Source organism: Eschrichtius robustus, chromosome 11 (assembly GCF_028021215.1).
Source record: "Eschrichtius robustus isolate mEscRob2 chromosome 11, mEscRob2.pri, whole genome shotgun sequence".
Lineage (NCBI taxonomy): Eukaryota > Metazoa > Chordata > Mammalia > Artiodactyla > Eschrichtiidae > Eschrichtius > Eschrichtius robustus.
In genome coordinates this window covers 64,846,445-64,918,533 of record NC_090834.1, presented here as the reverse complement: position 1 = coordinate 64,918,533, position 72,089 = coordinate 64,846,445, and the positions used below count along the sequence as shown (strand labels likewise).

The following is a 72,089-nucleotide window of genomic DNA, read 5'->3' as shown; positions in this document are numbered from 1 at the left end:
TTTGCTATTTTGTCTATAGAGAACTGGAGGTTGGAGCACATTCCCAAAAGTATACACGAGGACTAGATCATTTCTGTTTGAAGTGGTTGCATATTTAACCTGCTGTGCAGAGCCTGGTAAATTTTTCACTTAACTATATATTTTTTAAATCTAAGGTGAAGAAGTCTGAGTCTATCTTTTGGTACTTTGGGGATCTCAACTCCTATATTCCCCATGTTTTATTTTGATTTTTTAGTATTGTTCTTCTGTTGCCAATTGTAACAAGTAATTTTTTCAAATGCTTTTTTCCCCCTAACTTCTAAGAAATAAAACCAATTGACTGTTTCTAGGGGTTGCTTCCTAAGTTATAAAGCACTGAAGCTATGTTCCTGAATTAAGAAACTCTATCAGTTGTTCAGATCCGAGTTTGTCCATCCTATAGCTTTCATATTTACAAACTCATTCCATTTGGGCATCACTTATGTTGTGAAAGGCAGTTCCATCGACTCTGGTGATATGGGAGACTCTCTCCCGTAACCTCTTATTGTCCTCATTCCGAATCTCATTGGAAATCATTCCTTTTGTTGTTAGTGTGTGTATTTTGTTGGTCTGCCTTTATACTCTTAATGTATTTGAATAGTGTAAATCATTTTTGTTAAAAAAAATGCACCCAAACTAAGAGATTTTTATACACAGGACAACCTTGTGCACTTTTTATACGAAAATTTTGTGTTTTCCTTAATGGGGTTTCTAGGAACACTGCCTACATTTTATGAAAACTATGTAGTATTCACCTTTGACAGGTAGAGTGTATCTCGATTAATTTTATGAGGCTATTTATTACTTTCCGATGCATCCACTAAGAACAAGGTAACGGTAAGGCTGCTAACTTTCATTCCTTGCCTGGTATCATTGTATGAGGTGCACAGGCACTACAGTAGCTTGTATATGGAGACTAAGAATAGTATGAACCACATGAGTTCCCTGTGGCTTATGGATGTTTCTCTCAGAGTTACTTATTGATTAATTTTATGGTAGGCCTAGAATGGATACCTTATAACAATTGTGTGCTATTAAAACAATGAAGAATCAAATGACTGCGTTTTGAAGAATATTTTCTCTATATGGTAAAAGTATATGAAGTAAAGTTCATTAAGTGAAACTAAAAACTAGAAAAACCATAAATATGTGGTGTAAACAACAAGCTACTAAACAACCAACGGTTCACTGAAGAAATCAAAAATGAAATTTTAAAAAAACAACTTCAAGACAATTGAAAACGGAAACACAACATTCCAAACCCTATGAGACAGAACAAAAGCAGTTCTAACAGGGAGGTTTTAATAATATAGGCCTACCTGAAGAAAACAAACAAAAAATCAAGAATAGTTTCAAATACACAATCTAACCTTACAGCTAAAGGAACAAAAAGAAGAACTACAAACAAAACCCAAAGTTCATAGAAGAAAAATAATAATAAGCTTAGAGAAGAAATAACTGAAATAGAAACTGGAAAACAATTGAAAAGATCAATGAAACTAAGAGCTGGTTCTTTGAGGAGATAAAATTGATAAACCTCTAGCCAAACTCATCAAGAAGAAAATAAAAAGACAAATAAAATCAGTAATGAAAGAGAAGCTACAACCAACACCACAGACATACAAAGGATCACAAGAAATTACTACAAGTAATTGTACGCCAACAAATTGGACAACCCAGAAAAGTGAATAAATGCCTAGAAATGTACAATCTTCCAAGACTGAATTCGGAAGAAAAATAGAAAATCTGAACAGAACAATTACTAGTAATGAAATTAATCAGTAACCAAAAAAATCCCAACAAACAAAATTCCAGGACCAGAGAGGTGAATTCTACCAAACATTTAAGATTTAACACCTATCCTTCTCAAACTATTCCAAACAACTGAAAAGCAAGAAATGCTCCCAAATCATTGAAAAAGGTCAGCATCACCCTGACATCAAAACCAGAAAATCGCACCACACAAAAAAGAAAACTACAGGCCACTATCACTAATGAACATAAATGAAAAGTTCCTTAACAGAATGTCAGCAAATTGAACTTGAAAATACATTAAAAGTGACAATCCTGCAGCCTGTGGAACAAAAACCACATTCACAGAAAGACAGACAAGATGAAAAAGCAGAGGGCTATGTACCAGATGAAGGAACAAGATAAAACCCCAGAAAAACAACTAAATGAATAGGCAACCTTCCAGAAAAAGAATTCAGAATAACGATACTGAAGATGATACAGGACCTCGGAAAAAGAATGGAGGCAAAGAACGAGAAAATGCAAGAAATGTTTAACAAAGACTTAGAAGAATTAAAGAACAAACAAACAGAGATGAACAATACAATAACTGCAATGAAAAATACACTAGAAGGAATCAATAGCAGAATAACTGAGGCAGAAGAATGGATAAGTGAACTGGAAGACAGAATGGTGGAATTCACTGCTGTGGAACAGAATAAAGAAAAAAGAATGAAAAGAAATGAAGACAGCCTAAGTGACCTCTGGGACAACATTAAACACAACAACATTCGCATTACAGGGGTCCCAGAAGGAGAAGAGAGAGAAAAAGGACCCGAGAAAATATCTGAAGAGATTACATTTGAAAACTTCCCTAACATGGGAAAGGAAACAGACACCCAAGACCAGGAAGCACAGAGAGTCCCAGGCGGGATAAACCCAAGGAGAAACATGTTGAGACACATAGTAATCAAATTGACAAACATTAAAGACAGAGAAAAAGTATTGAAAGCAACAAGGGAAAAATGACAAATAACATACAAGGGAACTCCCATAAGGTTAACAGCTGATTTCTCAGCAGAAACTCTACAAGCCAGAAGGGAGTGGCATCACATAAGTGATGAAAGGGAAGAACCTAAAACCAAGATTAATCTACCTGGCAAGGATCTCATTCAGTTCGATGGAGAAATCAAAAGCTTTACAGACAAGCAAAAGATAAGAGAATTCAGCACCACCAAACCAGCTCTACAACAAATGTTAAAGGAACTTCTCTAAGTGGGAAACACAAGAGAAGAAAAGGACCTACAAAAACAAACCCAAAACAATTAAGGAAGTGGTACTAGGAACATACATATCAATAATTACCTTAAACGTGAATGGATTAAATGCGCCAACCAAAAGACACAGGCTCGCTGAATGGATACAAAAACAAGACCCATATATATGCTGTCTACAAGAGACCCACTTCAGACGTAGGGACACATACAGACTGAAAGTGAGGGGATGGAAAAAGATATTCCATGCAAATGGAAATCAAAAGAAAACTGCAGTAGCAATACTCATGTCAGATAAAACAGACTTTAAAATAAAGAATGTTACAGGAGACAAGGAAGGACACTACATAATGATCAAGGGATCAATCCAAGAAGAAAATATAACAATTATAAATATATATGCATCCAACACAGGAGCACCTCAATACATAAGGCAACTGCTAGCAGCTATAAAAGAGGAAATCAACAGTAACATAATAATAGTGGGGGACTTGAACACCTCACATACACCAATGGACAGATCATCCAAACAAAAAATTAATAAGGAAACACAAGCTTTAAACAACACAATAGACCAGATAGATTTAACTGACATTTATAGGACATTCCATCCACAAAGAGCAAATTACACTTTCTTCTCAAGTGCACATGGAACATTCTACAGGACAGATCACATCTTGGGTCACAAATCAAGCCTCAGTACATTTAAGAAAACTGAAATCATATCAAGCATCTTTTCTGACCGCAATGCTCTGAGATTAGAAATCAATTACAGGGAAAAAAACGTAAGAAACACAAACACATGGAAGCTAAACAATACGTTACTCAATAACCAAGAGATCACTGAAGAAATCAAGGAGGAAATCAAAAAATACCTAGAGGCAAATTACAATGAAAACACGACAATCCAAAACCTATGGGATGCAGCAAAAGCAGTTCTAAGAGGGAAGTATATAGCAATACAAGCCTACCTCAAGAAACAAGAAAAATCTCAAGTAAACAATCTAACCTTACACCTAAAGAAACTAGAGAAAGAAGAACAAACAAAACCCAAAGTTAGCAGAAGGAAAGAAATCATAAAGATCAGAGCAGAAATAAATGAAATAGAAACAAAGAAAACAATAGCAAAGATCAATAAAACTAAAAGCTGGTTCTTTAAGAAGATATAAAATTGATAAACCATTAGCCAGACTCATCAAGAAAAAGAGGGAGAGGACTCAAATCAATAAAATTAGAAATGAAAAAGGAGAAGTCACAACAGACACCACAGAAATACAAAGCATCCTAAGAGACTACTACAAGCAACCCTATGCCAATAAAATGGACAACCTGGAAGAAATGGACAAATTCTTAGAAAGGTATAACCTTCCAAGACTGAACCAGGAAGAAACAGAAAATATGAACGGACCAATCACAAGTAAGGAAATTGAAACTGTGATTAAAAATCTTCCAACAAACAAAAGCCCAGGACCAGGTGGCTTCACAGGCGAATTCTATCAAACATTTAGAGAAGAGCTAACACCTATACTTCTCAAACTCTTCCAAAATATAGCAGATGGAGGAACACTCCCAAACTCATTCTGTGAGGCCACCATCACTCTGATACCAAAACCAGACAAAGATACGATAGAAAAAGAAAATTACAGACCAATATCACTGATGAATATAGATGCAAAAATCCTCAACAAAATACTAGCAAACAGAATCCAACAACACATTAAAAGGATCATACACCATGATCAAGTGGGATTTATCCCAGGGATGCAAGGATTCTTCAATATAGGCAAATCAATCAATGTGATAAACCATATTAACAAATTGGAGAATAAAAACCACTTAATCATCTCAATAGATGCAGAAAAAGCTTTTGACAAAATTCAACACCCATTTAGGATAAAAACTCTCCAGAAAGTGGGCACAGAGGGAACCTCCCTCAACATAATAAAGGCCATATACGACAAACCCACAGCAAACATCATTCTCAGTGGTGAAAAACTGAAAGCATTTCCTCTAAGATCAGGAACAAGACAAGGATGTCCACTCTTGCCACTATTATTCAACATAGTTTTGGAAGTCCTAGCCACGGCAATCAGAGAGGAAAAAGAAATAAAAAGAATACAAATTGGAAAAGAAGAAGTAAAACTGTCACTGTTTGCAGATAACATGATACTATACATAGAGAATCCTAAAAATGCCACCAGAAAACTACTAGAGCTAATCAATTAATTTGGTAAAGCTGCAGGATACACAATTAATGCACAGAAACCTCTTGCATTCCTATACACTAATGATGAAAAATCTGAAAGAGAAATTATGGAAACACTCCCATTTACCACTGCAACAAAAAGAATAAAATACAGAGGAATAAACGTACCTAGGGAAACAAAAGACCTCTATGCAGAAAACTATAAGACACTAATGAAAGAAATTAAAGATGATAAAAACAGATGGAGAGATACACCATGTTCTTGGATTGCAAGAATCAATATTGTGAAAATGACTACACTACCCAAAGCAATCTACAGATTCAATGTAATCCCTATCAAACTACCAATGACATTTTTCACAGAACTAGAACAAAAAATTTCACAATTTGCATGGAAACACAAAAGACCCCGAATAGCCAAAGCAATCTTGAGAAACAAAAACGGAGCTGGAGGAATCAGGCTCCTGGACTTCAGACTATACTACAAAGCTACAGTAATCTAGACAATATGGTACTGGCACAAAAACAGAAATATAGATCAATGGAACAGGATAGAAAGCCCAGAGATAAACCCACGCACTTATGGTCAACTAATCTATGACAAAGGAGGCAAGGATATACAATAGAGAAAAGACAGTCTCTTCAATAAGTGGTGCTGGGAAAACTGGACAGCTACATGTAAAAGAATGAAATTAGAATACTCCTTAACACCATATACAAAAATAAACTCAAAATGGTTTAGAGACCTAAATGTAAGACTGGACACTATAAAACTCTTAGAGGAAAACATAGGAAGAACACTCTTTAACATAAATCACAGCAAGATCTTTTTTGACCCACCTCCTAGAGTAATGGAAATAAAAACAAAAATAAACAAATGGGACCTAATGAAACTTCAAAGCTTTTGCACAGCAAAGGAAACTACAAACAAGACAAAAAGACAACCCTCCGCATGGGAAAAAATATTTGCAAATTAATCAACGGACAAAAGATTAATCTCCAAAATATATAAACAACTCATGCAGCTCAATATTAAAAAAACAAGCCAATCCAAAAATGGGCAGAAGACCTAAATAGACATTTCTCCAAAGAAGACATACAGATGGCCAAGAAGCACATGAAAACCTGCTCAATATCATTAATTATTAGAGAAATGCAAATCAAAACTACAATGAGGTATCACCCCACACTGGTCAGAATGGCCATCATCAGAAAATCTACAAACAACAAATGCTGGAGAGGGTGTGGAGAAAAGGGAACCCTCTTGCACTGTTGGTGGGAATGTAAATTGATACAGCCACTATGGAGAGCAGTATGGAGGTTCCTTAAAAAACTAAAAATAGAATTACCATATGACCCAGCAATCCCACTACTGGGCATATACCCAGAGAAAACCATAATTCAAAAAGACACATGCACCCCAGTGTTCATTGCAGCACTATTTACAATAGCCAGGTCATGGAAGCAACCTAAATGCCCATCGACAGACGAATGGATAAAGCAGTTGTGGTACATATATACAATGGAATATTACTCAGCCATAAAAAGGAATGAAATTGGGTCATTTGTAGAGACGTGGATGGATCTAGAGACTGTCATACAGAGTGAAGTAAGTCAGAAAGAGAAAAACAAATATCATATATTAACGCATATATATGGAACCTAGAGAAATGGTGCAGATGAACCAGTCTACAGGGCAGAAATAGAGACAAAGATGTAGAGAACAAACGTATGGACACCAAGGGAGGAAAGTGGCGGGGATGGGGGGGTGTGATGAATTGGGAGATTGGGATTGACGTATATACAGTAATATGTATAAAATGGATAACTAATAAGAACCTGCTGTATAAAAAAATAAATTATATAAAATTTAAAAAATTAAAAAAAGAAAATACATTAAAAGTATCACATACCATGATTAAATGAGATTTATACCAGGGATGCAAGGATAGTTGGATATCCACAAATCAGTCAATGTTATACCCCAGTTAACAAAATGAAGGATCAGTAGCATCTGATCATCTCAATAGATGCAGAAAATGCTTTTGACAAAATTCAACATCCATTTAAAATAAAAACTCTCAACAAAATGGGTACAGGGGATTCCTCAACATAATACCATAGGCACATCATACTCATTAGTGAAAAGGAGAAAGCATTTGCTCTAAGATCTGGAACAAGACAAGGATGCCCACTCTTATCATTTTTATTCAACGCAGTATTGGAAGTCCAGCTCACAGCAATCAGACAAGAAAAAGAAATAAAAGGCATCCAAATAAGAAAGGAAGAAGCACAACTGTCACTGTATGCAGATGACATACTATATATAGACAACTCTAAAGACTCCACCAAAAAACCATTTGAACTAATAAATCAGTAAGTTGCAGGATACAAAATTAATATACAGAAAGCTGTTGCATTTTTTTTTAAAGATTGATGGATTGATTGATTGTTATGTTGGGTCTTCGTTTCTGCACTAGGGCTTTCTCTAGTTGTGGCAAGCGGGGGCCACTCTTCATCGCAGTGCGCGGGCCTCTCACTATCGTGGCCTCTCTTGTTGCGGAGCACAGGCTCCAGACGTGCAGGCTCAGTAGTTGTGGCTCACGGGCCTAGTTGCTCCACGGCATGTGGGATCCTCCCAGACCAGGGCTCAAACCCGTGTCCCCTGCATTAGCAGGCAGACTCTCAACCACTGCGCCACCAGGGAAGCCCGCTGTTGCATTTCTATACACTAATAATGAACTATCAGAAAGAGAAATTAAGAAAAGAATCCCCTTTCCAATTGCATCAAAAAGAATAATGCACATAGGAATAATTCTAACCAAGGAGGTGAAAGACCTGTACTCTAAAAACTATAAGATATTGATGAAAGAAATTGAAGACAACACAAACAGATACACCCATCACATGGATTAAAAGAATGAATATTGTTAAAATATCCATACTACACAAGGTAATCTACAGATTCAATGCAATCCCTATCAAAATGTCAATGGCATATTTCACAGAACCAGAAAAAATAAACCCCAAACTTGTATGGGACCACAAAAATCCCAAATAGCCAAAGCAATCTTAAGAAAGAAGAACAAAAGCTGGAGGTATCATGCTCCCTGATTTCAAACTGTACTACAAAGCGACAGTGATCAAAACATGGATTTGAATTGAGTGGGTGTATTATACACAGGTTTCTTTTTCAACAGTAAGTACTACAGTACTATGCAATCAGATGTTGGTTGAATCCGTGGATGTGGAACTGCAAATACAAACGAACTGGATTTGGAAGTCTGACTTTTACAAACAAATTTTCAAACGTGCAGAAGTTTAGTGTCCCTGACCCACACATTGTCCAAGGGTCAACTGGGGAGAGCCGAGAAATAAACTCATGCTGATATGGTCAATTAACATACAACAAAGGAGGCAAGACTATACAACGGGGAAAAGACAGCCATTGAATCAAAGAGAAACACCATATGATCTCATATGTGGAACCTAAAAAAGAAAGACAGAAACAAAACAAAACAAAAACACTCATAGATACAGAGAACAAAAGGATGGTTTCCAGAAGAGGGGGGTGGGGGATGGGAAAAATAGGTGAAGAGAATAAAGAACTATAAACTTCCAGTTGGATAGTAAATAAGTCATGGAGATGTATTGTACAGCATAAGCAATGTTGTCCATAACACTGTAACACGTTTGGATGGGGACAGACGGTTACTAGACTTATTGTGCTGATCACTTGGTAATGTATTTAAATGTCAAAACACTATGTTGTACACCTGAAACTAACAGAGTATTGTACATCAACTATATTTTAATAAAAATAAATAAAATTCTAACTCAAAGATAAATTAAAAAATAGGTAGATAAACAAATTTTTTAACTGAGAGAAAACATAATGTGAAACGTGAAGTAGGGAAGGAGAAGCAAAACGCTATTGCTACTACAGATATGTTCTTGGCACATCAATTTTACAAGAGAGACATATGAAAGTTGAGGATCTGGTAAAATTACCTTAAATACATACATACATTTGTATCTCCTGCAAAGTCACTGTGTATCCTCAGGGGTGTGCCTACCTGGTATAAAATAGCTTTCCTAGAATATAAAGCTTCAAATCCAGGAACTAGGTATGGTTTTGTTCATTGCTCATGTTAGGTATTTTCTGATTGCCTCCCTAGATACACAATACATCCTTCTTTATCCCGGTCTGTACACTGACACTGGGCTCCACTGCCCTCTGGCTTTTAGATGAGTTTAGCCAATGGGAAGCACCAGCAAAAGATCAAAGGAAGAAAGAAGAGTGAGTTCAGATTACTGATTCCCCCAGGTCCCTTCCTGTACATCGCCCCCTCCCCATGTCCTCCCTCCACATATATCAATCCCACCATACAGCAACCCTCTCCAGCTTCCAGGAACTGCTCTCCACCCTTGCCTCTTCAGGCCTAAATGTGGTAATGGTGCCAGTATTGCTACCCCTGATGTCCTTTGTTGGTTTTTGTAAATCCAACCACCATCACACATAATTTGCATGTGTCATCTCGTTCCTGTTATACTCAATAAACACTTCTTTAATGAATACATGAATCCTCACCTCTTCCAAGTCACAATCTTCTTATATACCATACCACAAGATCTTGCTAACTGATTTCCCTGACTCTACTCTTGCTCCTTCCACCCATTTTCTACAACCTAAGCTAAAGAGATTTATTTAAAATGCAAATGTGATCTTGTTATTCCTCTTCCTAAAACACTACAGTGGCTTCCTACTGCATTTTTTTTTAGTTGTTTTTTTTTGTTTCTTTGTTTGTTTGTACTGCCGGTTCTTATCAGTCATCAATTTTATACACATCAGTGTATACATGTCAATCCCAATCGCCCAATTCAGCACACCACCATCCCCACCACACCACGGTTTTCCCCCCTTGGTGTCCATACGTTTGTTCTCTACATCTGTGTCTCAACTTCTGCCCTGCAAACCAGTTCATCTGTACCATTTTTCTAGGTTCCACATACATGCGTTAACATACGATATTTGTTTTTCTCTTTCTGACTTACTTCACTCTGTATGACAGTCTCTAGGTCCATCCACGTCTCAACAAATGACTCAATTTCGTTCCTTTTTATGGCTGAGTAATATTCCATTGTATATATGTACCACAACTTCTTTATCCATTCGTCTGTCGATGGGCTTTTAGGTTGTTTCCATGACCTGGCTATTGTAAATAGTGCTACAATGAACATTCGGGTGCATGTGTCTTTTTGAATTATGGTTTTCTCTGGGTATATGCCCAGTAGTGGGATTGCTGGGTCATATGGTAATTCTATGTTTAGTTTTTTAAGGAACCTCCATATTGTTCTCCATAGTGGCTGTATCAATTTACATTCCCACCAACAGTGCAAGAGGGTTCCCTTTTCTCCACACCCTCTCCAGCATTTGTTGTTTGTAGATTTTCTGAAGATGCCCATTCTAACTGGTGTGAGGTGATACCTCACTGTAGTTTTGATTTGCATTACTCTAATAATTAGTGATGTTGAGCAGATTTTCATGTGCTTCTTGGCCATCTGTATGTCTTCTTTGGAGAAATGTCTATTTAGGTCTTCTGCCCATTTTTAGATTGGGTTGTTTGTTTCTTTAATATTGAGCTGAATGAGCTGTTTATATATTTTGGAGATTAATCCTTTGTCCGTTGATTCATTTGCAAATATTTTCTCCCATTCTGAGGGTTGTCTTTTCGCCTTGTTTATGGTTTCCTTTGCTGTGCAAAAGCTTTGAAGTTTCATTAGGTCCCATTTGTTTATTTTTGTTTTTATTTCCATTACTCTAGGAGGTGGATCGAAAAAGATCTTGCTGTGATTTATGTCAAAGAGTGTTCTTCCTATGTTTTCCTCTGAGAGTTTTATAGTACCCGGTCTTACATTTAGGTCTCTAATCCATTTTGAGTTTATTTTTGTGTATGGTGTTAGGAAGTATTCTAATTTCATTCTTTTACATGTAGCTGTCCAGTTTTCCCAGCACCACTTATTGAAGAGACTGTCTTTTCTCCATTGTATTTCTTTGCCTCCTTTGTCATAGATTAGTTGACCATAGGTGCGTGGGTTTATCTCTGGGCTTTCTATCTTGCTCCATTGATCTATGTTTCTGTTTTTGTGCCAGTACCATACTGTCTTGATTACTGTAGCTTTGTAGTATAGTCTGAAGTCAGGGAGTCTGATTCCTCCAGCTCCGTTTTTTTCCCTCAAGACTGCTTTGGCTATTCGGGGTCTTTTGTGTCTCCATACAAATTTTAAGATGATCTGTTCTAGTTCTGTAAAAAATGCCATTGGCAATTTGATAGGGATTGCATTGAATCTGTAGATTGCTTTGGGTAGTATACTCATTTTCACAATATTGATTCTTCCAATCCAAGAACATGGTATATCTCTCCATCTGTTGGTATGATCTTTAATTTCTTTCATCAGTGTCTTATAGTTTTCTGCATACAGGTCTTTTGTCTCCCTTGGTAGGTTTATTCCTAGGTGTTTTATTCTTTTTGTTGCAATGGTAAATGGGAGTGTTTCCATAATTTCTCTTTCAGATTTTTCATCATTAGTGTATAGGAATGCAAGAGATTTCTGTGCATTAATTTTGAATCCTGCAACTTTACCAAATTCATTGATTAGCTCTAGTAGTTTTCTGGTGGCATTTTTAGGATTCTCTATGTATAGTAAGTATCATGTCATCTGCAAACAGTGACAGTTTTACTTCTTCTTTTCCAATTTGTATTCCTTTTATTTTTTTTTCTTTCTGATTGCAGTGGCTAGGACTTCCAAAATTATGTTAAATAATAGTGGTGAGAGTGGACATCCTTGTCTCATTCCTGATCTTAGAGGAAATGCTTTCAGTTTTTCACTGTTGAGAATGATGTTTGCTGTGGGTTTGTCATATATGGCCTTTATTATGTTGAGGTAGGTCCCCTCTATGCCCACTTTCTGGAGAGTTTTTATCCTAAATGGGTGTTGAATTTTGTCAAAACCTTTTTCTGCATCTATTGAGATGATCATATGGTTTTTATCCTTCAATTTGTTAATATGGTGTATCACATTGGTTGATTTGCGTATATTGAAGAATCCTTGCATCCCTGGGATAAATTCCACTTGACCGTGGTGTATGATCCTTTTAATGTGTTGTTGGATTCTGTTTGCTAGTATTTTGTTGAGGACTTTTGCATCTATATTCATCAGTGATATTGGTCTGTAATTTTCTTTCTTTGTAGTATCTTTGTCTGGTTTTGGTATCAGGGTGATGGTGGCCTCATTGAATGAGTTTGGGAGTGTTCCTTCCTCTGCAATTTTTTGGAAGAGTTTGAAATGGATGGGTGTTAGCTCTTCTCTAAATGTTTGATAGAATTCACCTGTGAAGCCATCTGGTCCTGGACTTTTCTTTGTTGGAAGATTTTTAATCACAGTTTCAATTTCATTACTTGTGATTGGTCTGTTCATATTTTCTGTTTCTTCCTGGTTCAGTCTTGGAAGGTTATACCTTTCTAAGAATTTGTCTATTTCTTCCAGGTTGTCCATTTTATTGGCATAGAGTTGCTTGTAGTAGTCTCTTAGGATGCTCTGTATTTCTGCGGTGTCTGTTGTAACTTCTCCTTTTTCATTTCTAATTTTATTGATTTGAATCCTCTCCCTCTTTTTCTTGATGAGTCTGGCTAATGGCTTATCAATTTTGTTTATCTTCTCAAAGAACCAGCTTTTAGTTTTATTGATCTTTGCTATTGTTTTCTTTGTTTCTATTTCATTTATTTCCGCTCTGATCTTTATGATTTCTTTCCTTCTGCTAACTTTGGGTTTTGTTTGTTCTTCTTTCTCTAGTTGCATTAGGTGTAAAGTTAGATTGTTTACTTGAGATTTTTCTTGTTTCTTTAGGTAGGCTTGTATAGCTATAAACTTCCCTCTTAGAACTGCTTTTGCTGCATCCCATAGGTTTTGGATTGTCGTGTTTTCATTGTCATTTGTCTCTAGGTATTTTTTGATTTCCTTTTTGATTTCTTCAGTGATCTCTTGGTTATTTAGTAACGTATTGTTTAGCCTCCATGTGTTTGTGTTTTTTACGTTTTTTTCCCTGTAATTCATTTCTAATCTCATAGCGTTGTAGTCAGAAAAGATGCCTGATATGATTTCAATTTTCTTAAATTTACTGAGGCTTGATTTGTGACCGAAGATGTGATCTATCCTGGAGAATGTTCCGTGCGCACTTGAGACCAAAGTGTAATCTGCTGTTTCTGGATGGAATGTCCTATAAATATCAATTAAATCTATCTGGTCTATTGTGCCATTTAAAGCTTCTGTTTCCTTATTTATTTTCATTTTGGATGATCTGTCCATTGGTGTAAGTGAGGTGTTAAAGTCCCCCACTATTATTGTGTTACTGTCGATTTCCTCTTTTATAGCTGTTAGTAGTTGCCTTATGTATTGAGGTGCTCCTATGTTGGGTGCATATATATTTATAATTGTTATATCTTCTTCTTGGATTGATCCCTTGATCATTATGTAGTGTCTTTCCTTGTCTCTTGTAACATTCTTTATTTTAAAGTCTATTTTATCTGATATGAGTATAGCTACTCCAGCTGTCTTTTGATTTCCATTTGCATGGAATATCTTTTTCCATCCCCTCACTTTCAGTATGTGTCCCTAGGTCTGAAGTGGGTCTCTTGTAGACAGAATATATATGGGTCTTGTTTTTGTATCCATTCAGCAAGCCTGTGTCTTTTGGTTGGAGCGTTTAATCCATTCATGTTTAAGGTAATTATCGATATGTATGTTCCTATGACCATTTTCTTAATTGTTTTGGGTTTGTTTTTGTAGGTCCTTTTCTTCTCTTGTGTTTTCCACTTAGAGAAGTTCCTTTAGCATTTGTTGTAGACCTGGTTTAGTGGTGATGAATTCTCTTAGCTTTTGCTTGTCTGTAAAGCTTTTGATTTCTCCATCGAATCTGAATGAGATCCTTGCCAGGTACATTAATCTTGGTTGTACGTTCTTCCCTTTCATCACTTTAAATATGTGATGCCACTCCCTTCTGGCTTGTAGAGTTTCTGCTGAGAAATCAGCTGTTAACCTTTTGGGAGTGCCCTTGTATGTTATTTGTCGTTTTTCCCTTGCTGCTTTCAATAATTTTTCTTTGTCTTTAATTTTTGCCAATTTGATTACTATGTGTCTCGGCGTGCTTCTCCTTGGGTTTACCCTGTATGGGACTCTTTGCGCTTCCTGGACTTCGGTGCTATTTCCTTTCCCATGTTAGGGAAGTTTTCAACTATAATCTCTTCAAATATATTCTCGGGTCCTTTTTCTCTCTCATCTCCTTCTGGGACCCCTATAATGCGAACGTTGTTGCATTTAATGTTGTCCCAGAGGTCTCTCAGGCTGTCTTCGTTTCTTTTCATTCTTTTTTCTTTATTCTGTTCCGCAGCAGTGAATTCCACCATTCTATCTTCCAGGTCACTTATCCATTCTTCTGCCTCAGTTACTCTGCTATTGATTCCTTCTAGTGTAGTTTTCATTTCAGTTATTGTATTGTTCATCTCTGTTTGTTTGTTCTTTAATTCTTCTAGGTCTTTGTTAAACATTTCTTGCATCTTCTCGATCTTTGCCTCCATTCTTATTCCGAGGTCCTGGATCATCTTCACTATCATTATTCTGAATTCTTTTTCTGGAAGGTTGCCTATCTCCACTTCATTTAGTTGTTTATCTGGGGTTTTATCTTGTTCCTTCATCTGGCATATAGCCCTCTGTCTTTTCATCTTGTCTATCTTTCTGTGAATGTGGTTTTTCCCTACTGCATTTTAACACAGAACCTAAAATTATTTAAATGATGCATATGCCCATGCACAATCCAGCCCAAGACTCACTCTAGCCACAAAGCTCACACTTTCCATGCATTCTTTCTTCTCTAGACACTAGTACATTTCTTCATATCAGAAATTCCCTATGCTTTTTTTCTGGGCTTTCAAATATGCCATTTCTTTCACTCAGAACAGACTTCCCCTACTATTTCATCTAGTTAACTGCTGTTATTTTTCAGATCCCAGCTTATACAGAAGTCCTCACTGGCCTACCAAGCTAGCTTGAATTTTTTCCATTATATCTTATAATGAAAATTCATATTGTCCCTTTCCAAGCATGTAAGCACACTTGCACATATTTGTTTAATGTTTAACTCCTCCCTAGATTATATGTCACCTTATAGTGACATCCAGTGTACTTCTAAGGTTAAACATTTCCTTGTGCCTAAACCAAAGCTGGTTACATAGCAAATTTTAAGACATACTAATTGAATAATGAAAGAAAATGGGGGTGGGAGTGGAAGTACTGATTACTCATTACTGAGCTACACTGGAATTCAAATGTTGCTCTACTCTTTCCAAGAATAGAACTCTTTTAACTTTTTTCACAGGGGTATTGAATGAAAAAAAAAATGCACCACCTAAAATTTGAGAATTATTTCTTATTTGGCAGACAAACTGAGGACTATAGCCTGGGTACCACCTCACAGATAGCTCTAAGGAACCGTTCCAAAGAGGTAAGGGAGTAGCCAGGATACATAGGAGTTTTGCTTAAAAAAAAAAAAAATGTAGTCAAACATCATAAGATTACTGCTAATCACAAAAAAACAGATATCTCAATTTAATTATTTTAGTGCTTTCCTATGTATGGGAAGATGCAAGAGTCTGGGCTCATTGTAATTATTCCTCTGATTTGCATCTTAAATACCCAGGGATAGTATCCTGCTTTTTCCCATCCTGAATTCCCCTCAGCATGCATCATTGGAATGGCTACAATGGCTGATGGCTTTGTGGCAGGAAACCTGTTTTTCCCCATCCTGAATGCCCCATCAAGGTGCAGTACTAGGGGAAGCTGCAGTGGCTTATGACTTTATGGCTACAACATCCTCTGTTTACTGAAAGGGTAGACAACATTCTTTGTCCACAGGGGACTTCCTCAGTTTCCTCACCTGCACAATAAATCAGGTGTCAAGCTGGAGATCACAGACACACAAGGGGTAAATAAGTAGTATTAAGGGGGTCCGAGAAATTGGATGGGAAAAAATATCTTTATTTTCACTGACCTGTAATTGAAATGTAGCATTTTTTTTTCAATTTGTATGTAGGCAACAAAACCCAATAGTATTAGTAGAAAACACAGATATGGGGTTTCATGGTCAGTCACCTTGTAGCACAAGGCAGGAACTGGCAACCAAATGGACCAGGGGCCAACCAAGCCTAGCAGATTACCCACATAGTCCATCCACCAAAACAGAAAGAATCACACAGCCCTCATAGGGCGAACCCCTAGAGCATATAGCTATGGTGATGAGAAGAGAGTATGCTGCTGAGACGCATAGGATGTATCCAACAAATGGCCTCTTCTACAAGGTCAGGAAACATAACCAACCTACCAAATATATAAAAGTAAAACAGCAAGATAAGCAAATATAGGCAACAGAGGAACAAGTTCCAAATGAAGGAACAATATAAAACCCCAAAAGAAGAACTAAGTGAACTGAAGAGAGGCAATCTACCTGAGAAAGAGTTCAGGGTAATGATCATAAAGATATTCAAAGAACTCCGGAGATGAGTAGATGCACAGTGCAAGAAGCTAGAAATTTTTAACAAAGAGTTAGAAAATAAAAAGAACAACCAAACAGAAATGAAGAATACAATAACTGAAATAAAAAATAAACTAGGAGGGCTCATCAACTAAATGATACAGAGGAACAAGGGTCAGTGAGCTGGAAGGCAGAGTGGCAGAAATCAATGATGCTGAACAGAAAAAGAAAAAATATTGAAAAGAAATGAGGACAGGGAGTTCCCTGGTGGTCTAGTGGTTAGGATTCAGCACTTTCACTGCTGTGGCCCTGCAAGCTGTGTGGCACAGCCGAAGTAAAAAAAAAAAAAAAGAGAAATGAGGACAGTTTAAGACACCCCCCTGACACAACATCAAGCACACTAATATACACATAAGGGTTCCAGAAGGAGAAGAGAGAGACAGAAAGGGGCTGAGAATATAACTGAAAACATTATACCTAAATACTACCCTAACCTGGGAAAGGAAACAGACATCCAATTCCAGGAAGTGCAGAGAGTCCTATACATGACGAACCCAAAGAGGAACACACCAAAACACATTTTAAACTGGCAAAAGTTAAAAATAAAAAGAGAATATTAAAAACAGCAAGGGGAATGAGGAGACAAGATGGTGGAGCAGAAGACCTTGAGCTCACCTCCTCTCAGGAGAACACAAAGTTCACAACAAACTGATAAACAACCATCAATTAAAAAAAAAAAAAAGACTGGAAGCTACCAAAGAAGATATTCTACATCTAAAGACATAAAGAAGGAACTCAATGAGATGACAGGAAGGGTGCACTCATGATACAATCAAATCCCACACCCCCAGGTGGCTGACCCACAAACTGGAGAATAATTAGATCACAGAAGTTCTCCCATAGGAAGGAGAGTTCTGAGCCCCACATCAGGCTTTCCAGCCTGGAGATCTGCCATCAGGAGGAGGAGCCTCCAGAGCATTTGGCTTAGAGGACCAGTGGGGCTTGATGGCAGGAGCTCCAGAGGACTGGGGGAAATAGTGACTCCACTCTTGGAGGGTGCACACAAGGTCTCATGCGCACCGGGACCAAGGGCAAAAGCAGTGACTTCATAGGAGCCTGGGTTAGACCTAGCTGTTGGTCTTGGAGGGTCTACTGCAGAGGCAGAAAGGCAGTTGTGGCTGACGTTGGGGAGAAGGACAATGGTGGGAGGGAGAGGTATCAGGGAGTATTCATTGGCGTGAGTCTCCTGGAGGCTGACATTTTGGCACCAAGACCTGGCCCCACCCAAAAGCCTGTAGGCTCCAGTGCCAGGACGCCTCAAGCCAAACAACCAATAGGGCAGGAACACAGCCCCATCCATCATCAGATTGACTGCCTAAAGACCTCCTGAGCACATAGCCACCTCCAGACACACCACTTTACATGGCCCTGCCCACTAGAGGCTCAAGACCCAGCTCTACCACCAGTGAGTAGGCACCAGACCCTCCCACCAGGAAGCCTGCACAAGCCTCTAAACCAGCATCATCCACCAAGGGGTAGACACCAAGAAAACTAATATCCAGCAGCCTTCAGAACCAAGTCCTCTAACACAGGTCAGAACCTACCCTGGGACCAGCTGGTCTCTGGCCCTTGGGTGATGACAGGGGAGTGTACTGCAGAAACACATAAGATATCCCCTACAGAGGGCCATTTCACCAAGGTTGAGAAACATAACTAACCTTCCAAATACAAAATACAAATAAAAATAGAAATTTACAAATACAAATACAAATAGAAATTTAGACAAAGTGAAACAGCAGAGGAATATGTTCCAGATGAAGAAACAAGATAAAACCCCAGAAGAACAACTAAGTGATGCAGAGATAGGCAATCTGCATGAGAAAGAGTTTACAGTGTTGATTGTACAGATGATCCAAGAACTCAGAAAAAGAATGGATGCACAGAGTGAGAAGTTACAAGAAGTTTTTAACAAAGAGTTAGAAAATATAAACAACAACAAACCAGAGTTGAAGAATGCAATGAAAGAAACGGAAAATACACTAGAAGGAGTCAACAGCAGCATAAAAGAGGCAGAAGAACAGATAAGTGAGCTGGAAGACAGAGTGCTGGAAATCACCACTGTGTAACAGAATAAAGAAAAAAGAATGAAAATAAATGAGGACAGTTTAAGAGACCTCTGGGACAACATCAAGTGCAGCAACATTCATGTTATAGTGGTCCCAGAAGAAGAAGGGAGAGAAAAGGCCTGAGAAAATATTTGAAGAGATAATAGCTGAAAAATTCCCTAACATGGGAAAGGAAACAGTCACCCAAGTCCAGGAAATGCAGAGAGTCCCATACAGGATTAACCCAATGACGAACAAGCTGAGACACACTAATTGAATTGACGAAAGTTAAAGATAAAGAGAAAATATTAAAGGCAACAAGGGAGGACTTCCCTGGTGGTGCAGTGGTTAAGAATCTGCCTGCCAATGCAGGAGACACAGGTTCAATCCCTGGTCCAGGAAGATCCCATATGCTGCGGAGCAACTAAGCCTATGTGCAACAACTACTGAGCCTGTGTTCTAGAGCCCGTGAGCCACAACTACTGAGCCCACATGCCACAGCTACTGAAGCGAACGCGCCTAGAGCCCGTGCTCCGCAAGAGAAGCCACCGCAGTGAGAAGCCCGCGCACCGCCATGAAGAGTAGCCCCCCTCACCACAACTAGAGGAAGCCCATGCGCAGCAAAGAAGACCCAATGCAGCCAAAAATTTAAAAAATTAAAAATAAATAGAATAAATTTTTTTTAAAAACAGAAAATTAAAAAACAACAACAACAACAAAAAAGGCAACAAGGGAAAAGTAACAAATAATATACAAGGGAAATCCCATAAGGTTATCAGTTGATTTTTCAGCAGAAACTCTGAGGGCCAGAAGGGAGTGTCATGATATACTTAAAATGATGAAAGGGAAAAATCTACAACCAAGAATACTCTACCAAGCAAGGCTCTCATTCAGATTCGACAGACAAATCAAAAGCTTCACACACAAGCAAATGCTAAAATAATTCAGCACCACCAAACCAGCTTTACAACAAATACTAAAGGAACTTTTCTACATGGAAAAGAAAAGGCCATAACTAGAAACCAGAAAATTACAAAATGAGAAAGCTCACTGGTAAAGGCAACCACTGGTAGAGGTAGGAAATCATCCACACAAAAATACGATATCAAAGCCAATAATCTTGAGAGGAGGAGATTACAAATGCAGGATATTTGAAATGCAATTGAATATAAGAGATCAGCAACTTAAAACAATCACGTACATACGTAGACGGCTATATAAAAGCCACATGGTAACCAAAAATTAAAAATCTGTAATAGATATACACAGAAAAAGGAATCCAAACACAACACTAAAGATAGTCATCAAATTGCAAGAAGAGAACAAAAGAGGAAAGGAAGAAAAAAGACCCACAAAAACAAATCCAAAACAGTTAACAAAATGGCAATAAGAACATACATATTGATAATTAACTTAAATGTAAATGGGTTAAATGTTCCAACCAAAAGACATAGACTAGCTGAATGGATGTCATCTATAGAACCCTTTACCCTATATTGAGGTACCTAAAAAAACAAATCAGTAAAGTACTTTTATCATTCAAGACCCACGAGAAACAGCATCTATTCCACACAGTGCTGTATAAATGCTTGCAAATTCTTATTCTTTGGATATACTTTAAACTCAATGCAGATTACTCCTTCTGCTATAACAATATGTACAATTACCTAATAAGTATTTCATATAATACCTTTTTGTTTTGAACTATAGTCATATCACACCATCTCTTAGAACTGATTACAACTAGAAATGAATAGTCTTAGTTTCTATGTATTAACATTTTACTGGTTTGTATTTCAGAAGATAACCTTTTCCTGACTTTGGCCCCAGTCTCTGACTATAAAAGAACTGTCATAACAGACAAGGTAGAATGGAGTTGTATATTACTGTTGTGGTCCTATAGCAAGTCAACCAAACCTAAACCCAAAGTACAACTGTAAAAAACAAAAGTACAACTATAAGCATGTGTTTGCCAAGTCTTATAAAATGGTTGTAAATAAATAAACAGCTTTCAGAAGATATTCCAGTAGAGTACAAAGTACAAACAAAACACATAAAATTAGAATTCTCCTGTATGTAAAGTGAATATACCAATTATATAAATGTTAAACATTCAATCCATAATAATTTGGTTTATCTTTTTCAGATTTAGGAGGGCTTTTGTGGCATTCATTTAGTAGACAATGTATCTTTAAAAGGATGTCCAACAAACTCTGAACCGATGGCTTATTTTCTGTATTTTTTTATATTCTTATAACAAGCAAAGATATTAAAGATTATTCAACCAAAAATGAATAAATAAATAAAAGCACCAAGGGAAAAGCAACACATTATGTACATGGAACTCCCATAAGGCTATCAACTGATTTTTCAGAAGAAACTCGGCAGGCCAGAAGGGAGAAGCACATTATATTTAAGGTGAAGAAAGTAAAAAAGCTTCAACCAAGAACAGTCTACCCAGCAAGGCTCTTATTCAGATTTGATGGAGAGATAAACAGCTTCACAAACAAGCAAAAGCTAACGGAGTTCAGTACCACCAAACCAGCTTTACAAGAAATGTTAAAGGAACTTCTCTAAGCAAAAAACAAAAAAGGACACAAAAAGAAACATGAAAATAATGAAAGCAAAAAGGCCACCAGTAAAGGCAAGCATAAAGAATAGGAAGGAAATCATCCATGCACAAATCTAGTAGGAAGTTTAGAAGACAAAAGTAGTAAAACCATCTATATCCACAATAAGCAGTTAAGAAATTCAGAAAACAATTAGATGGAAAATATAACGTCAAAAACAGTAATAATGGGGGGAGGAAAGTACAAATACAGGATTGTTAAAAGGTATTTGAAATTGAGAGATAAGCAACTTAAGGGTTTCCCTGGTGGCACAGTGGTTAAGAATCCGCCTGCCAATGTAGGGGACACGGATTCGAGCCCTGGTCCAGGAAGATCCCACATGCTGCGGAGCAACTAAGCCCATGCGCCACAACTACTGAGCCTGTGCTCTAGAGCCCGTGAGCCACAACTACTAAGCCCAAGTGCTACAATTACTGAACTTGCGCGCCTAGAGCCCGTGCTCTGCAACAAGGGAAGCCACCGCAATGAGAAGCCCGCGCACTGCAACAAAGAGTAGCTCCCGCTTGCCGCAGCTAGAGAAAGCCGGCGTGCAGCAATGAAGACCCAACGCAGCTGAAAATAAATGAATAAATAAATAAAAAGAGATAAGCAACTTAAAACAATTTATATATATGTATACACTCACACACATATATACATATATTTTTTTTTACCTCATGTTATCCACAAACCAAAAATCTATAGTAGATTCACACACAAAGAAGAAAAAAAAATCCAAGTGTAATACTAAAGATAGTCATCAAATCACTGGGGAGAACAAAACAAGAAGAAAAGAGAAAAAAGACCTATAAAAACAACCCTAAAATGATTAACAAAATGGCAATACAAACATACTTATGAATAACTACTTTAAATGTAAAGGGACAAAAGGCTCCAATCAACATACAGAGTGGCCGAATGGATACAAAAACAAGACTCGTATACATGCTGCCTACAAGACACTCATTTCAAATCTAAAGACACACACAGACTGAAAGTTTGGGGGTGGAAAAAGGTATTCCTTGCAAATGGAAATCAAAAGCAAGCCAGGGTAGCAATACTGGCATCAGACAAAATAGACTTTATGACAAAGACTGTTAGAAGACAAAGGACATTACATAATGATCAAGGGATAAATCCAAGAAGATGTAACAATTGTAAATATATATGCACCCAACACAGGAGCACCTAAATACATAAAACACATATTAACAGACATACAACAGAAATTGACAGTAACACAATAACAGTAGAGTCCTTAATACCCCACTTACATTAATGGACAGATCATCCAGACAGAAAATCAATACGGAAGCACTGATTTAAATGACACATTACATCAGTCGGACTTAACAGATATGTATAGAACATTCCATCCAAAAGCCCCAGAATACACATTCTACAAGGCCAGCATCACCTGAATAGCATAACCAGACAAAGCTATCACACACAAAATATTACAGGCCAATAACTCTTATGAACCTAGATGCAAAAGTTCTCAACAAAATATTAGCAAACTGAATCCAACAGTACAACAAAATGATCATAAACTATGATCAAGTGGGATTTATCCCACAGATGCAAGGATTTCTCAATATCTGCAAATAGATCAATGTGATACACATTTACAAACTGAAGAATAAAAACCATATGATCATCTCAATAGATGCAGAAAAACTTTTTGATAAATTCACCATCCATTTATGATAAAACCTCTCCAAAAAGTGGGCATGGAGGGAACATATCTCAACAAAATAAAGGCCATATATGCCAAACTCAGAGCTAACTAACATCATACTTGAAGGTGAAAACCTGAAAGCATTTTCTCTAAGATCAGGAGCAAGACAACAATTCCCACTATCACCAATTTTATTCAACATAGTACTGGGAAGTCCTAGCCAAGGCAATCAGGCAAGAAAAAGAAATAAAAGGGATCCAAATTGGAAGAGAAGTAGTAAAACTGTCACTTTTTGCAGATGACATACTATACATACCTTGAACACATTACGTAATTATCTTTTTTTAGTGGTTAGAATAATTAAGTTCTAGTCTATTAGCAAGATTGTTGATTATAATACAATAATGTTGTCAATACAGTCCATTAGATCACCAGGGCTTATTTACTACTCATAAATTCTGACCTTTAAACTTCATTTCTTCTATTCAGTTTCCACATCAACCAACATGCTTTAGCAACACTGAATTTTATTCAGCTCCTCAAATAAGTTCAATTTTACAAATGCAGTTACCTTTGTTGAGCTTTTCCCCTCCGTTTCCTCCCCTTCATTGGAAGAGTTTCCTTTATTTTTCAGATCTGAGTCCATCTTGCAGGAAACCTTCCTTAAAATCTCATGTCAGAGTTAAGCCCTTCTCTGAGGTTTTCTCAAAAAGGACCTAATACTGCTCCTTTCATAACACTTACGGTTTTGTATGTCAGTTGCTAGCTTAGTGTCTTTCTCCTTCACTTGTGAACTCCATGAGGACTGAGACTGTGCCCACCGTCCTCATGGGTGTAGCAATAGCCTGTCATGCCTGATACATGAGTGAGGTCCTGTGATGTTCCATAAATATTTGCTGAGGTAATAAGTAAAAGAAGGAGAACAGGAGGGCTGGAGATACAGATATGAAATGAATTATCACCCAGGAGGTTCAATGTAGAGAGGCAGAAACTTTAGAAATATGAGAAGCAACAAAGGGGGAAAACAATGGAGAAGAGCAGTAACAGAAGATAAAGAAAAGTCAGAACAATTTTGTGTGACAAAAGCACAGAGTTTATAACAGGAGAAGCAACAGATGCAACTACTGCTGGTTATCCCTTCACATTCCTCATACACATACACACACATACACACACACACACACACACACACACAGCGCAAACACAGATGCTTCCTTGGACATAGTTACTAAAAAGTTTGAATTACTGTGGGATCTATGCTCATCATTGAACAATGGAATTACAGACATTTAAGGACGTTATTCAGAATTTTCAGTTCTTTTAATTAAAATGTTTATGTACTTACATTATTAAACTAATATTCTTTAGAAGACTCAGAAAAAATTAAAAAGGAGAAGCAATGAATAAGTATGAAAAAACATAGAGAAAATTTGCCTGTAATGTAGAAGGACTGACTTAGGAACTCACAGGTTTCTTGGTTGGATGGTGGGTTTAACATAATACACACCCATTAACTCACCACCCAACCTGAGAGCTAGATCGTTGAAAATGATTTATATTTACTTCTGTCCTTCTTCCCTATCATTTCCCATGCTTCCCAACACCTGATGCTACCACTACCCTGAATCTTGTGTTTTCTCCATTAATTTTTTAAAATATAATTTTAGCACACACATTTATTTATAAAACACGTATTTTTTACTTATATTATTTGTCCCTTAAATCTTAACACTCCCACCTACCTTCAACACACTGAGGGCCAGGGCCAAAGTGAAGGAAATGAGGAGGGATCTAGATCAGAAAATGAGTGAGGAGGCACTCACTCTCAGGGTTGTACAAGTGCAGGGCTGCTTACCCATTAAAAAAAGTAGGCACAATGCTTAGACCTTGCAAAACTTTTAGAGACCCATAGCAATAGTTTAAGGCTAATCTCTATTAAAATCAGAGGAAAATGAACAGCATAATAATAATGAGTAAATAATAATGAATCATCTTGGATTATATATGCCTATATATTAACCCAGTGGTAAACATAATTTTAAATATTTTTTGTGAAAGAAGGAGCCCAAGAAGGCAAAAGAGCCTGGGCCCCACAAAAGTCATAATGTGGCCCTGGAAACCTGCACAAACATACTGATCTAATTGTTTATATTAATCTAAAGTCTACCTGAAGGTATCACACTCCCTGACTTTGGACTATACTACAAAGCTATTTTAATGAAAACAGCATGGTACTGGCACAAAAACAGACACATAGCCCAAAGGAACTAAATAGAGAGCCCAGAACAAAACAATGCACATGGTCAATTAATCTACAACAAAGGAGGCAAAACTGTACACTGGGGAAAGACAGTCTCTTTAGTAACAGATGCTGGGAAAGCTGGACAGCTACATGTAAAAGAATGAAATTAGAACTTTTTCTCATACCAAATACAAAAAAAGACTCAAAATGGTTAAAGACCTAAATGTAAGAGCAGAAACCATAAAACGCCTCAAAGAAAATACAGGCAGAATACTCTTTGGCATAAGTCATAAAAATTTTTTTTGGATCTCTCTCCTCAAGCAAAGGAAACAAAAGGAAAAATAAACAAACGGAACTTAATTAAACTTAAAAGACTTCCACAGCAATGGAAATCATTGACAAAACAAAAACATAACCTACTAAATGGGAGAAAATATTTGCAAATGATATGACAGATAAGGGGTTAACAGGCAAAATATATTAACAGCTCATACAACTCAATATCAAAATAACACACAACAAAACTGAAGAATGTGCAGAAGATCTGAATAGACATTTTTCCAAAGAAGACATATGAGTGGACAACAGGCACATAAATAAGATGCTCAGTGCTGCTAATCATCAAGGAAATGCAAATCAAAACCACAATGAGATATCAGCTCACACCTGTCAGAATGGCTATCATCAAAAAGAACACAAATAACAAATATGTTGGTGAGGATATGCAGAAAAGAGAATTCTTATACACTGTTGGTGGGAATGTAAATTGGTGCAAACACTATGGAAAACAGTATGAAGTTTCCTCAGAAAACTAAAAATAGAACTAACATGATCCAGCAATTCCACTCCTGGTTATATCTCCAAAGAAAACAAAAATACTAGTTCTAAAAGATATGTGTATCCCAATATTCACAGCAGCATTATGTATAATACCCAAGATATGGAAGCAACAGCAACAGCAACGTCCATCAGCAGATTAATGGATAAAGAAGATATGGAATATTACGCAGCCATAAAAAAGAATAAAATTTTGCCATTTGCACAACATGGATGGACCTGGAGAGTATTATGCTTAGAAAAATAAGTCAGACAGAAAAAGATAAATACTGTATGTTATGATTTATATGTGGAATCTAAAAAAGAAAACAAACAAATGGATATAACAAAACAGAAAGAGACTCAGAGATATAGAGAACTAGTGGTTACAAGTGGCCAGAGTGAAGGGGGAAGGAGGAAGGTAATGGTAGGGGATTCAAAGGTACACACTAATATGAATGAAATAAATGAGATACAAGGATATATTGTATAGAGCAGGGACTATATCCAATATTTTATAACTTTAAATGGAGTATAATCTATAAAAATATTGCATCACTATGTTGTATACCTGAAATTATTATGATATTGTAAATCAACTATACTTTCATAATGATAATAATAAACAAAATCTATCTAAACCATGGAAATATATAATTATATGAGAATCACTATGATTCTTTAAAAATGCATGTGCAAACTCCCAAAGAGTCTTTATTCCCATTTTGTAGTAATCCCTAGTTCCTTCAACTGTTTTTCATGGGAAATGATTTTTAATTTCTTATCTATACTCCTTACTCTCCCCAGAACACTGTTTCAGAACCAAATGAAACACTCCAAAATCTGGTTGATGATCACAGAATGAAACTGGATACTCTTATTTCCTGTCCCAGAAGCAATTCTATTTTTTCATTTGTTTGCTTTGGAAATTCAATCCACTTCATCATTTAATCATCCCTTCAAGAAATATATTTTAAGTCTTTATTATGAGTACCATGACATTTCTGCAGCAGAGTACAAAGAACAATGTTTTTAGGAGTAGGAGAAAAAATTCTCTGTATTTGGAGGAGCTGGGAAATAATATTAAGAAAATGATTACAGAATCTGGAAATAAAGATTTGGAAGTCATCAGCAATCAAGTGGTATTTAAAATCACAAAAGCATGTTAAATAAACTAAGAAATAAATGAGAGATAGAACGTGGAAAACAACTTAAACAAACACAGTATTTTACGTTCCAGATAATGTGTATAGAAAATACACATACAAATAATGAAAGCAGAAAGAAGGAAACATCAAAATAGAATCATATTGTGAATACTACTTTGGGACACACTTTAAAAATAAATAAGCAATACATCATAAACAATTAGACCATAGAGCAAGTCACTGCAGTCAGTTCACAAGGAGCACCTCATACATCCAGTTAATATTGGAGAGTTTCCTAAGAAGTTATTTATATTCCCTGAAAACTTATTTTATATATTTTTTCCTGTGGCTGCCTTGGTGAAAATATATTATGACTACAATGGGTAACTGGTAAGCATCATGCCTTCTGAAGAATTCCCAGGTTTTGATTTGACAGATTATACTTTTTCTTTAGAACAAAGCCAGACACATCATTTTGGCCTCTGACAGCACTGACTTTGTAAAATTCATTTTGTCATCATGCTACACAATTCATTGAGAGACATTAATAATTAACAAATGTATGAAATTATTGCAATTATTAAAAAGATGTTTTCTATAACCCAATAAATTGGATATAAGAAATACAGTATTAATGAATGAATTAACTATTGCCTAGAGCATAGTTCAGAGAAGAAATTTTTGTTTTAAACCATACTGTCAGTATCAAGAGTTCCAAGAATAGAGGGAAAACTAAACAAAACAGAACCACATTCATGTCTCCAAAGATCAAGCACACTGTGGATCCCGGAGCACTTAGTGGAAAAAACCAAGACCTGAGTTTAGGAAGGAGCCAGTAGAGAAGATTTCAGGACATTAGGCCCAAAGCATCCTTAGATGGTGGAATGAGAACAGGGGTCTTAATATGACAAATTCCCTGGTCTACAGTCTGATTGTTTTTGGTGATGGCATAGATATCACAAAGATTTAAGGGAACATATGAACAAATGTCTCTTCCCACCACTGCACAAGTTCCCCCTCTTGAAGCCAGAATCATGTCCAATGCCTGATGATTATAGAGCACCACTTGCTGGAGTTTCTGTAATTCTCTGGTGATGAAGTTGTTGGCTCTGGTAAGACTATTCACAGTCTTGGTTGTTTCCTGGAGCACAGCATGAAAAATGAGGGTGTTTTGGAAAACTTCCTGAGTGATCCACACAGCAGCAGCTCTAGGCAAAAAGGTTGTCCATACATATTCTGCTGAAGTAGTCATCTTTTCAATTTACTCCCAATCACTGAGCCTCTTGTTCCAAGGCTTCCTGAGAACCAGGTGAGAAACAAATGTCACAGCCTCCTTCTGGGGTTGGGATTCTGCACCTAGATTTATAGCTGTAACACATATTTATAGACCTTTTGGATCATCTAGTGTCTAGAAAACTTAAATCAGAGGTAATAGAGTAGTTAAGATGAGAAAAGAAGGCAGTCTGGTTAAAGATTTGATAAGGAATAATTTGATTACCTAAATAACAGGATCCAGTCCAGTTAGCAGATAGATATCAGCAGGGACATCTACCACAAATAAAATATGTCTCACTAGAGGCTGTTCAAGGCTAGTGAAAATAATTGTCCATTGGATTTGTATCTCGGCACTTACATGAAACTCTCTGACAGAAAAGTTGTCCCATCCAATTGGGAAGAAAAAATTTAACAGGTTGTTCTTTGCAAGAGACAGTCCCAAGTGTCCCTGGTAAAATTATTCTTAGAATCATCTGGGTGTACAAGATGTATATAATAAGGCAAAGAATAAGTATTTTTGTCTCCCATTGTAATAGCATAGGTATTTGTATTGGTGGCAAAGAAAATGTGATAGCACATGCATATACCCATGAAAGAGCATGGTCACAGTGGAAGTATACATTGCCCTTTGTGAAAACTATGGAGATTGAAAGAGTTTCCTTTTGAAGTATAAAGCAAAAAGCAAAGGGCCCACAAGTGGTAACACGTATTTAACAATATTAATTTTTTAAATCCAAGAGCATGAGATATCGTTCCATTTCTTTGTATTATCTTCAATTTCCTTCATCAATGTTTTATAGTTTTCAGAGTATAGGTATTTCACCTCCTTCGTTAAAGTTTATTCCTAGGTATTTCACTCTTTTGGATGTGATTTTTTTTTCACATCTTTATTGGAGTGTAAATGCTTTACAATGTTGTGTTAGTTTCTGCCACACAACAAAGTGAATCAGCTATATGTATACGTATATCCCCATATCCTCTCCCTCTTGCGTCTCCCTCCCACCCTCCCTATCCCACCCCTCTAGGTGGTCACAAAGCACCGAGCTGATCTCCCTGTGCTATGCGGCTGCTTCCCACTAGCCATCCATTTTACATTTGGTAGTGTATATATGTTCATGCCACTCTCTCACTTCGTCCCAGCTTCCCCTTCTCCCCCGTGCCCTCAAGTCCATTCTCTACGTCTGGTCTCTATTCCTGCCCTGCCACTAGGTTCATCAGTACAGTTTTTTTAAATATCATATATATACACTAGCGTACGGTATCTGTTTTTCTCTTTCTGACTTACTTCACTCTGTATGACAGACTCTAGGTCCATCCACCTCACTACAAATAACTCAATTTTGTTTCTTTTTATGGCTGAGTAATATTCCATTGTATATATGTGCCACATCTTCTTTATCCATGCATCTGTTGATGGACATTTAGGTTGCTTCTATGTCCTGGCAATTGTAAATAGTGCTGCAATGAACATTGTGGTACATGTATCTTTTTGAATTATGGTTTTCTCAGGGTATATGCCCAGTAGTGGGATTGCTGGGTCATATGGTAGTTCTATTTTTAGTTTTTTTAAGGAACCTCCATACCGTTCTCCATAGCAGCTGTATCAATTTACATTCCCCCCAGCAGTGCAGGAGGTTGGATGTGATTTTAAACAGGATTGCTTTTTTACTTTCTCTTTCTTGACCCATAATTATATCCATTTTAAACTGGTAGTCATTTAAGTTCAAACACATTCTAAAATACCTACTTTTTTATTCCCCTCCCCCTCATTTTGTTTTTGATATCACATTTTCCATCTTCATGCTTATCCCTTTACTATTTCTTGTGGTTATAGCTGCTTTTACAAATTTTTGTTTTTTAATCTACATACTGGTTTAAGTGATCTTCAATTCTTACTATATAGTTGTCTTTCCTGTTAGGATTTTCCCTTTCCTATAGATTCTTATTTCTTTTCCATTTAGTTAGAAGGGCCTTCAACATTTCTTTTAGGGTAGGTCTAGTGTTGCTGAATTATTTTAGTTTTTGCTTGTCTAAGAATTTCCTTATCTCTCCTTCTATTCTAAAAGACAATCTTGCTGGGTAGAGAATCTGGACTGCAGGATTTTCCCTTACAGCACTTTGAATATATCATGCCATTCCCTTCTAGCTGGCAAAGTTTCTGCAGAGAAATCAGCTGATAACGGGTTCCCTTGTATATGACTCTTATTCTGTTGCTGCCTTTAGAATTCCCTCTTTAACTACTGTCATTTTAACTATGATATGTCTTGGTGTGGGTCTGTTTGGGTTCATCTTGTTTGGGACCCTCTGTGCTTCCTATAACTGGATATCTGTTTTCTTCCTCAGGTTTGGGTTGTTTTCAGTCACAATTTCTTCAAATACATTTTCAATCTACTTCTCTCTCTTCTTCTGGAACCGCTATAATGTGAATGTTGGCACACAGTGATATCCCAGAAATCTCATAGATTTCTTACATTTTTTTATTTCAATTTTTTTTTTCTGTTGTTCTGATTGGGAGATCTCCATTATTCTGTCTTCTAGATCACTTGTGTTCTTCTGTATCACTTAGTCTGCTATTCATTCCATCTAGTGTGTTTTTTATCTCAGACAGTGAATTATCTATTTTTGATTGGGTCTTTTTTATACTTCCTAGTACCTTACTGAAATGATCAATGTTTAGATCAATTATTTTCCCTTATTCAGTTAACATTTTTACTACCAATTTTTGAAATCTTTATCTGGTAAATTGTTTCTGTTTCATTACTTATTTTTTCCTGGAGTTGTCTCTTGCTCTTTCATTTGAGAGTAGTTCCTCTGCTTTTTATTTTGCTTAACATTCTCTGCTTCTATGAATTTAGGTGAAACAGCTACCTACTGTGGTCTTGAAGGGGAATTCTTTTGTGGAAGAATTTCTGTGTAGACTGAATATGTTCAGTGCCTTTGGTGCAGAGCTGGATTTGAAATGGACATCAGTTGCATTTCCTCAGGATGTGCTGGCAGCTATCACCTTGGTAGAGGTGGGCCTGGAGATGAAGGAGCTACAGCCTGCACAGGGTGTAACATGGGGCTTCCTCTCTGCTCAGTGGCCATAGCACCCTTTCAGGGGTGGGGTGTGATCTCAAGTTGCTGGTTTGGAAGCCCTTGGGGTCAGTCTTGAGCTGGCTCTGTCCCCTTTAAGTGTATGTTTTTCCTTCTCCCTGATCCAGGACTTTGCCCCAAAGGAAGGAAATGCTGAAGTAAGTGGGGTTCATGTACCTACTGAAGTCCTATGCTCTGCCTTTGTAGGCGTCTGTGTCCCCATGCAGACACAGCCCACAGTCACATTTTTCCCAGTCATGGCTACCCCACATCTAGTGCCATGCTGTGGTGTGGAGTAGGGTGGAGCATTCACTTGGCTTGAGCCGGGGCACACAATGGGGCAGTCACGAGAAACCTGGCAGCTGCACTGCTGTCAGAAGTCTGGGCTGCTTGTGCGGAACCACTTGAGTAAGGGCCAAAAAAGGCTGCCACCTACCCACTTCTGCCCTGGGAACGGGCGGCCTCTGCATTCCAAGGTTGAGCTTTTTCCCTGGTCCTGGCAGCCCCAGGTTCAGTGCCACTGTGTGAAGTGAAGTGAGTGGGGTCAGGGTGTTCGTTCCGACAGGGGCTGAGGAGTATGGCAAGGCAGTCATGGAAACACAGCAGCTACTAGGGCAGACCTCTCTCCACCCTTCATGGGGGCAAGTCAGCACCCATGCTCTCTTCACAAGTGGAACTGAGGTTTCTCCAGCCTTTTTATCTGTTGCACTAGTTCTGCAACCAGCCAATGGGGCTCATCCCCTAAGCATAGGACCTCAGGATAATGACGCCAAGTCTGTACCTCAACATTCTCACTCCCCAGGGTGGATGTCCACCTGTGCACTCTCCCTTTTCCTCTGAATCCCCTCCCAGAAGCACAGGTCCCAACCTGATCACTCTTCTTCCCAACCTACCTGACTACTTGGGTATTTTTCTTACAGCCTTGGTTGTACAGGAGTCCTGCTGCTAGTTTCCAGTTAGGTTTCAGTGAGAATTGTTCCACATGTAGATGAATTTCTGATGTGTTCATTGGGAGCGGTGAGCTCCACATCCTCCTACTCTACTATCTTGATCTCTCCCAGGATATAGTTTCATGGTAGAACCAAGAATTGGTTGAATTGGATATGTAAACAATATAGCTGGGTTCACAAGTTTGAGGGTTCAAGAATATTCCCCCAAAATTGTATCCCAAATTACATCAAATCCAAATCTCTATTTGACTAAACTAACAAAAATCTTGGATCTCTTTCCCCTGGCAAGCAAATCTCTTTCCCCTCCTCTGGCAAGCAAATTTCCCCCTCAAATATGACCCCAAACCCCAGGGGTACCATTAGTGATTAGCAATCTCTTCTAATGCTCTCAATATTCACTAGTGGTACCAGAATGCAGTTGAATCCCCAGCAGAGTCAGCAAAGTCCACAATTGCTGCCATATTACTGGAAGCTCTTCCCTAAGTCCATCCCTACCACTTCCCTGGTGGCCACTCTTTGAGTTAAGCTTCTGACTTGATTGCCCTTTATACTCTACCTGGCCATGCTGAAGATTCCTCAGGATCCTCTACAATGGGGGCCACCCTAAATCCCCATCCACTACGAATTCTCTCCATTGACACTTCCAGATCTTTATTGGTGGATGTTTACCCTGGATCCTAAAGTACTCAATACCATCAATTATAGGAAATGTCATAATGTCTAGAAACGTATAAGAGGTTTTCCCCTTGGCTTAGTGAAGGAAGCTTCCTTGAATTCCATCTTCTGTTTTGCATTCCTACATGAGGCTGAGATGGAATTTACACTAGAGGGTCCGTTAAGCAAGACTTAAGTCGAAAGAAGAGATGGAAAGAATTAATTTTTTGAGTCCCTACTTCAAGTTAGGCCCTGAAATTATCTCCTTTGATCAAGACAATAAAAAGTGGTAAGATGAAAAACTGAAAGATGAAATGAGTAACCCAAGATCACACAGTTAGAAAGTAGTGAGAAAAGAGTCTAAGTCCACTTTCCATGTAAATACATCACTTTAGGGGACTAATGACAATAGCTCTCTCTTAACTGGACAAATTAGCCCAAATTTTCATATCCCTGTCATCTGTGACAGTAATGCCACGCGATAATTTCCTCAGAACTTCATGTTTTCTGAAGTGACTAGGATGGAGGTATGATCAGACAGCAGAAATAGGAAAAACTCAGTGTTCACAGGAGAAGCAGAGGATGCTCTTCCTTTCTACCTCCTCTGGCAAGCAAAGCCCTACTGGCTGCAGCTGGGCACTGCCCTGAGAGGTAGGGAGAGAAGTCCACTGAAGGCAGGATCCGATGCCTCTGTGTCTTACCCTGGTGTGATATTGTGATTTATAATAAGAAATGTATATTTGATCTTTGTCCCAGTTCCTGACACGGGGTTCCTCAAACCCTTATAAACTCCCAAGTTATAAGAGTGGCAGGAGCATCTTTTGTTCTCATGAGGCAACTCTGGGTGGGCCCCTGGATGGCTCCTGGGTGTGGGCTGGTCACCAGAAAGACAAAGCCATGGTTAAAAGTTTGGTATTTTCAGCCCCTCCCACCCCATCATTCTTCAGAGAGGGGAGAGAGATTGGAAATGGAGTTAATAATAGATAACGCCTATGTGAGAAAGCCTCCATGAAATCCCAATAGCCTGGGGTTTGGAGAGCTTCCAGGTTGGTGAACACATATACCTTCGAGGGTGATATACACGAACTCTATGGGGAAGCTCCTGCACTCAGAACCCACCCAGACCTCATCCTATGTATCTCTTCATCTGACTGTTTATCTTTATCATATACTTCTAAAAAACTGCTAAACATTAGTGAGTGTTCCCTGAGTTCTGTGAGCTGCTTTAGCAAATTAATCAAAACCAAGGGTGGGGAGTTGTGGTAGGTTCCAATTTGTAGCCAAGTTAGAATTTGCGGGTAACCTGTGAACCTACTACTTGCAAATGGCATCTGAATCTGGGGGCAGTCTCATGGGACTGAGCCCTTACCCTGTGGAATGTGGCACTATATCCAGGTAGATAAGTGTCAGAATTGAGTTAAAATGTAGGACAACCGGCTGGTGTTGCAGAATTGCTTGGTGAGAGGTAAAACCCCCATGCATCTGGTGCTGAAACCAAGGAAGACTGGATTTATACTAAAACACCTGGGATATCTGATTTTTCTTATTCTTCTCCTCCTCTTTTTGCAGGGTTCAGGGTAGGTTGCCCCAAGATGTGCCCCTCTCACATGAAGATTACTTTAAACTGAAAACAAGCAAGGCCCAAAAGACTCAGGAAGAACTTCTGAACACCTCCCTAACTGCCTGAAAGAATTTAAGATAGATGATCTGTTCTAGGAAGGAGCTATCACCATAAAGAGCTATAGTATACTATGAACTAGGCATGGTAGACAGGGAGGAACTTAGCAAGGCAGGTTTGATCCAAGTCCTCTCTGTGTCCCACTGTCTCTAGATGGCCCAGCAAACATTTACTTAACAAAAATTAACTCTTCGTCTTCCTGTGAATTGCCTTACTTCCCTTTGAAGTTCCAGTCCCCTACCTCCTTCTCCTTAGTACAGTATGATATATAAATATACCTCATCTTGCCTTATTGTCTCTGGAATTCCTCATGATTATGTTAATTCTTCATACCTATGTACTAACTTTGATTTTCTCCTGTTATTGTCTCATGGCATTTAAATTAGTTGGCAGCCAAAAGAACGAAGACCGGACGAGGAGAAATATTGTCCTCCCCCACCCTTTCTTTGTTGGCAAGTGTCTCCCACCAGATTTCAGAAGAAGCTAACAGAGTCCCATAAAAGACATTTTCTCTTAGCTAAAGATGAGCCACTTGAAAGGAAAGGATCAGGGGAAATGTCAGGCAGGAGAAACTCAGTGATCTCAGCTGCCCTCGTCTCTGTAATCAATGGATAGAGATGGAGTGGCCCACTCCTCAGGATTTTCAGTTGAAACTGAAAGTAGGGCTGAAATTCAGGTGAAGCAAGTTAGATACCCAGACTACAAAATTTAAACACTCCCTCACTCTCAACTTCCTTTGTGCCCTAGGCTTCTCTCTTGCCTCACCCTAGTTCCAGTCCTGGATGGAACCCTGGATGGGTCACTGGCTCTCTGTACTATCACTGCAGAGATCTGGATGAATTCCTTTTCCCTCAGTTTATTCAGAATAAGTCTTGAATTTTTCAAAGAGAACTTAAATTAGGAAACTGGCAGTTAAAAAAGGAAACAGGAAAGCAAAGAGAAAACATTTTACAAAAAACATTTACTAATCACTTAACAAACATTTACATTAAAAACAAACATTCTGGGGACTTGACATAAGACTGAGAAATGAAACCAAAAGTCTGTTCTCAGCATTGGGAGTTGACCTGAGTAACAGGAAGCAGCTATGTGGTGAAATAAACTTGTTTGTGAATCTGATTTTGAGCCCATGGGATTGCTTTAACCCCTTAATTAATTTATACATTTCCTGAAATCTTACCATATACAGAAAGTGTTCTCACACTGTGAGAGAATCTGAGGTGGTCAGACACAGACTCTATGATCTCTAGATCCACAGCATAGCAATAGAGAAGAGACAGGCACTGATACAAGGCCCAGCATAAGAATGTAAAAAAAACAAAAACAAAAAATCCACTCATATAGAAATACTCAGGTTCAAATTAAACACTGAAAGGAACACTGCAGCTGAAGACCCTCCACTTGATGTCTCTTGTTCTGAAAGATTTGATCTTCAAACAAATTATGTGCTGGGGAGAAAAGAATTCATATTAGAATATCTGTTTCAGGCCAAGCACTGGGTGAGATTAACCTATCTCATTTTATCCTCATTAATGTTATGTGAGGTATATAGTGTGACGGGCACAAATTCATTCCACCACTCAGCTGCTTCTCCTTACTTAAGTGGTTGGTCCCCCACACCCAAGACTTAAGTAAATATAGCTACTAACTACTGGATCATGGACTCAAACTGAAGCCGCAAAACAGGTTTTGGGACTCAGTAAAGCATACCGTTCTTTTGCCTTGGCACAGAAAGAATTCAGTGACGGGCAGAGCAACAGAAAAGAGAGTTTATTAGCATAGGATGCTTGTGAGAGATACAAACGGGCAGGCAAGAGAGTGCTGCCCTGAGAGCTAAGTGGGCTACAACTTTATAATCAAAGGAACTTTATAATCACCTTTCCCCTACATTCCCTGTCTTGGGATGTGTAGGGGAGCATATCCTAAGAGTCATTAACTTGCCGACTGTAACCAGCAGGATGTAGGTCTCATTTCTTCACTATTGCCTTATTGTTTTGAGGTATGTGTTTCGCTTTTATTGCTAAGCAGGCATGCTCGGTTTCAAGATGTTCAGATTGTTGCCTGGTTTCAAGATGCTCTGATTGTTTTCCTGAGTGATAACTGACTTATGGTGGTCTCCCAAAGCTCCCTCTCTATCTACGATCCCCTTGTGGGATTTGTGAACTAGCTGTTTAATTATCCTACTCTATCCCTAACAAAACCTGTCTCGGACATTGAAACTTCATAATTGAAAACACCTAGGCTCCTACTTTGAGGGAAAAGAAAAAGGTAAGCCTTGTTGGAAGGACACCATGCCAGCCCTCCTCATACCTTCCTGGTGTCTCATGTTAACTCACTGAAATACCTATTAATATCCTCAAATATAACTGAGGAAACAACCTGAGACAGATATGCTAATCTCCTTATTCAATCATCACACATTTTGTTCATCTATATATTTTATGCACTATGTCTGGAACTAGGAATATAAAGATAAATAAGACAGATCCCCCCAGGACTTCCCTGGTGGCTCAATGGTTAAGAATCCACCTGCCAACACAGGAGACACGGGTTCAAGCCCTGGCCCAGGAAGAGCCCACATGCCACAGAGCAACTAAGCCCGTGTGCCACAACTACTGAGCCTGCAAGCCACAACTACTGAGCCCTCGTGCCACAACTACTGAAGCCCGCAAGCCTAGAGCCCATGCTTTCCAACAAAGAGAAGCCACTGCAATGAGAAGCTTGCACACTGCAACGAAGAGTAGCCCCGCACGCCGCAACTAGAGAAAAGCCCGCACGCATCAACGAAGACCCAGCACAGCCAAAAATAAATAAAGACAGATCTCCCCCGCACCTGGGAGGAGCACAGGGAGGTGGGATGTATGAGGTTTGGGGGATGGGAGAAATAATATAGACAAGCAATAGCTACAGTGCAGCACATTGTGATAGGAGCATTATAAGAGTGGAATTAAGTATTCTGAGAACACAGCACAGAAGAGCTCAGTATAGGTCTGTGGACAAAGAATGTTGCCACAGTAAACAAAGAATGTTGTGACCATCCAGCCAGTAGCCACTGCAGCCACCCCCAACTGTGCACTCTGAAGGGATTCAGGATGGAGAAAAGCAGGATACTGGCCCTAGACAGTTAAGGTGCATATCAAAGATATTATTTCAGTGAGCCCAGACTCTTGAATCTTCCCATACGTAGAAAAACACAAAATTCATTAACTTGAGATGTCTGGTTTTTCTTTAATTAACAGTAATCTTGATGTTTCAACTACATGGTCTTTGTTGCAAAAACTCCTATATATCCTGGCTCCTCCCTTACCTCTCCAGAGCAGCCCCTTAGAGTTATCGAAGACATTGCGTCCCGGGCTTAAGTCCTCAGTTTTATCCGCCAAATAAAACATAACTCTCAACTTTTAGGTTGTAATTTTTTTTTTTTAGTCGACAACAGTTAATTCAAGAAAAAAAGGTCTTTTATGGGAAATAAAAAAATAACAAGTTTAATTAGCACTGGGAGCATGCTTCTCTTTGTCCTTGGGTGACTTAGGAACTAGAACAATAAAGCAGTTAAAGCCATTTCGTAGAGGAAAAACTCTAATGTGCCCACATCTCCTCCCCAATTCTTTCCCTTTCCTGTTCTCCTATGTTCATTACCTGGTGCTTACCCCATCTCATCATTGATACGCACACACATTAGTCTTCTATCCACAGTAATATTAACACCCAGCAAACACAATATATAAATAATAAATAAATAAGCAAGCAAGCAAGCCAGTATTCCTTTAAATCAGCTGAATTTTTTAAAAGATAAAAACCAAAACAAAAGTGAAACCAGTTTTTCACTTCCTGTTTGGAGGATAAAATAAGGCCCTTTTACCACAGAGGGAGCTGAAGTCTAGGCTGAAGATTCAGTTAGCAAACTACCAGACTCAGGGAAGGAATCTACTCTACTTTCTCTCTAATATCGTTGGAGCAACCTGAAGACAGGAACTTGGCCTCAAGGAAATAGGTAGGTGAAGGAAAAGGAGAGAAATGGGGTAGACAGAGAGATACAACAACATACTCAGAGACTAAAATAGAAACAGGAATTGATGAAAATAGGCACGGGAACAGCCAGAGACACAGGCAGATTAAGGCATGCTAAGAACACAAATATGAATCTAACATTCTCATTGCTCCAATAAACTGCTCCAAATCTGGGGGAAAGGGAGTACATTATTGAAACAATTAAACAATTTGGTAATTTCTATTGTCAAATAAAAATAAACCTAGATTTAGGTTAAAAGAGACTTTATTTGAAAGAATTATTGCAATAAGGGGAAAGAGACTATTGTAATAGAGAAAACAATCCAAACATAAAGCTGCAAGCATCTCAAAGGCCAGGCAGAAAGGAATTTTCTTTTATGGGAAAGAGTCAACAAGAACACAGTATAGTAGAAGTGGGATACTCAGGGTATGTTTTATTCTTAGGAGGGATCATTAAGGAAGAGTTGTATGCTGGGTCAGGAGGAGGGTGGGTCAAAGTTCGCGGGACTGCAGAAAGGAGATAAGCTTAACTAATGTTTAGTTTCAAGCACTTTTCAACTGAACAGTGGGGGAAAAACAGCTCAGCTAATCTTTTATGAGGCAAAGAATGGGAATTTAAAGGGTCTGTGTCTGCCTCACTGTAAGTAAAAAAGGGAGACATGGGTGAGTCTTATCTAAGTTATATGGTGGTTCTTTGAGGCAAGCTGTTTTTCAGAATACAAAAGGATGAATGGATTCCTTTAACCATCACTGCTTTCCAGGAGTAAAGGACTCAGGAAAAGTTTAACACTGTTATTATGATTCATGTAAGTAACAGGTGGTACGGTAAACACAGAGAAGAGAAGTACTAACTCAACCTGCAAGATAATGGAAGGCTTCACAAATAAGGAGAAACTTGAATTGGGTAGGAGTATAGCATACTGGGAAGCATTCATGTAATATAATATTATAGGGGAGGAAAAAATTTCCCTTCTTCCCTTCTAGATTATTTGGCTTGTCTGATAATTGAATTGATATAAGAGAGATTAATAAGAGAAAAAAATTTAATTATATATCTATGGGAGCCCACCAAAACATGAAGACTCAAAAGCAGTCAGACAATCTAGCCTTATAAAAAACATCCTAAGAAAGAGGGGGTAGGGATGTGGTGCTTCAATGGGGAGGAAGACAATAGACCAGAAGATGAGAAGAGCAAATGTTTGGCAAACAAGTGTTTTCAATGCCATGCAGATAAGTCTTTCTGATATAAAAAGATATCTCTGGTAATAGCTCTCTTTCTGGTAGAGGATCTCTACATAAATTCTTTTAGGCAGATAAGGGAGAGGTAAAAAGCTTTTCCTAAGGCTGCTGAGTCTTAAGTGCATTCTGCCAAAACAATCCCCATGATAAAGTGACACATCATGCAGTGGTGTATTCTGCTCTCCCTCAAAAAACAGAGTTAAGAAAACTAAGAGCTTGAGGAAAGATGACAGAGTGTAGTTTCTACGGGAAGAAAGTGAACTAGAAGGTAAGAAAAAGAAAAAGAGTAGTTTTAAAAGGAATTACGTTGACTGTTGCCAGACAAGAGGTCTTGAATGCCAGGGCCAAGTAATATGATGATACAATAAACCAATTATAACATATGTGTAAATAACACAATTTGTTGATTTGTTTAACCTTTAAACTGTTTACCCTTTATTCTAAGAGTGTAATAATATTGAAACCGTGCACCTCAGATTAGGACTTGAACCCACGTGCTGGGACTCGAACCCAGCCAAAACCCAGACTTGGACTTGAACCCACACGGCTGGCACTCGAACTGGGCCAAAACCAAGATTGGGACTTGAACCCACATGGCCAAGACTCGAACCTGGCGAAAACCCACAGTTTTCCAACTGAGATCACGTGCCTGGTTTCAGCATTTAATGAAGCTTAGGTTCTTGATGTCTCATCACAGAAAGAATTCAGTGAGAGACAAAGTGATAGGTAAGAAGTGGATTTATTTAGAGAGAAACACACTGCACAGAGTGTGGGCCATCTCAGAAGGTGAGAGTGGCCTTGGGAGAAACACACTGCACAGAGTATGGGCCATCTCAGAATGTGAGAAAGGCACCAGGGTATGGGGTTGTCAGTTTTTATAGGGGTGGGTAATTTCATAGGCTAATGAGTGGGAGGAGTATTCCAGCCATTTTAGGAAGGGGAGGGAATTTCTAGGAATTGGGCCACCACCCACTTTTTGATCCTTATGGTTGGTCTTGGAACTGTCATGGCGCCTGTGGGTGTGTCACTTAGCTTGCTGATGTGAGCGTATACTGAGGCTCAAGTTCTAGTGGAAGTCGACTTGTCCACCATCTTGGACCCACTTGGTTCTAATCAGTTTATGTCATGTCCTCGGGCTATATCATTCTTTCAAAGGTTGTGCCCTGACTCCTTCCCTCCTGTTTCAATATTTCTGGGCTTCCTGGACAAGATGGCAGAGTAGAAGGGACCTTGAGCTCACCTACTCACAGGAGCACACCAAAAATCACAACTGCTGAACAACCATCAATAAAAAAGACTGGGACCTACCTAAAAAGATATTCTACATCCGAAGACATAAAGAAGGAACCCAATGAGACAGTAGGAGGGGCAAACTCGTGATCTAATCAAGTCCCATACACCCCCCCCCCAAACCGAGAATAATTATATCGCAGGAGTTCTCCCACAGGAGTGAGAGTTCTGAGCCCCATGTCAGCCTTCACAGCCTGTGGGTCTGGCATCGGGAGGAGGAGCCCCCAGAGCATTTGGCTTTGAAGGCCAGCGGGGCAGCTCCACAGGACTTGGGGAAACAGAGACTCCACTCTTGGAGAGTGCACACAAGGTCTTGTGCACACCGGGACCAAGGACAAAAGCAGTGACTTCACAGGAGCCTGAGCCAGACCTACCTGCTGCTCTTGGAGGGTCTCCTGCAGAGGCGGGGACTGCAGTGCCTCAGTCTGGGGACAAGGACACTGGTAGCAGAAGTATTGGGTAGTATTCATTTGTATGAGATCTCCTGGAGGCTAATATTTTGGCACCAAGACCTGGCCCCACCCAAAAGCCTGTAGGCTCCAGTGCTGGAATGCCTCAGGCTAAACAATCAACAGGACAGAACACAGCCCCACCCATCGACAGACAGGCTGTAAAGACTTCCTGAGTCCACAGCTGCCTCTACACATGCCCTTAGACATGGTCCTGCCCACCAGAGGGTGTGGAAAGAAAGGAACCCTCCTACACTGTTGGTGGGAATGCAAATTGGTGCAGCCACTATGGAGAACAGTATGGAGGCTCCTTAAAAAACTAAAAATAGAGTTACCATATGATCCAGTACTCCCATTCCTGGGCACATATCCATAGAAGACTCTAATTCAAAAAGATACATGCACCCCAACGTAAATAGCAGCACTATTTACAATAGCCAGGACATGGAAGGAACCTAAATGTCCATCCACAGATGAATGGATAAAGAAGATGTGAGATAGACAGATAAATAGATAGATAGATATATGTATATTACTCAGCCATAAAAGATAATGAAATAATGCCATTTGCAGCAACATGAATGGAACTAGAGATTATTATACTAAGTGACGTAAGCCAGACAAAGACAATACCATGTGATATCGCTTGTAAGTGGAATCTAAAAAAAAGATACAAATGAACTTATATATCAATACAAAACAGAAATACACCCACAGACATAGAAAACAAACCATGGTTACCAAGGGAAAAGGTGGGGGTGATAAATTAGGAGTTTGGGATTAATATATACACACTACTATATATAAAATAAGGGACTTCCCTGGTGGCGCAGCAGCTAGGAATCTGCCTGCCAATGCGGGGGACACGCGTTCGATCCCTGGTCCGGGAAGATCTCACATGCCACGGAGCAACTAAGCCTGTGAGCCACAACTAGTGAGCCTGCACTCTAGAGCCCGTGAGCCACAACTACTGAAGTCCGCATGCCTAGAGCCTATGCTCTGCAACAAGAGAAGCCACCACAATGAGAAGCCCACGCACCACGACGAAGAGTAGCTCCAGCTCGCCACAACCAGAGAAAGGCCGCATGCGGCAACGAAGACCCAACGCAGCTAAAAATGAATAAAGAAATTTATTTTTAAAAATACATAAATAAATAAAATAGATAACCAACAAGGACCTACTGTATAGCACAGGGGACTATACTCGGTATTTTGCAATAACTTATAAGGAGATAGAATGTGAAAAAGCATAGACACATATATAAGTGAATCACTTTGCTGTACATCTGAAACTAACACAACATTGTAAATCAACTATACTTCAATTAAAAAAGAAAAAGAAAAAAGAAAGAAAATAGAGCATTTTGAGGACATATATAAACAGAGTTATTATTATTAATATCATGAGGAATATTATTTCTGTACAACTTTTTTTTTAAGATTTATTTTATTTATTTATTTATTTACTTTTTGTCTGCATTGGGTCTTTTGTTGCTGCGCGCGGGCTTTCTCTAGTTGCAGCGAGCAGGGGCTACTCTTTGTTGCAGTGTGAGGGCTTCTCATTGCGGTGGCTTCTCTTGTTGCGGAGCACAGGCTCTAGGCACACAGGCTTCAGTAGTTGTGGCACACGGGCTTCAGTAGTTGTGGTTTGCGGGCTCTAGAGCGCAGACTCAGTAGTTGTGGCTCACGGGCTGAGTTGTTGCCCCGTGGCATGTGGGATCTTCCCGGACCAGGGCTCAAACCCGTGTCCCCTGCATTGGCAGGTGGATTCCTAACCACTGTGCCACCACTGTGCCACCCTGTACAACATTTGATGTATATTTTCTTTAGAAACAATCAGGTCACATGCAGCTCTGAGATATGTTCTTCTATTGTTTCTTTGATAATATTTCTCCAATATTCTTTCTGATCCCTCCTCTGGAAACCATATTACAGTCAGTCCCATGTTGGCAGCACTTCTGGATCTAGCCTACATGTCTCCTTTCTAGCTCTTTACAGCCCTTTTCATTTCTTTATCCTTTGAAGCTAAATTCTGAAAAGCCCCTCAGTTGAACATTCTAGCAAAGTAGTTGAACCTTCAGGTGTATTCATTCAAATACTGAAAGGGAAAGAATACTTCAGTTGAAAACTAGGAAGCAAAAAGTCTCAAGTGAGTTATCTTCATGTCCAGGGCAACAGGAAGGGCAATTTTTTTTTTTACACTCTCACCTTTTCTCCACTAAAAATGTCTCCTTAGAATAGTGTTTTTTCAAAATGTGACTGAAAACTTAGCAGTGTTTATAAAGTGAAAGTTGGATTGTTTATAAAAAATGATAGTTCCTGAGCAATAAGCTAGACATTCCATGTCAGATTCTCTGTGAGTGCAGCTGGGAATCCACGTTTTTAATATGTCCTCTAGTTATCATTATGCAAAATAAAGACTGAGAACAACCACTTTGAAATATTAACTCATACTTTAAATTCTAAATCAGTTTAAAACCAAGTCCAGTTCAATCAGTAAGACGAGTGAGGACATTTCAATCCTCAACACCCCCATTAATTCGCTGAAAGTTTTGCCTTGCTTTGACTAGATCCCTGCCTTCTTTAAATCTAGGCCCATTACTTGGTATTCAAATAGACCAAACTATAAGCTACAAGTAGAAACCATTGTCAAAATCTTTCCAGCACAGTAAAGTACAGGCAAATAATCTATCTCCAGCACACAAGTCCTCTTCTGTAAGCAACAGTAAAGCTGATGAGAACTAAGGAACATTTTCTTGCTTCTGCTCATCCTTCTTCCTACCACTCATGTCTCTACCTCTTTCTCATTTATACAACCCCACCATCAGCTCTGAGGCACACAAAGCTACAAAGAACGGCTTGTTGACTTTGGAAACCATCAGAACAAGTGCCTTATACACAATGCTCAGATATACACACTATTTTATATGTACTTTTCTTAGAGAATAAGTCAGTGAAAAGACAAAACATGGTCTTGAACAAGGATGTAAGTCTGTGACTGTTAATAGATCCTTGCTGGAACTGACAAAGTTGACTTTCTATGTGACTTTAAAGGATTTCTTCCCAGACACTCTAGCCTGGGATGGGAAAAGGGGATTCTGGTACACTCCTTAACTGTAAACATGACTTCTTCCTGAGGAAAATACTAGTGTGTTGGGACCTACCTACACCTAATAAAGGGTGTTGCATTATTCTTCAGAAGAAATCATCTTATCAGACTTCATAAATACCAGGGACTACAACTTTAGCAAGGACTAAATATATGGATTGATTTCCACATTACACTTTCTCTAGTCAATATAAAATTTTACTTGTACCATTCTGCTTGGTGATCAAAGGTTGTGTCCACTGGTTGGGTATAAACCAATGCTCCCAAATCACTGGTAGATCATCTCCTAATGTGAGGATGTATCAATAGTCTGCCAGCTCCCTTCATGGAAGGTCATCTTACAGAATGTCTTCTGACACATTCAGCTCCTACCCAGTGCCCAATAGAGCTTACTCATGTGGAGTCCAGAATGAGAAGAGCCTGACAGTGTAACAGGACACAATGACTCCCTAGCTCCCAGTGCCAGATCTGAACTATCTCCAGATAGTCCAGTGGAGACAATCATCATTGAGGAGTCTACCCTCCTCCTTATGTGCCTTTAATCTGTGCCCTTGAACTGACACCCATGAGAATTCCAGGTCAGTAGGCTTAATCCTAAGTCTTAGAAAAAGCAACTTCAGCTTCTGTCCTACCTTTTTGGTTCCTTCCTAACCGATCTGGAGGTCAATAGCTATGGAATTTCAAAGGCAGAAGAGGCCTTCTTTGGGTCACAATTTCTCACATCTTCTAGAGGGAAGGGTAACCCCATTTTGAGACAAGAAAATAACAGAACGAGCTTCCCTGGTGGCGCAGTGATTGAGAGTCTGCCTGCCAATGCAGGGGACACAGGTTCGAGCCCTGGTCTGGTAAGATCCCACATGCCGCGGAGCGGCTAGGCCCGTGAGCCACAACTACTGAGCCTGCGCGTCTGGAGCCTGTGCTCCGCAATGGAGGCCGCGACAGTGAGAAGCCCGCGCACCGCGATGAAGAGTGGCCCCCACTCGCCGCAACTGGAGAAAGCCCTCACACAGAAACGAAGATCCAACACAGCCAAAAATAAATTAATTAATTAATTAAAAAAAAATTTAAAGAAATTGCTAAAACATTAGCAGAAAAGAGACACTGCATCTCGCTTAACTTTCAGTCTACAACAAAATGATGAAAGTCATTCTCCATGTTGCAGCAACTTCCATAGCTAATATCTCCTATTATCTCATGGCAGAAGTAACAGGAGATGGAAAACTACCTCCCAAAGTTAACCTACTGGATCAGTGTCCCTGATGACAGCTGTGGTATGTAGTTTTAAGTTAAAAAAAAAAAAAGGCATGGACTTAATTTAGGCCTTTCTGTCTTGATCATTTCTTTCATTCCCCAATGTAAGCTTTTCAATCTTTATTGTAACTTGATATGTGGTCATCACAGTCCTATATTTATGCTCCCTGGAGTGGCTGGTCTACCATACTACTTTCAGTTTTCATGGTCTCCTAGAGATGAGTGCTCCTGTATATTGGGAGCTTCTCTTTTTCCTACGTTTTCCTTCCCAGTCCTATAGGATTCTCTGGTCCTCTGGCCTTTTTCATCCAATTCAAGCAGACTTTGTCTCTTCATTTTTGGGGGGTTTTTGTTTCTTGGGGTTTTTTTCCCCTGCTACACCTGCCAGTTGTCTGCTTACTTTGGTTCCTAGGCCGATCTTAACTAGAAATCATCTCTGCAAATTTGCCTCTACCACCTGGAATAGGCGTAGGCACCAAATGAATTCCATGTACAGAATAGCCCAGTTACAATTCCCGAGCCATTTAAACCCCAAGTCTCTCCTACCAACTAGATGTCAGATTAGGAGCGATAAAGGATGTGTTGAAGGTTATATGTATCTCCAGGTAACAGCCACACCTACACATTTGGATGGGATACACTGTTTAGGGCTATGCTTCTCTCTTAATTCCTTCTGGCACTCCACCTTGTCACACTGAAAAATTCCCTGGAACCTAATCTGCATATGTATTCCCTCTAATTTCTCTGATTTAGTTCTTCAAGTCCCCACTAACAGCTCCCCTCTCCAGATTTTCCTAAGCTGTGAGGCATGCTGTTATCACTAGTAGAATCAGATTCTCCCTTGGCTTGGTGGTGGCGAACTCCTTTAGGTCCTCCTCCCCCTCAGTGGGATTTACCTCATTGAGTCCCAATCCCTCTGGGCACTGAGATTGTGGTTCCACAGGGGCTTCAAAAAAATTAAAAGATAGGAGGAGTTAACATTTATTGAGCCCTTAGTATAGGTCAAATACTGTGCTAAGCACTTTACATAGTTTGTCACTTGGCACAAATATGAGGGTAGCGCCATGATTCAAGCCCTGTGTAATGCCCTCCCCTTTCTTCAAACCTATGACAAAGTTGACGGAATTTTTCAGATGCATCAAGGTCACACACCAGTTGATTTTATGTTAACCAGAGGATAATCGGGGGTGGGGTGGGGGAGGCTTGACTTTATCAGGTGAAAGCCCTTAAAGAGAGACTGAGCCTTTTTTAAGGTGAGATACTTTTCCCTCCTACTGGCTTGAGAAGTAAGCTGCCATGTTGAGAGAGGGCTTATGGAGATGGCCATGTGGCAAGGAACTGTGGACAGTCTTTAGGAGCTGAGAGCAGCCCCAAATGAGAGCCAGGAAGAAAATGGGACCTTGGTCCTACAACCCCAAGGAGACGAATTCTGCCAACATGTATAAGCTTGAAAGCAGCTTTTCTCCAATTGAGACTCTAGATGAGCATACAGTTGAGTCAACACCTGGATTGTTGCCTTTTGATACCTTGAGAGAGGACCCAGCTAAGCCATGCCAGACTCCTGACAGAAACTGTGATGTAACATGTGTGTTGTTTTAGATATACTAAGTTTGTGGTAATCTATTATAAACAATATAAAAATAACACAGATTTTAGTACCTAGAAGTGGTACTGTAAGCAGATAGGGTAAGGGTTCCCTGGGAAAAGAGAACCAAGCATGGCTTCTTGACAGAAGAGAAGCCATTTTTGACCTAAGCCATTTTGTGATCTAAGCCTGGCCACAATGCTTGCCCTTGACAGGTCTCGGTAATTAATGATCTTAAGGGAACAAAAGAATGCAGAAATCAATGACTGTTATCAAGCAAGAGAAGTAACAATAGCAAAGATAATATACCAGTTGTAAAGACTCCCAGTTCTCTTACAATGGTAAAGATTAGCCTGAAGAGCTCAACCACTAGATCAACTGGAACCTAAGGGATGATGATGTTGACCTTTTCTGACCCTCATGACTTCAATCAACTAAAGCTTGGGCTCTGTCAATCTCCCAATACCCTTCATGAATATGCATGTACCATTAGCTTAAAACTTCCCCAATTTTGCTTTTCGGGAGACACTGCTTTAGGAAAGATCCCCAGTGTTCTCCTTACTTGCTGGAGGTAATAAACCCTTCCTTCTCCCATGCTTTGGCTTGGTGTGTCTTTCAACTGGACACCAACCAAAAGGCAAGCCATTTTCAGGTTACAGTACCTAAAACCAAGGGAACAGCTTGGGAATCAGACAAGTGAGCAGAGGCTAGGAGAATTAAATCCTATGACTTGATTCCTCATAGACAGTGTCTGTTCATTTTTCTATGAATGGGCCTTATTTCCTTGTTTCTTTGTATGCTTTTAAATTTTTCTGTGGAAAACTGTACCTTTTGACTATTATAAGGGGATAACTCTGGAAATCATATTCTTCTTCATGCTCAGGGATTGTTTTCATTGGTTGCTATGAGTTTTGTTCTTTAGTACTTTCCTACTTTTTTCTGTAAAGACTGTATTTGTGGTGTGTGGTCTCTGAAGTGCATTCCTTTAGCTTAGAGTCAGCTCATATGTTGATAGAGATTTTCTTGAATACCCGGAGGGGTAAAGAAAATAAAAACTTTGCATATTGGTTCATTCCTCCAATGCCTACAAAAGCCCTTTACAACTCTGCATTAGCCTTTCTGCTTACCCTGAGCCTAAGGATCAGTTAGAGGTAAAAGCTTTAGTCTCTCAGGAATTTTCTGAGCATATATTCTGCCCAGAGTTTGCACATGACTTTCTAAACTGCTATACAAAGGGAGTTTTTTAATGTTCTACTTCACACAAAATCTCTCACCAGACTTTCCTCCCAGGTTTACAGCATGTCTATTATTTGTCCGAACCTTAATATCTTCCCCCAGACAGTAGGGATTGTTCATTAACCTTTCTTGTTTGCAAGAAATGCCCTCCACTTGACTGCTTTTCGGCCCTGAAGAAGTTCTCTGCTAGGAGAAACAAAAACAAAACTGCCTTTTATTTGTCCTTCAGATAGCCCCCAGAGAGCTCCAAACAGACAAACACAATTCTTTGAGAACAAGGTCAGCTCTTCTCCCTTTGGAAGCAGGGACCAGGGTCTCACATTGAAGATATGCAATGATATCTTCACGACCTCTGTCAAGCTGGGGATGGGATGGTCCAAAGACAAGTAAAAATGACACAACATTCCCCTACCATTCTTTTTATCATTATATAATGTCCTTCTTTGTTTTTCTTTATGGATTTTATTTTGTCTGATATGAGTATTACTACCCCTGCTTTCTTGTCATTTCTACTTGCATGAAATATCTTTATACATCCCCTCACTTTCTGTGTGTGTCTTTCACCCTGCAGTGAGTCTCTTGTAGTTCTTGTTTTTTTATCCAATCTGTCACACTGTCTTTTGATCAGAGCATTTAGTCCATTGACATTTAAAGTAATTACCAATAGGTATGCACTTATTGCCATTTTAAAACTTGTTTACCACTTGTGTTTGTAGTTCTTCTTTGTTCATTTCTTCTTATTTTTGTTTCCGTTTTGTGGTTTGATGGTTTTCTTTTGTAGTATGCTTAAATTTCTTTCTTTCTGTTTTTCGTGACTCTACTGTGTGTTTTTCCCCTACCATTATTAAGTTGCCCTTTTCTTCAGCACTCATTTGGTAGCTATAAACCTTTTTCATTTTCCAGAGTTTCAGCAAAGTTGATTCTGATGGTTCATCTCTTGCTTATTCATTGTATCAGCAAAATGATGAGCCTTGGAGATATTTATCCCTTCCTACTTGCTGACGTGACTCCCATATAATTTATCTTTCATAATGGCTGTGCTTAATAACTGCCTAACAAAATTCCTGAGCAATTAACATTTGGTTCTCATGAGCCAGTATAGGCTAGTTCCAGCATATCATGAAATATATGGTCACTAAAGGCATAACAGAGGTTTACAGAGATCTCTGAGAAAGCACTGAGAGGGTGTCTGTAGGAAAGGTCCCCCAACCCAGCCAAGATGAGGTGACCCATGATGGAGATTTATTCCTTTCTAAAAATGCTCTTGGATTCTTTTCTGTTATCAACTATTTTCCCCTTTTGCAGCTAAACCATTTCTGATCTTGATGATAGCTTCTCACAGAATATTGACCCTCACCCACTCTCTCAGTTATCAGAGCTTCTAAAGATTTTAGGCACTTTTTAGCAGGCAAAGTGATAAAAGACTGCACTGTTGCTATATGATAAATGTTAAATGATACCCTAAACCAATCTTTTGTGGAAGAAAATACAAGCACAAAAATGTTGTAGGCTTTATTATAATGTTAGACATGCATAATTATAGTTATAATTAGGGTCATAGTATGTAAAAACATACTTACCAAGCAAAAATGTTTATTTCCAGGAACTTAAAAGAAAATTAGTAAGATAAAATTAAAATTCTGTTGCAAAAATGAAATCAAGACAAAATCTATAATACATTGCAACATTTCCTTATGAGGAAAACTTTTCTACCCTTGCTGAAGCACTACTGACTTTAAAGGGGAAAAAAAGTATTGTTTCTGAAAAATGAGAGAAACAAAGAAATAAAACTGAAAGCCTTTTCACAGCACTGGGTAAGAGAGAAGGAGGGGGTGACCCTGACAGCACAGTGATTTCCAGGGATTATATGTGTGATGCCCCACCCAGGGGCACATACAGACATAAAACAACCAATTTTATAAACAGGAGTCCTCTTTGTATGATAATTTTTAAATTTAAGTCATTATTAAACACATAATTAAAGGTCCTTGAGCCTTAACAAGATAATAACAAATGTTAAAACAAGGTGAAACCATTTTTTTTTACTTCGAGGCCTTACTTTAAAATCAGGCCCTCTGCCACACAGGAAGCAAAAGCCTCGACTAAAAGCTGTGAGCCATAACTCTAAGAGACTCAAGGAAAGAATCCACTTTATATCCACATATCTCTGGAGTGACCTGAAAATGGGACCTTGGCCTGAAGCAGTCAAGTGGTTGAGAAGGAAGGGAAATGGAAGAGAAAGAGGTATAAAAACTGACACAGAGACTGAAAAAGAAACAGTGATAAAAAAGTCAAAAGAAGCCGAGATTAAAACAGAGACACAAGGATAGACTGAAGACTTGTTAAGGATGAAATACATATTTGACATGGTCATTGGTCCATAACAGCTACAAATATGAGAAGAAAGAAAGTACATGATCTAAACAGATAATTAATGAACAGTTAGAAAATCTATGTAATATATATATAAGCACAAGGTACTACTGATAGCACAGAAAAGAAAGCTACTAACTCAACCTAGAAGAGAAAAGGAAGGGTTCATAAATAAGGATAAACTTGAACTAGGGCAGAAGGAATATAGAGCCCATGGTAGAAAAGGTGGAGAAAGGCTCATGTAATGTAATATTTAGAGTCTAGAAATGCCATAAAAATGAAGGAAGATGGCAGAATGTGACTTCTAAGGGAGAGAGTGGGGTAAGTACTAGGAAAAGGAAAAGGAGTGGTTGTGAAAGGAACTTTAGAGTATGATTGTTGTTAAATTGTTGAATGTCAGGGTAAGTCATTTTAATTTTATCACAAGGCAATGTAGAGTTTTCAAAGTTTTGTAAACAAGGCAATAAATAATTTAAATTTGGATGTCAGTAGGATGACTCTGGATGCAATGTGGAAAAGGAAATAAAAGAGAGAAAAAAATTATTGAATACACCAGAGCAGAAAGATGAGGACCCAAAAGCCATGTGGGTATAGAATAGGTAACAGATTCAAGAGCAAACTGATACAGGTGATTAAATAGGATTACCTATGCCTGATATATAGTAGATGCCCAGCAAGAAATGAAAAATTATAGATGGAAAACTAAGAAATAAGTTGTCCAGAAAACAAATATGCCCATATTACCATACCCTCATTCTAACTGGGGGATATATATAGCCCTAAAGGGGAATCTGGATAGAAGTCTGAAGCCAGAATTGAAAATGAATCTCTAACTAGAGTGAGCAATATTCCTACACATAGCAGTTAATCCAATAAGACCAAATACCAACAACAGGTCCAAAGTGAAAGAACTGGATCACAGATAGAAAGTGGGCACCATAACCATACAATCTCTAACAGAAACAAGAGAAACAACCAAGAAAAGCCTCAAATACTTCCATGATCAGCACCAGAACTATGACATGATTCCAGTGTCAATTTCTCAAAAAGGCATTCCCTAACCACTTAATCCAAAGTGGCCACGTTCCCTCTGAAGTTGCTCTCAGTGAAATCACTCTTTTCACTTCCTTCATAGCTTGAATCACAGGCAAATTATCTTGTGTACTTATTTATTTATGTGGGAATTTTCTGTCTACCCTACCCTGTATGAGCAAGTACCATGTCTCTCTTATTCAGCAGACAATCCATATACCTAAAACACTACCTAGCACAAGTTAAGTCTTGGTAAACACTGTGAAATAAATGTTTGAACATCTTTGTTTTATTTTTGCTAACTCTGGTCTATGATACTTAAGTGTATCAGACTAGCCTAGATGATGATAAACACAAGAAAGTACAAAAGGGTTTCACTGGTCTTAATGATCAGTAAGATGAAGACAGCATACCAAGAAAAGGTTATTTAACTTGGTAACTAGAGCTTGAAGGACAGGATTGTGAAAAGCAGTTTTAGAGAAGATAGAAATAGAAGACATATGGCACAATGTTAACTTATGAAGAAATAGGACAGTGAATGTTCATTAGTTCATTTAGCCATCATATAGTCATATTTACTAAGATAATGTTTCAACTTTTTAGAAATATTATAGTGAAGAAAAATTACAGTGAATGAGGAGATAAAATCAGGCCTCATCTATTTTGAATAGGAATACCTGAGCATGTTTGGAGGCTGCTGTGTAACAACCAGGCGAACAAGACAGATGCAAGGTGTGCAAGAAAGGATAAGTGAGAGTGCAAGAAAGGAAGGTGGATGGAGCTTCTGCATTCTTCAGAGAATGAAGAAATGAAGTCATCAAGTGAGTATTAGGGGAGCTCCAATTACAGCATTCTTTATTCCACCTCCTAGACTACTCTTCTGTTTCTCCTTCCTCTAGACTGATGCAGGACCCTCTCTGACTGTGTCTTATTCATGCCTGTAACCCCACTTTCTAGCAAAACACCTGGCACAAAGTCTATGATATATTCATGGGTTTAAATTGGATGGGAAATTTTGAGAATATGATGTCTGATTGTAGGAAGATAGAGAAAGAAGTCAAAGATGATTGAGACACTAGAAAAATTAGAATAGGATGAGTGTGATGGGAAAACAAAAGGAAGAAGAGGTTTAGAAATCAAGTGATGAGTGCAATTTGGGACACCCTGTTTTGATCCACCTTCATGGGGAGTTCTGGCTGGTGAAGAGCACATCTCTGTCCTAGGCTGATGACTAGATTGGCTCTCCAAATGCATATCTTCATGCCTTCACCCCAGGTATTCAACTTTCTTCTCCTCTCTCCTCAACTATCCACCAACAATCCCCAAACACGTGGCTGTCCCCTGCCCAGATGAGCAATTCCTTTGTGCCCAGCTTAAGGATTTTCTACAAACCATTAGAAACACAATGACAACAATGTTGTGAGCAGTGTTCTACATGTGGACATTAGGTTGGGTTGTTAATAATATTGTTCAAGTGCTGTTTATATTTACTAATTTTTTGCTAGTGTGCTTTATCAGGTACTAAAAAACTTACTAAGCATTCTAAAGTAATTGTGGATTGTTAATTTCATCAAGTAATTTTGTAAATTGTTTTTTTTAATAAATAATTTTTAAAGCTGTTCTAAGTTTATGCAAAATTGAGCAGAAGGTACAGAGATTTCCCATATTATCTCCTGCACCCACACGTGCGTGGTCTCTCCCATGATCAATATCCCCCACCAAAGTGGTACATTTGTTACAATTGATGAACCTACATTGACATATCAACATCACCCAAAGTACATAGTTTACATTGGGATTCACTCTTGGTCTTGGCCATTCTACGAGATTTGAAAAAATGTCTAATGAAATGTAACTAACCTTAAAATATACAGAATAGTTTCATTGCCCTAAAAATCCCCTGTGCTCCGCTTACTCATCCATTCCTCCATCTACCCCCTGGCAACCACTCATCTTTCTGCTATCCCCATAGTTTTGTCTTTTCCAGAATGCTATACACTTCAAATCATATAGTATGTAGCCTTTTCAGTCTGACTTTTTACACTAAGTAATATGCATTAAGTTTCCTCCATGTCTTCTCATTTCCTTTTATTTCATTTCTTTCTTTTCAGTTCTTCTTAGAACTGAATAATATTTCATTGTCTAGATGTACCACAGTTTATTTATCCATTCACCTACTGAAGAACATCTTGGCCTCTTCCATGCTTTCGAAATTATGAATAAAGCTAATATAAATATCTGTGTGCAGGTTTTTGTGAGGACATAAATTTTCAAATCATTTGAGTGTCAAGGGAGAGCACAATTGCTCTTTGTATGGTAAAACTCTCTTTAGTTTTGTTAAAATCAACCAACTATCTTCCACTGTGGCTTTACCATTTTGAATTACTTGCAGCAATACATGAGAGTTCTTTTTGATCCACTCCTTGCCAGCATTTGGTGTTTTCAGTGATCTGGATTTTGGCCTTTCTGATAGGTGTACAGGCATACCTCATTTTATTGCACTTCATTTTATTGTGCTTCCCAGATACTATGTATTTTACAAACCGTAGGTTTGTGGCAACCCTGCATCAAACAAGTCTATCAGCACCATTTTTCCAACAGCTTTTGCTCACTTCATATCTCTGTGTCAAATTTTGATAATCCTCGCAATATTTCAAACTTTTTCATTGCTATTATATTTGTTATGGTGATCTTTGATCAGTGATCTTTGATGTTACTATTGTAAATATTCTGGGGTGCCACAAACTGGGCCCAGATAAAAGAGCAAACTTAACTAATTGCTGAAATAGCAACAAAGGACTTAGAATATTGTGTAAACTTACTTGTTAAAGAGGAGGCAGGGTTTAAGAAGATTGACTCCAATTTTGAAATAAGTTCTACTGTGGGTAAAGTGCTATCAAACAACACTGTATGCTACTGAGAAATCATTCGTGAAAGGAAGAATCAATCAGTATAGCAAACTTTGTTGTTTTCTTATTTTAAGAAATTGCCACAGCCACCCCAACCTGAGCAGCCACCATCCTGATCAATCAGCAGCCATCAACATCAAGACAAGACCATCCACCAGGAAAAAGATTATGACTTCCTAAAGAATCAGATGATATTTAGCATTTTTTAGCAATATTTTTTAATTAAGCTATGTACATTGATTTTTTAGACATAATGCTATTGCACACCTAATAGACTATGGTATAGTGTAAACATAAATTTGTTTTTGTTTTGTTTTGGCTGCATTGGGTCTTCGTTGCTGCGCGTGGACTTTCTCCAGTTGCAGCAAGCAGGGGCTATTCTCTGTTGCACCGTGCAGGCTTCTTCTCATTGTGTTGGCTTCTCTTGTTGCAGATCCTGGGCTCTAGGTGCACAGGCTTCAGTAGTTGCAGCACGCAGGCTCAGGAGTTGCAGCATGTGGGCCCTAGAGCACGCCGGCTTCAGTAGTCGTGGTGCGTGGGCTCTAGAGCACAGGCTCAGTAGTTGTGGCACACGGGCTTAGTTGCTCCGCGGAACGTGGGATCTTCCTGGACCAGGGCTCTAACCTGTGCCCCCTGCGTTGGCAGGTGGATTCTTAACCACTGCGCCACCAGGGAAGTCCCCATAAGTTTTATATACACCGGGAAACCAAAAAAAATCATGTGACTAGCTTTACCGTGGTCTGGAACGAAACGTGCAATATTTCGGAAGTATGCCTGTATACTAGTATCTCGTTGCTTTTTTTTTTTCTTTTAAGATGTTAGCTATGAGTTTTTCTTTTTTTTTTTTTTTAATTAATTTATTTATTTATTTATTTTTGGCTGTGTTGGGTCTTCATTTCTGTGCGAGGGCTTTCTCTAGTTGCGGCAAGCGGGGGCCACTCTTCATCGCGGTGCACGGGCCTCTCATTTTCGTGGCCTCTCTTGTTGTGGAGCACAGGCTCCAGACGCGCAGGCTCAGTAGTTGTGGCTCACGGGCCTAGTTGCTCCGCGGCATGTGGGATCTTCCCAGACCAGGGCTTGAACCCGTGTCTCCCACATTAGCAGGCAGATTCTCAACCACTGCGCCACCAGGGAAGCCCACTTTTTTTTTAAAATATTTATTTATTTATTTGGCTGCGTGAGGTCTTAGTTGCAGCACACAGGATCTTCGTTGCAGCATACGGGATCCTTCACTGTGGCGTGTGGGCTCTTCGTTGTGGTGTGCGGGCTTCTCTCTAGTTGTGGCATGTGGGCTCCAGAGCATGCGGGCTCAGTAGTTGCAGTTGTGAGCTTAGTAGCCCCGCAGCACGTGGGATCTTAGTTCCCCAATCAGGGATCGAACCCAAGTCCCCTGCATTGGAAGGCGGATTCTTAACCACTGGACCACCAGAGAAGTCCCCGTCTCATTGTTGCTTTAATTCATATTTTCCTAATGACATATGATGTGGAACATCTTTTCATATGCTTATTTGCCACTGTATATCTTTATTGAGATGTCTGTTAAGGTCTTTGGCCCAATTTTAATAGGGTTTGTCTTTTTTGTTGTTGTTGTTGAGTTTTAAACGTTCTTTGGATATTTATGACAACAGCCTTTTATCAGATTCTGCAAATGTTTTCCCCAATCTGTGCCTTGTCTTTTCATTTTCTTCACAACTTCTCTTGCAGAGGAGAAATTTTACGTTGCTACTAATGTAGTCCAGTGTATCTATTCTTTCTTTCATGGATCATGTCTTTGGAGTTATCTCTCAAATATCATTGCCATACCCCAGGTCATCTAGGTTTCTCCAGTGTTCTTCAAAGAGTCTTCTAGTTTTGCATTTTACATTCTGGTCTATGATCCATTTTAAGTTAATTTTTGTGAAGGATGCAACACTGTATCTAGATTCATTTTTTCTCATGTGGATGTCCAATTGTTCCAGCACCATTTCTTCAAAAAACCATCTTGCTCCATTCTATTGCCTTTGCTCATTTTTCAAAGTTCAGTTGACTATCTTTATGTGGCTCTTCTTCTGGGCTCTCTCTTTTGTTCCATTTGTTTTTTGTATACTCTTTCACCAATCCATAATATCTTGATCACTGTTTCTTTATATTTAAGTCTAGAAGTCCAGAGGTGTTAGTCCTCCGATTTTGTCCTCTTTTTTTTTTTAATCATGAAAGAACTTATTATAATGGTAGCTTTTGGAACCATGTTTTTTTATTTTTATTTTATATTGGAGTATAGTTGATTAACAATGTTGTGTTAGTTTCAGGTGTACAGCAAAGTGATTTGGTTATACATATACATGTACCTATTCTTTTTCTAATTCTTTTTCCATTTAGGTTATCACAGAATACTGAGTGCTGTACAGTAGATCCTTGTTGGTTATCTATTTTAAATGTACCAGTGTGTACGTGTGGTGTCCATTGTAACTTCTCCTTTTTCATTCCTAATTTTATTGATTTGAGCCCTCTCCCCTTTTTTCCTGATTAGTCTAGCAAAAGGTTTATCAATTTTGTTTATCTTTTCAAAGAACCAGCTTTTAGTTTCATTGATCTTTTCTGTTGTTTTCTTCATTTCTATTTATTTCTGCTCTGATCTTTATTTCTTTCTTTCTTTTTATTCACTTTGGGTTTTGTTCTTCTTTCTCTAGTTGCTTTAGGTATAAGGTTAGGTTGTTTACTTGTGATTTTTCTGGTTTCCTGAGGTAAGATTGTATTGCTATAAACTTCCCTCTCAGAACTGCTTTTGCCACATCCTATAGGTTTTGGAATGTCATGCTTTCATTATCCTTTTTCTCTAGGTATTTTTTGATTTCCTCTTTGATTTCTTCAGTGAACCATCGGTTGTTTAGTAGCATATTGTTTAGCCTCCACGTGTTTGTGTTTTTAGTTTTTTTTTTTTTTCTTGTAGTTGATTTCTAATCTCAGAGCATTGTGGTTGGAAAAAATGCTTGATATGATTTCAGTTTTCTTAAATTTACTGAGGCTCACTTTGTGGGCCAGCATGTGATCATTCCTGGAGAATGTTCCATGTGCACTTGAGAAGAATATGTATTCTGCTGCTTTCGGATGGAATGCCCTATAAATGTCTATTAAGTCTATCTGGTCTAATGTGTCATTTAAGATCTGTGTTTCTTATTGATCTTCTGTCTGGATGATCTGTCCATTGATCAAAGTGGGGTGTTAACATCCCCCACTGTTATTGCGTTACTGTCAATTTCTCCTTTTATGGCTGTTAGTATTCGACTGGGATGCTCCTATGTTGGGTGCATTTATATTTACAATTGATATATCTTCTTCTTGGATTGATCATTGATCATTATGTAGTGTCCTTTGTTTCTTGTAACCATCTTCATTTTAAAGTCTATTTTGTCTGATATGAGAATTGCTACTCCAGCTTTCTTTTGATTTCCAGTTGCATGGAATACCATTTTCCATCACCTCACTTTCAGTCTGTATGTGTCTCTAGATCTGAAGTGGGTCTCTTATAGACAGTATATATACCGGTCTTGTTTTTGTATCCATTCAGCCAGTCTATGTCTTTTGGTCAGAGCATTTAATCAGTTTACATTTAAGGTAATTATCGATATGTATGTTCCTACTGTCATTTTGTAAATTGTTTTGGATTTGTTTTTGTAGGTGTTTTTTCTTCCCTTCCTCTTTTGTTCTCTTCTGATTTGATGACTAACTTTAGTGTTGTGTTGGGATTCCTTTTTCTTTTTTGTGTGTTTATCTATTGTAGATTTTTGGTTTGCTGTTACTATGAGGTTCTAATATAGCAGCATATATAAACAAGATTGTTTTAAGTTGCTGGTCTTTTAATTTCAAATGCATTTCCAATATCCTGCATTTGTGCTCTCCTCTTCCCACAATTGCTGGTTTTGATATCGTATTTGTGTGCAGATGATTTCCTGCCTTTACTGTATGTTTGCCAGTAAGCATTTCCATTCATAACTTTCTTGTTTCTAGTACTGGCCTTTTCATTTCCACTTAGAGTAGTTTCTTTAGCATTTGTTGCAAAGCTGGTCTGGTGGTGCTGAATTCTTTTAGCTTCTGCTTGTCTGTAAAGCTCTTGATTTCTCCACTGAATCTAAACGAGCACCTTTCTGGGTAGAGTATTCCTGGTTGTGGGTTATTCCCTTTCATCACTTTAAATATATATTGTCACTCCCTTTTGGCCTGAACAGTTACTGCTGAGAAATCAGCTGATAACCTTATAGAAGTTCCCTGGTATGTTATTTGTCGCTTTTCCCTTGTTCCTTTTCATATCTTTTTGTCTTTAATTTTTGTCAATTTGATTACTATGTGTTTCAGCATGTTCCTCCTTGGGTTTATCCTGCGTGGGACTCTCTGTGCTTCCTGGACTTGGGTGATTGTTTCCTTTCCTATGTTAGGGAAGTTTCAGCTGTTATCTCTTCAAATATTTTCTCAGGTCCTTTCTCTCTCTCTTCTCCTTCAGGGACCCCTATAATGCACATGTTGGTGCATTTAATGTTGTCCCAGAGATCTTTTAGACTGTCTTCATTTCTTTTCATTCCTTTTTCTTTATTCTGTTCCATGGCAGTGATTTCCACCATTCTCTATTTCAGCTGACTTATCCATTCTTCTGCCTCAGTTACTCTGCTATTGATACCTTCTAGTGTATTTTTCATTTCAGTTATTGTGTTGTTCATCTCTGTTTGTTCTTTAGTTCTTCTAGGTCTTTGCTTAACATTTCTTGCACCTTCTCGATCTGTTCCTCCATTCTTTTTCTGAGATATCATCTTCACTACCATTACTCTGAATTCTTTTTCCAGTAGATTGCCTATCTCCACTTCACTTAGTTGTTTTTCTGGGGTTTTATCTTGTTCCTTCATCTGGACATATTTCTCTGCTGTCTCATTTTATCTAACTTCCTGTGATTGCATTTTCCATTCCGCAGGCCGCAGGCTGTACTTCTTCTTGCTTCTGCTGGCTTCCCTCTGATGGATGAGGCTGAATAAGAGGCTTGTGCAGGCTTCCTGTTGTGAGGGACTGGTTCCTGACCACTGGTGGGTGGAGTTGGGTCTTGTCCCCCTGGTGAGTCAGACTGAGTCAAGGGGTGTCTTTAGCGAGCAGCTGTGGGGCTATGTTCCTGCCCTGTTGGTTGTTTGACCTGAGGCATTCCAGCACTGGAGCCTACAGGCTGTTGGGTGGGGCCAGGTCTTGGTAAGAAAACGGTGGCCTCTGAGAGGGCTCACGCCAATGAGTACTCACCAGAACTGCCACTACCAGTGTCTTTGTCCCCACAGTGAGCCACAGCCACTCCCTGCCTCTGCATGAGACCCTCCAATACTAGCAGGTAGGTCTGGCCCAGTTTCTTATGAGGTCACAGCTTTTTTCCCTGGGTCCTGGTGCACATGGGACCTTGTGTGCACCCTCCAAGAGTGGAGTTTCTGTTTCCCCCAGTTATGTGGAATTCCTGCAATCAAACCCCACTGTCCTTCAAAGACAGTGTCTCTGGGGTTCCTCCTTCCATTGCCAGACCCCCAGAGGCTGGGAAGCCTGACATGGGGCTCAGGACTTTCATTCCTGTGGGAGAACTTCTGTGATATAATTATTTTCCAGTTTGTGGGTCACCCACCCAGCGGATATAGGGTTTGATTTTATCATGATTGCACCCTCCTACCACCTGTTTGTGGCTTCTTGTCTTTGTCTTCTTCTTTGTCTTCTTTGTAGGGTATCTTTTTTGGTAGGTTCCAACGGTTTTGTTTGTTTGTTTTTTGTCAATGTTTGTTCAACAGTTAGTTGTGTTTGTTCTTTTAAGAAGGGGTGAGCTCACATCCTTCTACTCCGCCATCTTGCAACTTCCTGAAACCACCTCTTTTATCAGAAACATGGATTCCAAAGGAGATGGGTTCTCACAGGAATGGAGGATGAAGATACACAAGGAGTTTTAGTAGTATATTAACTTTAAGCAGTAGACAAGGTGAGAGTAGATTTTGGCACTTTGTTTCATTTTGTTTTCTGTTTCTTTTAACATGCCCCCATCACTGGGGGCATGGGAGGGTCATGGCAGGGCAGGGCCCCAATTTTGTTCTCCTTCAATGTTGTGTTGGCTGTTCTAGGTCTTTTGCCTCTCCATATAAACTTTAGATTCAGTTTGTCAATATCTTCAAAACAACTTGCTAAGATTTTGATTGAGATTGCATTAAATCTACAGAGAAAGTTGGGATAAACTGATATCTTGACAATAGTGAGTCTTCCCTTTGATGAGCATAGAATATCTCCCCAGTTATTTAATTTTCTTTGATTTCTTTCATCAGAGTCGTCTAGTTTTCCTCATACAGATCTTGTACATATTTTGTTAAATATACACCTAAGTATTTAACTTTAGGGGTGCTAATGTAAAAGGCATTGTGTTTTACCTTTTTGTACTAATCTTGGTATCCTGTAACTTGGTATAATTACTTATTAGTTCCAGGGATTTTGTTGCTGTTGACTCTCTGGATTTTCTACAGACAGTAATGTCCCCTGCAAATAGTTTTATTTCTTCCTTCCCAATCTATATATGTTTAACTTCATTTTCTTATCTTAATTCATTAGCTAGAACCTCCAGTAAGATGCTTAACAGGAGTTGTGAGAGGGGACATCCTTGACTGTTCCTGAATTTAGGGGGAAAGCTCCTAGTGTCTCACCATTAAGATTTTTGTAGGTATGCTTTATCAATTTGAGGAAGTTCCCCTCTATTTCTAGTTTGCCAGGAGTTTTGATAATGAATGAGTGTTAGATTTCATCAAACACTTTTTCTCCACCTATTTATTGGACCATGTTATTTCTCTTCTTTAGCTTGTTGATGTGATGTATTACATTAATTGATGTTCAAATTCTGAACCAGCCTTGCATACCTGAGATAAACCCCAACTGGTTGTGGTGTATAATTCCTTTTATACACTGTTGGATTTTTTTCATATGTGCATGAGAAATATTAGCTATCAGTTTTTGATCTGACTTGTCTGGTTTTGGTATTTGGGTAACACTAACCACATCAAATGAGTCAAGAAGTACTCCCTCTGCTTCTATTCTCTGAAAGATACAACTAATCCAAATTCATTTTTTTTTCCTATCCAAATTGGTTTTGCTATTAATAGTAAAGTCTATTTACATATGGGTTGCAAACCGTATAGATACAAAAATTATAAAAATAAACCAGTAGATATTTAAAGGCAAATGCAAAGTTTGCACATTAGGTCATTAAAGATTTTGTATATTTTTTTACACTGTAAGTTATTATAAACTAGATATATTAAGCAAAACAAAAAAACACGATGCAAACTGGCAAATATTATATGCCATCATTTGTTTTTAAAATGAGAGATATAGACAGATGCCCTTAGATATGCATAGAATACCTCTGGAAGAATGCTTAAACTGCTATCAATGGCTGCCTAAGGGACTGGATAAGGGATGGTAAGGAAACTCACTTTTCATTAAATAGCCTTTGGTACAATTTAAAAAAATTAGAATCCTATTAATGTACAAATTTGTTTAAAATTTTTGATTAGTAAATATACTTAAGACTAAACCCCTTAATACATGGATTTAACATAAAATTACTTTGTTATATGACACAAAGAAATGATTTTTTAAATTTTGGGAAATATTTTCATAAAAGGTATTTACAAAATTGAAAAATGAGTGAAAAATGCTGATGCAGTATATATTACAGTGACATTTTAAGGAAGAATTTCATTTTTAAGTATGAAATATTTCAGGGAATATATGAAAACTATCAGATGCCTACAGTGGCCAAGGTTAGCCTTTTTTTCTTTCCTAAGAAAAAAGGCTTGTGTGAGTATTTAGGAGGCTTGAAATTGTCACTTGAAGAAAAAAACTGAAATCCCTTACAGTGAGTTTTAGGCCTACATGATAGAGAAATCAAGATTAATTTAAAGTCAGCCATTAATATGCTACTCATCTGCATGTTATTCAAGAAAAGAAAAATATGCTTATATACAGGAATGGTTAAATTTTTATTTACTGTTGCCTTAGAAAAAATGACTACCAGAGATGATATTATTCCTAATTTTTTGAGGACCTTTTAACATTCCTGGAGCTGACTATTTGGAAATGTGCTTGTTCCAAAGTGCGGAAGTACAAAGACATTGGCATCATGTAAATCAGTTTTATTTGCTATTCCATGTGTCAGAATTGATGAGTATACTAGAGAAAGCAGGTCATCTCTTATGGTTTCTGAAATGGCTTAACAAAATGTGTAAGATTGGGGAAAAATAGGTGATCCAGCTTTCTCCTTTTGGATTTAGGCTACATACTGGTAGAGGAAGAGGGAGCATGACACTATTAGTTGGGATAGTGGGAAAAACGTAACGAGTATATAGGTTGTATACCCATCCCAGAAAGCACATGAACAATAACAGATCATGCTACTCAGAACAGTTAACGTCTGGGCCATCACCTTTATGATACAAGTGAGAAGCCAGGCTAGAGAAACACAATCCTGAGCTACGTTTTAGTCATGTTTTCCAAGGCAACACAAACCCACTTTTAAAGAGCATTATAGTACTTCATGGGTAGTGCAAGTACCTTGTAATAAGACAATATGAATTCTGACCTTCTGTCCCTTATATCACTGTTACCAATTCACTTCACTTTCAATAAGCATTCATAACCTATACTCACAAAATATGTATACATAAGCATACATAATTAAATATATTCTTGCTATTTAACATCTTTATTGGAGTATAATTGCTTTACAATGTTGTGTTAGTTTCTGCTGTATAAAAAAGTGAATCAGCTATACATACACATATATCCCCATATCCCCTCCCTTCTGCGACTGCCTCCCACCCCTCTAGGTGGTCACAAAGCACCGAGCTGATCTCCCCATGCGATGCAGCTGCTTCCCACTAGCTATCTATTTTACATTTGGTAGTGTATATATGTCAATGCCACTCTCTCACGTCATCCCATCTTACCCTTCCCCCTCCCCATGTCCTCAAGTCCATTCTCTATATCTGCTTCTTTATTTTGAACAAATTTATCTATTAGGTCAGTTAAGACTAAATAAAAATAAGTTGTGGTTTTTTTGTTTGTTTTGTTTTACCTTTATTTGTTCCTTCTCCAAAGCTCTTCCTTTCTTTATATAGATCTAAGTTTCTGATGTCTGTGAAAGTATTTCTACTTTACTTTTGAAGAATAATTTTTCAGGGTACACAACTCTAAGTCAGTGGATTTTTTCTCTCAACACTTTAAATATTTCACTCCAGTCTCTTCTTGCTTGCATGGTTTCTAAGGAGAACTCAGATACATTTTTTATCTTTGCTCCTCTATAGGTGAGGTCTTCATTTTTCTGGCAAATTTTTAACTTTTCTGTCTTCAATTTTCAGCAGTATGAATATGATAAGCTTTGGTGAGGTCTGGGGGTGGGGCATTTATCCTTCTTGGTGTTCTGGTTCCTGGATCTATGACAAATTTGGCAAACTTCTTAGTCATTATTGCTTCAAATATTTCTTCTGTTCTTTTCTTTCTTCGCCTTTTGGTATTCTCATTATGCATATGTTATACCTTCCATAGTGATCTCACAGTTCTTGGATATTCTGGTGGGTTTTTTTGTTTGGTTTTTTTTTTAGTCTTCTTTTCTCTTTGCTTTCAAGTTTTGGAAGTTTCTACTGAAGTACTCCCAAGCCCAGAGAATCTTTCCTTGGCTGTTGCCAGTCTACTAATGAACCTAGCAAGAGCAATCTTCATTTCTCTTGCTGCGTTTCTAACTCTGGCATGTCTACTTTATTCTTTCTTAGAATTTCCAACTCTCTGCTTACAATGTCCATCTTTTCTTGCATGAATTCAACTACATCCATTAGAGGCCTTAGGATAGTAACCATAGTTGTTTTAAATTCCCAATCTGATAATTCTAATATTCCTGCCGTGTCTGAGTCTTGGTCTGATGCTTGCTCTATCTCCTCAAACTGGTTTTTTCTGTTTTGTCTTTTTGTATGCCTTATAATTTTTCTTGACAGACATGATGTACTGGGTAAAGGAAACTGCTGTAAATAGGTCATTAATAGTGTGGTGATGAGGTATAGGGGAGGGGAAATGTGCTATAATCCAGTGATTGGGTCTCAGTCTTTTAGTGAGCCTGTGTCTCTGTACTGTGAACTTCAGAAATGCTTCTCCTAGCTTTATTACCCCTGTGGGTGGGAGATGATGGCTAGAGTGGTCTGGAGTTCGGTATTTCCCTTCTCCCTCATGGAAGGCTACAGTAGGCTGTACTTGGGTATTTTCTTTTCCCCATGTGGAATGCTAGAATAAACGGGAGTTGGGTATTTCACTTTCCCCAGGTCGGTTCAACGCTGAAAAAAATTCTAATAGTTTACAGTCTGAAAATATAGTTTCTCTCAGGACAGGCCTTATTAAGAAAAACAAAATGCTCTGAACTATTTCAAAATGGTTACTTTCCCCCTCCCTCTGCACAAGTGGATTTTTCTCCAGTATTCACTGTGAGAACCTGGTCAACCTCCTGGAGATAAAGTAAAGGTATGGAGAGCCTCTATTACAGGGTCCTCTTGGAGTTTCAGACACTCAGACTTGTCCACAGAGCCCCCAGCAATTTGTCAATTACAGTTTAGGTTTTCCTACCTCATGGAGGTTTCTCCTCATAAGTTTCACCTCCAGTACGTCATGATTCTCTACATTTGCCTATCTGTCTCTACAATTTGGGGGGCAGCAGTTTGCCTTGTGACTTCATTTATCTGTCATATCTAAGAAGAGTTGTTGGTTTTTCAGTTTGTACAGCATTTTAGTTGTTGTTAGGATGGAGTGTTGACTTCCAAGCTTCTTACATGCCAGACTGGAAACTGGATGACTTGCTTTTTACTTTGAGGCCATGTTATTAGATGATATTCATGTAGACTGTTACATCTTCTTTGTGAAAAACCTTTGTCATTACAACTTAAGAACTTGTGTTACAGGAAGCTTTTCAAGTTAATTTCTACTTCTCTACTATTAATATAACTAGCTACTCTAGCTTTCTTTTGGTGTCTGAATTTTCCCATCCTTTACTTTCACACATTCTCTATCCTTATGTTTTAGATATGTTAGTTTTGTCAATAGCAACAAAAGTTGGATTTTCTTTATTAATTCATTCCAATAATCTTTGTCTTTTACTGAAACATGCAGTGCACTTATACTTAATATGATTAGTGATATATTTGTGTTTGCAATCTTACTACGTGATTTCTACTTGAACCGCAAGGTTTGTGTTCTTTTTTCCTGGCTTGCCAACTTTCATATTAATGAAGTATTTAATATATAATTAGATTATCTTCTTAGACCTGTTTATATTTACAAAAAATTTAATGGAAAGTACAGAGTTGCATATACTCCCACCCCATACATTTTATTAACATCTTTCTTTAGTGTTGTACATTTGTTACAAATGATGAAATAATACTGATACTCCATTATTAACTAAAGGCTCACTCTTGTTTTGTACAGTCTATGGGTTTTGACAAATGTATAACGATATGATAAAACTTTACACATTATTAAAAACAAGTTTCACTAACCCTGAAAATGCTGTCTCCACCTATTCTCCCCTGCCTTTCTCCAACCCCTGACAGCCACTGATCTTTTTACAGTCTCCATAATTTTGGCTTGCACAATGTCATATACTTGGTTTATTTATTTTATACATAGTAATTTGTACCTCTTAATTCCTTACCCCTATCTTGCCCCTCCACCTATTGGTAACCATTAGTTTATTCTCTACATCTATGAGTATGTTTCTTTTTGTTATATACATTAGTTTGTTTTATTTTTTGGATTTCAGGTGTAAGTGATAACATACAGCATTTGATTTTCTCTGTCTGACTTATTTCACTAAACATGTTACCCTCCAGGTCCATCCATGTTGTTGCAAATAGCAAATTTGATTATTTTTTACGGCTGAGTAGTATTCCATCGTGTGTGTGTGTGTGTGTGTGTGTGTGTGTGTGTGTGTATACGTGAAACGTCTTTTCCATTCATCTGTTGATGGACACTTAGGTTGCTTCCACATCTTGGCAACTGTAAATAATGCTACTACGAACACCAGGGTGCATGTATTTTTTAAAAAGTGTTTCCATTGTCTTCAGCTATATACTGAAGAGTGGAATTGCTAGATAAGGGTAATTCTGTTTTTAGTTTTTTGAGAAATCTCCATACTGTTTTCCACAGTGGCTTCACCAAGTTACATTCCCACCAACTGTGTACACGGGATCCCTTTTCTCCACATCCTTGCCAACATTTGTTATTTGTGTTCCTTTCAATGACAACCAATCTGACAGGTGTGAAGTTTTGATTTGCATTTCCCTGATGATTAACAATGTTGAGCATCTTTTCATGTGCTGGTTGGCCATCTTTATGCCTTCTACGAAAAAATGTCTATTCAGGTCTTCTGCGTATTTTTTCATACGTTTTTCTGGTTTTTCTGATGTTGAGTTTGCATGAATTACTTACATATTTTGAATATTAACCCCTTATTGGTCATATCATTTGCAAATATTTTCTCCCATTCAGTAGGTTGTCTTTCATTTTGTTGATGGCTTTCTTTGCTTTGCAAAAGCTTTTGAGTTTAATTAGATTCCTTGGTTTATTTTTGCTTTGGTTTCCTTAGCCTTAGGAAATATTGCGGTTTATTTTTGCTTTGGTTTCCTTAGGCTTAGGAAATATTGCTACAATTTATGTCAAAGACTGTTCCTCCTATGTTTTCCTCTAGGAATTTTATGGTTTCTGGTCTTGCATTTAGGTCTTTAATCCTTTTGAGTTTATTATATATATGGTGTGAGAAAATTTTCTAATTTCATTCTTTTACAAATAGCTCTCCAGTTTTCCCAGCAGCACTTACTGAAGAGACTGTCTTTTCTGCATTGTATATTCTTGCCTCCTTTGTCAAAGATTACTTGACCACAAGTGTGTGGGTTTATTTCTGAGCTCTCTATTCTATTCCACCAATCTATGTGTGTGCTTTAGTGCCAGTACTATACTGTTTTGATTACTGTAGCTTTGTAGTATGGTCTGAAGTCAGGGACTCTGATACCTCCAGCTCTCTTCTTTTTGCCCAAGACTGTTTTAGCTATTCAGGGTCTTTTTTTGTAAATATAAGGTATAAACGTGTGTTGATTTGATACATTTACATACCATAACATGATTACCACTGAAGAGTTAACTAAAGCATCTGTCATGTCACATCATCATCATTTCATTATTGGGGTCAAAACAATTTCGATCTAGAATCTTAGCAACTTTGAAGTTTATAATACAGTATTGCTGTTTATAATATGCTAAGCATTAGATATTCAGGGTTTATTTATCTAATGATTACAGGTTTGAACCCTTAAACAACGTCTCCCCAATTGCCACACTCACCAGCCCCTGGTAAACACCATTCTACTCAAAATTTTTACATGTTTGGCTTTCTTAGATTCTACCTACAAATGATATCCTACAATATTTGTCTTTGTCTGATTTATCTTAGGATAATGCCCTCAAGGTCCATCCATGTTGTCACAAATGTAAAGATTTCATTCTTTCTCATGGAGATAGATAGATGGATAGAGATAGGTAGATAGATAGATATCTTTATTATCCATTCAGCAGTTGACTGACACTTAGGCTATTTCAACATCTTGGTTACTATGAATAATGCTGTCATAAACATGGGAGTGCATATATCTCTTCAATATCTTGTTTTCACTTGTTAGATATATACCCAGAAATGGAGTTACTAGATAATATGGTAGTTCTTTTATAAATTTTTGAGGAACCTCCATACTCTTTCCCATAGTGGCTGAACCAATTTACATTCACATCAACACTGGGATTCCCTTTTCTCCACATCCTCACAAACACTTGTTATCTCTTGTCTTCTTGATGAAAGCCATTCTACTGAGAGTGAGGTAATAGCTCATTGTGGTCTTGATTTGCATTTCTCTGATGACCATTAGTGTTGAGCATCATTTCATATATCTGTTGGCCATCTGACTGTCTTCTTTGGAAAAAAATGTCTATTTAGCTTCTCTGCTCATTTTTTCAACTGAAATTTTTAGGGGTTTGTTATTCAGTTGAACGAGTTTTTATATATTTTTATTAGCAGGTCCTTATTCAATATTTGGATGGCAAATATTTTCTCCCTTTCTGAAGGTTACCTTGCATTTTTTTTAATTATTTCTTTTACTGTGTAAAACATTTTAGTTTGATGTAGTCCTACATGTTGATTTCAGCTTTTGTTGCTTAAGTTTTGATGTCATATCCAAAAAATTCATTGCAAAGAACAATGTCAAGGAGATTCTTTACTATGTTTACTTTTTTGAGTTTTACGTTATCAGGTCTTCTCTTTAAGTCTTTAATCGATTTTGAATTAATTTTTGTGAGTGGTGTAAGATAAGGGCCTAATTTCTTTATCCAGTTTTTCCAGCATCATTTGTTGGAGAGACAATCCATTCCCCACTGAGTATTCATGGCTCCCTTGTCAAATATAAATTGACCACATATACAGAGTATTCTTTCTGGGCTCTCTGCTCTGTTTCATTAGTCTATGTGTCTATTTATATGCCAGTACTATACAGTTTTAATTATTACAGATTTATAACATAGTTGGAAGTAAGGAATTGTGATGCCTCTGGCTTTGTTATTCTTTATCAAGATTGCTTTGGGTAATGGGGCTATTTTGTGATTCTGTACATATTTTAGGATTGTTTTTGACTATTTTGGTGAAAGAACGTCATTAGAATTATAATAAGGATTATGTTGAATCTGTAGATGGTTTTGTGAGGTATATACATTTTAACAATGTTAACACTTCCAATTCATGAACATGAGATATCTTTCCATTTATCTGTGTCTTTCAATTTATTTCATCATTGTCTTTCCGAGTTTTCTGTAGCTTACTGAGTTTTCTTAAAACAGCTACTTTGAAGGGCGTGAGCCACTGCTATCAGCATGGACACCAGAGGCGGGCATGAAACGCTAAGGCTGCTCCTGCAGCCACCAAGAACCCTGTGTGCAAGCACAGGTCACTATCCACACCTCCCCTCCCGGGAGCCTGCGCAGCCCACCAGTGCCAGGATCCCGTGATCCAGGGACAACTTCCCCAGGAAAACACACAGCGCACCTCAGGCTGTTACTACAACGTCACTCCAGCCTCTGCCGCTGCAGGATCGCCCTGCATTCTGTACCCCTCCCTCTCTCAGGCCTGAGTAAGCCAGAGCCCCATAATCGGCTGCTACTTTAACCCCGTCCTGTCTGAGCAAAGAACAGATGCCCTCAGGTGACCTACACGCTTAGGCAGGGCCAGATCCAAAGCTGAAGCCCAGGAGCTGTGTGAACAACAAAGAGAAAGGGAAATCTCCCCCAGCAGCCTCAGAAGCAGCGGATCAAATCTCCACAATCAACATCTGTGGAATACCTGAATACACAACGAATCATCCCCAAATTGAGGCGGTGGACTTCGGGAGCAACGATATATACATATTTTTCCTTTTTCGCTTTTTGTGAGTGTGTATGTGTATGATTCTTTGTGTGATTTTGCCTGTATAGCTTTGCTTTTACCATTTGTCCTAGGGTTCTGCCTGTCCGTTCTTGGGTTTTTATTTGTTTGTTTTTTAGTATAGTTTTTAGCGCTTGTTATCATTGGTGGATTTGTTTTTTGGTTTGGTTGCTCTCTTTCTTTCTTTCCTTTTATTTTTCTTTATTACTTTAAAAAATTATGTTAATAATTCTTTTTTAGTTTTTATTTTAATAACTTTCTTTTCTTTTCCTTCTTTCTTTCTTTCATTCTTTATTTCTCCCCTTTCTTCTGAGCCATGTGGCTGACAGGGTCTTGGTGCTCCGGCCGTGTGTCAGGCCAGTGCCTCTGAAGTGGGAGAGCCGAGTTCAGGACATTGGTCCACCAGAGACCTCCCGGCTCCACATAATATCAAATGGCAAAAGCTCTCCCAGAGATCTCCAGTTCAATTCTAAGCCCCAGCTCCACACAACGACCAGCAAGCTACAGTGCTGGACACCCTATGCCAAACAACTAGCAAGACATGAACACAACCCCACCCATTAGCAGAGAGGCTGCCTAAAATCATAAGGTCACACACAGCCCAAAATACACCATCAGACATGGACCTGCCCACCAGAAAGACAAGATCCAGCCTCATCCACCAGAACACAGGCACTAGTCCCCTACACCAGGAAGCCTACACAACCCACTGGACTAACCTTAGCCACTGGGGGAAGACACCAAAAACAACAGGAAATATGAACCTGCAGCCTGTGAAAAGGAGACTCCAAACACAGTAAGTTAAGCAAAATGAGAAGACAGAGAAACATACAGCAGATGAAGGAGCAAGGTAAAAACCCACCAGACCAAACAAATAAAGAGGAAATAGGCAGTCTACCTGAAAAAGAATTCAGAGTAAGGACAGTAAAGATGATCCAAAATCTTGGAAATAGAATGGAGAAAATACAAGAAATGTATAACAAGGACCTAGAAGAACTAATGAGCAAACAAACAATGATGAACAACACAATAAATGAAA

The 72,089-nt window shown here is 38.5% G+C and overlaps 1 long non-coding RNA gene across 1 annotated transcript; it reads left to right on the top strand.

Annotated features, from left to right (window-relative positions):
- Positions 1 to 38,911: 38,911 nt before the first annotated feature.
- On the top strand, positions 38,912 to 71,127 carry LOC137772538 (uncharacterized). Its single transcript, XR_011075496.1, has 3 exons — positions 38,912 to 39,037; positions 53,290 to 53,439; positions 70,471 to 71,127. It is a non-coding gene; the product is annotated as an uncharacterized lncRNA (long non-coding RNA).
- Positions 71,128 to 72,089: the final 962 nt, after the last annotated feature.